The 72,089-nt window shown below is 47.0% G+C and overlaps 4 gene segments (V, D, J or C); all 4 read left to right on the forward strand.

Moving 5' to 3' along the window:
* Positions 1-20,590: 20,590 nt before the first annotated feature.
* LOC119957672 lies at positions 20,591-21,480 on the forward strand. The segment is given in 2 exon segments: positions 20,591-20,757; positions 20,880-21,480. Coding segments are annotated over 2 exon segments (462 nt in total).
* A 74-nt stretch (positions 21,481-21,554) lies between these two features.
* LOC119957685 lies at positions 21,555-23,423 on the forward strand. The segment is given in 2 exon segments: positions 21,555-22,756; positions 22,900-23,423. Coding segments are annotated over 2 exon segments (561 nt in total).
* A 12,028-nt stretch (positions 23,424-35,451) lies between these two features.
* Positions 35,452-36,016, forward strand: LOC119957686. The segment is given in 2 exon segments: positions 35,452-35,547; positions 35,691-36,016. Coding segments are annotated over 2 exon segments (363 nt in total).
* An 11,182-nt stretch (positions 36,017-47,198) lies between these two features.
* Positions 47,199-47,769, forward strand: LOC119957687. The segment is given in 2 exon segments: positions 47,199-47,282; positions 47,405-47,769. Coding segments are annotated over 2 exon segments (402 nt in total).
* The last annotated feature ends 24,320 nt before the right edge of the window (positions 47,770-72,089 follow it).

Here is a 72,089-nt window from a genome sequence, read left to right on the forward strand (position 1 = left end):
ATTGTCGCAAGTGAAGGCCTTGAGGTTCAGAGTTATCTCCGCGGCTGTGATGGCTTCCACTGTTGAATGGCTGGAGGTTGCTTTAGTAGGTGAGTGGAGTCAGGGTTTACAAGGAGGGGAGACCGTTCCTGACTTCCGGTTCTGAAGGCGAGGCATTTTCAAGCTGCCCAGTTGCAGCAGAAGCTGTGCATGTTTCTAGAGGCCTTTCTCTAACCCTAATGTTCCTCCCTGGGTTGAAGCTTCTTCAAGATGGATCCCGCTCAAAAATGGCCACGATTATCATGTGACCTGTACAAGAATAGTTTTCCATGTAAGACAAGTCGTCATTCCATTACAGGTATCAATGTCTCTTGCAGAGATCAAAAGAGTCAAACCCGTTCACACTTTAGTGTCCTAATGTTAGGAGGAAAAGCTAGCAGGCTAAAGAGTTTCTATTTACTCTTCTGAAACAATAATAGAATTTTAAATGTAACGTAAAGTAAAGTTGCCACAGTCCCACATGACCACAGGCTGACTGGTGGCGATATAACCTGAGGGTTGGGTGAGGGGCCAAATTAAGCTACAAGACAGGTACAAGTGAAAGCTATCAGCTTCCCATCCTAGACAGATACTTTATTCAATATGCCACCGACTCAGCCTGTGGAGACTAACTCTCTAACTCTCTAACTCTTTCAAGATATCAGCCCCCGGGAAGGACGGCACCTCCCTTCTCGCAAAATCCCTCACCTGCAGGTATCTGAAGCCGTTCCCCTTGGGCAACTCATTTCCTCCAACTCTTCCAGGCCTGCAAACTTGTCCCCTATAAACATGTCCCTGAAGTAGTCAATCTCCACCTGTCGCCACCCCCCCCCCCCCTCGGAATCTCGCATTCAGCCCCGCCGGCACAAACCTGTGATTGTCACATATCGGCACCCACAGCGTCATGCCCTCCAACCCAAGGTGTTGTCTGCACTGGTCCCAAACGTGCAACGCCGAGACCACCATCGGGCTCACAGTATATCAGATCAGCAAAAATGGAAGGGGTGCCAACAATAGTGTCCTCAAACTCGTTCCCTACATGACGCTGGCTCTATCTGCCCCCAAATCGAACCCTCCTTCACTGCTCATTTCCTTACCATTGTGATATTTGCCGCCCAATAATAGTTCATCAAACCCGGCAACGCCAACCCACCATCGTCCCCTCTCCAAAAACAACCTCCTCACCCGTGGGGTCTTCCCCGCCCACACAAATCCCGCAATTATCCCGCTCACCCACCTGAAAAAAGACCTGGGAACAAAGTTGGAGAGCTTCTAGAACAGGAAACTGGGCAGCACCGTCATTTTAACCGGCTCCATGCGCCCAGCCAGTGACAGCGGCAACGCATCCCACCTCTTATAATCCGCCTTCATTCCTTCCACCAATCGAGCCAAATTCAGTGTATGCAGCTGCGCCCATCCAAAGATGTGCAGGGTAGGTGAATTGGCCACGCTAAATTGTCCCTTATTTGGAAAAACAATTGGGTACTCTAACAAAAGACCGTCCCCATACAACGAGACTCTGTGCTCGGCCCCACCCCACTCAATCCCTCTCCAACCCATCGATGCCCTCAGTACCATTGCCAATGCCACTCGCCAAGGCAAAAAGCAATGGGGCTGGTGAGCATCCCTGCCTCGTCCCCTGATGCAGCCTGAAGTAACCCGAGCTTGTCATATTCGTCTGGACACGAGCCATCGGAGCTCTGTTCAACAGCCGAACCCAATCCGGGAAACCCCGGCCAAACCGACCCAATACCTCCCACAAATACGCCCACTCCACCCGATCAAATGCCTTCTCTGCATCCATCGCCACTACATCTACCTCCTGCTCCTTCGAGGGCATCATAATGACATTGAGCAGCCTACACACATTTGCCGCCAGCTGCCGCCCCTTCACAAACCCCGTCTGGTCCTCCCCTTTCACCCCTGGCACACAGTCCTCTGTCTGCGACGCTAACATCTTCACTAATAACTTTGCATCCACGTTTAGCAGCGATATCGGGTGGTACGACCCACACTGCTCCGGGTCCTTATCTTTCTTTAAAATCAGCTAAATGGATGCCTGTGACAATGTGGGGTGGGGGTGGAGAGCTAAGTCCTCCCTTCCCCTTGCTTTGTTGTATATCCTCACTATCAGAAGACCCAGCTCTGCACCAAACCTCTTATAAAACTCTGCTAGGAGCCCATCCGGCCCAGGGGCCTTCCCTGCCTGCATCCATCCTACCCCGTTTAATCACCTCCCTCAGCCCAATCGGCGCCCCCAACCCTGCACCGCCTCACACCCTCCTTCCCAGGCGGAGGCTCCGACTTATACAACTGCAAAAACCTCATTCACCCATTCTGGGTCCGTCATCGCCTTGCGCCTCTCATCCCTCACCCTACCAATCTCCCTCGCCGCGGACTGCTTCCTCAGTTTTTTTAAATAAATTTAGATTACCCAATTATTTTTTCCAATTAAGGAGCAATTTAGCGTGGCCAATCCACCTACTCTGCACATTTTTGGGTTGTGGGGGCGAAACCCACGCAGACACGGGGAGAATGTGCAAACTCCACACGGACAGTGACCCAGAGCCGGGATCGAACCTGGGACCTCAGCGCCATGAAGCGGTTGTGCTAACCACTAGGCCACCGTGCTGCCCCTGCTTCCTCAGTTAGTGCCAACATTCTACTCACATTTTCCCTATACTCGCACACTGCCCCTCTGCCTGTCTGCAATTGCCCCACCGCCTTCCCCATGAACACCAACCCAAATTCCATCTGGAGCCTCTGCCTCCTTTAGTAGCCCCTCCTCTGGCCCAACCGAGTACGTCTGATCCACCCTTAAAATCTCATCCACTAGCCTCGCTCTCTACTCTCGCTCCACCCTCTCGCTATACACCTGGATCCAGATGAATTCACGCCTGACTACCGCCAAGTGCCTCCCACACTGTGGAGGCCGAGACTCCCCCGTGTCATTCTGCTCCACATACCCTCGGATGGCGGCCCTTACCCTCCAGCACACCCCCCTCATCCGTCATCAAGCCCACATCCAAGGACTGATGGGCGTCCACGTGTGAGTGTAATGCTAACAGTGGTGGCCCCATCTCGGAGCTCCGCTCTGGCTCACTGCTCAGCTCGCCTCCCACCGCCAATCGGCAGAACGTGACCCGCGGCTCCGTGGTCAAGCTGTTCAACGGCCGGCACAACGTCCACTTGCACTCCCACGACGTGAAGTACTGGTTGGGAAATGGGCAGCAGTCTGTGACTGGGGTGGACGCAGCTATTGGACAGTGAGAGGGAAGCAGGAGGAGGGGAATACCGATCAAACGAGGCCAGTCATTAGGGCTGACACTGGAAGAAACCTACACAGTCATCAATTTGTGTCACCACTCTGGAAACCAGGAAGTAAGGGCTTTCGGTGGGATTGGAGAAGGAGATGGCTTGGATGTTTTGATGGTGCGATGCAGTGGAACCAGTAAGAAATATTAAGACTGTGGGCGAAATTCTCCCCCCCCACGACGGGTGGGAGAATAGCGGGAGGGCCTTCCCGACTTTTTTGACGCCCTCCCGCTATTCTCCCCCCCCCCCGCCGAAATCCCGACACGAATCGCTGCCGCCGTTTTTTTTACGGCCGGCAGCGATTCACAGCTGTTAGAAGGGCCGAAGTCCCAGCCCTTTACGACCTTTTTACGAACGGCAAACACACCTGGTCCTGCCGTTCGTAAAAACGTCGTGACCACCTGGAAAAAAATAACCATGGCACCGATTGGCACGGCAGTACCACGGCCGTGCCAAGGGTGCCATGGGCCCGCGATCGGTGCCCACCGATCGCGGGCAGCGGGCCCGATGCCCGCGCACTATTTGTCCTTCCGCCGCCCCGCAGTATCAATACGCGGGGCGGCTGAGGGGCAACCCGGACCGCGCATGCGCGGGTTTCGCGCAAAAAACGCGATGACGTCACCCGCGCATGCGCGGGTGGAGTCTTCCCACCTGCGCATGCGCGGCTGACGTCATATGACGCGTCAGCCGGCGCTAAGTCCGACAAGCGGGCTTAACGATTTTCGTTAAGCCCGACTTGTCGGAGCCTCCGACGTCGGGCTGCTAGCCGATTTCTCCCGTTTTGGGAGAATTTCGCCCAGTGTGTGTGTGTGTTGACAAATTACTTCATTGCGCCTAAAGTCATAGTTTTTCTAGACTTGTTTAAATTTTGAAACAAACGGGAATATATTTAAAACAAAGTTTGTGTGTAAATGTAAGGATGCACATGTCCAACTGAAATTGTTTTGATTTTCCCAAACCTGCAAACAACTGGCTCATACAGTGGAAAAGTCCCATCTACTCAATCTACCAATCACTATAAACCCCCTGGTAATTGGCGGCTCAGCCAGGGAAACAGATCTTTCCTGCCTACCCTCTTGAAGCCCCTTGTAACGCTGCACTCCTCTGTTGGGAGTGCAGCTTGTTCTGAGTGGAATTTCGTAGAATTTACAGTGGAGGAGGAGGCCTTTCGGCCCATTAAGTCTGCACCAACCCTCCGAAAGAGCACCCTACCCCAGACCCACACTTCTACTCCTTCCCTTTTGGACACTGGGGCAATTTATCATGGCCAATCGGATTGGATTGGATTGGATTGGATTTGTTTATTGTCACGTGTACCGAGGTACAGTGAAAAGTTTTTTTCTGCAAGCAGCTCAACAGATCATTCAGTACATGGAAGAAAAGGGAATTAAACAAAATTCAAGAAAATACATGAGAATACATAATAGAGCAAAACAAGATATACAATGTAACTACATAAGCATTGGCATCGGTTGAAGCATACGGGGTGTAGTGTTAATGAGGTCAGTCAATAAGAGGGTCATTTAGGAGTCTGGTGACAGTGGGGAAGAAGCTGTTTTTGAGTCTGTTCGAGCGTGTTCTCAGACTTCTGAATCTCCTGCCCGATGGAAGAAGTTGGAAAAGTGAGTAAGCCGGGTGGGAGGGATCCTTGATTATGCTGCCCGCTTTCCCCTGGCAGCGGGAGGTGTAGATGGAATCAATGGATGGGAGGCAGGTTCGTGTGATGGACTGGGCGGGGGTCAGAGAATCCTGCCCCATGTCTTCAGTCTTTGTAGGCCAGTTAATATAAGACACTGGCACTTTATCAATTGAGGCATAGATTACAAAAACAGGGAGATCATGTTGGAGTTGCACAGAACTTTGGTGAGGCCACAGCTGGAGTACTGTGTGAAATTCTGGTCACCACGTTATAGGAAAGATGTAATTGCACTGGAGGGGGTGCAGAGGAAATTCACCAGAATGTTGCCTGGGATGGAACACTGATGTTATGAAGAGAGGTTGGATAGGCTTGGGTTGTTTTTGCTGGAACAGAGAATGTTGACCTGATCGAGATGTACAAGATTATGAGAGACATGGACAGGGTGGATAGGGAGCAGCTGTGCCTCTCAGTTGAAGGTTCAGTCACAAGTTCAAGGTAAGGGGTATGTGAGGAAATACCTTTTTACCCAGAGGGTGTTAACAATCTGAAATGCACGGCCTGGGAGGATCGGCAAGTAATCCTGTGTTTGCTAACTTTATTTATAGGTGGTTTTTGACCTGTGATGTGGTTTGTGTGATTGGAAATGATACAGATATCAGTTAAAAGTTAAAGTGTTTCCTTTTATTCATGAGCGTTGTTTGATTGGTGATTATAAGCTTTATTTCTGTGCGGCTAAGGCAGTTTGATGCTGTGTTAATAATGAAGTTTGTTTTACGATACCATATCTGGGTATGTGAGCAGAATCACTCTTGAAACAAAGTATCCTTTCCTTGCAGTTTTACAAATGCAAACAAAGTTTTGGGGTTTCCGCCTGGTATCCTGGCAACTGTTGCGGGCTGGTCTGGGATCGTAACACTTGTAGGACTCTTGGATGTAGGCCACGGAATTGGCATACTTTACTCCCAACAGTTTTCCGAGCATCTTTCCCTTTGGATGCAGATGGTTTTGAATTCCTACCTCCGTTTTTCTTGATGTTCCGTTATTCTTGGGGTGCTTTTAGTGTCTTTTCCTGTGAAGACGGGTGAAAACTATTTGTTTACAGTCAGTCATTTCCACATTGCTAATTCCCCAGTCTCCTCTTCGAAGGGACTTGTGTACCCTTTAGCTTCTCTCTTCCTTTTGTATAGTTGTGAACCCTGTTCTTAGATTTCTTCTCTGTTTACTTTCATGTTCTAATTTCCACCCCTTTATTATTCTTTTGAATCGTCCTTTGAAATGAAATGAAAATTGCTTATTGTCACGAGTAGGCTTCAATTAAGTTACTGTGAAAAGCCCCTAGTCGCCACATTCCGGCGCCTGTCCGGGGAGGCTGGTACGGGCTTTTTAATAAAAAATTCCCCAAACTCTGCTAGTGATTTTGACATCATTTTATACATTTCTTTTCCATTTGATACCATGTTCATAGTCAGCAATGGACAGTGTAAGGGCAGCACGGTGGCGCAGCGGTTAGCACAGCTGCCTCACGGCGCCGAGGTCCCAGGTTCGATCCTGGCTCTGGGTCACTGTCCGTGTGGAGTTTGCACATTCTCCCCGTGTCCGATGGGTTTCACCCCCACAACCCAAAGATGTGCAGGGTAGGTGGATTGGCCACGCTAAATTGCCCCTTAATTGGAAAAAAGATTGGGATTATTAAAAAAACAATAAATGTAAGTTTTTAAAAAGAAGCAATGGATATTGCATTCTCCTTGAGGAGACTTTCTTTCTCAATTAGATATATCTTTGTTGAGAGTTATAAATTGCTGAAATCTCTGCCACTGCTTCTCCACTATCTTGGGCAGGATTCTCCGTCCTGCCGCACCCGTTTTGGTACGGCGCGCCCTGCCGGTCCGGTAGCCGGACATTGGGGATTACGGGTAATCCGTGGGCGTGAGTGCGCTGCCGGCCGAGAATCTAGCCCCTTATCGTTTAGCCTGTTTTCCCAGTCGCTGGAGCCAACTCTGCCTTCATATGTTTGTAATTGCCTTCGTTTAGGTTCAAGACCCCCGTTCTTGTTGAAACAGTGTAGATGGGGGCCAGACAATCTAAACTTGGCAAAAGCTCTGGTTCTGCTGCTGTTTGGTTGATGGAAAGTGGCAGATCGACTCTTTCAGCTTCACAAGACGATAGCTTTGGGGTTGGGTGGGGGGTGGGGGGCTTAATGCCCACTTCTTCCCTTTGGGTTGGACAAAGGATATATATTCCTGATCTGGATTATTGAGATAAGACCATCATGAGACATAGGAGCAGAATTAGGCCACTCGACCCATCAATTCTGCTCCGCCATTCAATCGTTGCTGATATTTTCTCACCCCCATTCTCTTGCCTTCTCCCCATAACCCCTGATCTCCTTATTGATCAAAAACCTATCTATCTCTGTCTTAAAGGCACTCAGTGATTTGGCCTCCACAGTGTTCTGTGGCAAAGAGTTCCACAGATTCACCACCCTCTGGCTGAAGAAATTCCTCCGCAACTCTATTTTATAGGATTGTCCCTTTAGTCTCAGATTGTGTCCTCTGCTTCTAGTTTCTCCTACAAGTGGAAACATCTTCTCAACGTCCACTCTGTCCAGGCCTCTCATTATCCTGTACATTTCAGTACGAACCCCGTCACCTTTCTAAACTCGAACAAGTACAGATCCAGAGTCCTCAACTGTTCCTCATATGACGAGCTCTTCATTCCAGGGATCATTCTTGTGAATCACATCTGGACCCTTTCCAAGAATCCTTTCCATCCTTCTTTAGTTTTCCACTGCTCTCTCCTGGCCCTGCCCCCAAAGATTACAGAAGGAGGTCCCATTTGTAAACTTACAGGGCGGCCAACACCCCCCCCCCCCCCCCCCCCCCCCCCCCCCACCTCCCCAAAAGTTGACATAGACAATTCCCATTGTAATCATGACACTTTCGCCAAGCCCCATACCACCCCCCCAAATTCTACATTGGGATTTTCCATTGTATAAATGACAGGTCCGCCTCCAACCCATGACGGTTACTATTTAATTCATGAAGGGGTTTACCAGAAGTTTCAGGGTCCTTTCTCCTCGCACGCGGGTCATCTCCATTGGCCAATTCCTGCCTTAGAAAAGTGCATTATTTTCAAATTCTTTATTCGTTCTTGAAATGTGGGCATCACTAGCTGGGTCAGCATTTGTTGCCCTACTTGCCCTTCAACTGAGTGGCTTGTTCGGCCATTTCAGAGGGGAGCAGAGGGGAGTCACGGTAGCACAGTGGTTAGCACTGTTGCTTCACAGTGGCAGGGACCTGGGTTCGATTCCTGGCTTGGATCACTGTTTGTGCGGAGTCTGCACATTCTCCCCGTGGCTGCGTGGGTTTCCTCCGGGTGCTCCGGTTTCCTCCCACAAGCCCAGAAAGACGTGCTGTTAGACGAATTGGACATTCTGAATTCTCCCTCGGTTTAGCCGAACAGGCGCCGGAATGTGGCGACTAGGGGCTTTTCACAGTCACTTCATTGCAGTGTTAATGTAAGCCAGCTTGTGACAATAAATTAAATTATAAATTAAATAGTGGCAGTTATATATATGAAATCTGCCATAAGTCTACGAGGACTGGTGTAGGTTTTCCAGTCATTAGAGGAGGTAATGATGAGTCAGCTATTGTTAATCTCTATCAGATAACAGCCACCACCCAGCAAGCCCAAGCCTTGTCCATTCTTCAACTCTGGAAAATCACCTCCAATAAAATGCTTGAACCCCACCTTCTGACTCACCAAACTACGTTCAAGATCTTGGGACGTTTGAACTTGTGTACACAGCAAAGGGTAATTCCAATGAGGCCGAGGATAACCGGCAATACAACCACCACGATCTTCCATCCGCGGATTTGAGTTCTGTCACCTGTTTCCCAAGAGATTGGCAAAACAATATTCCGTTACTCCCAGCATAAATCCCAAAAAGGAAGTTTAATGTTGTGCAAGATTCTCAATTCTACAACAGTTTTAGAACATAGAACATAGAACATAGAACAGTACAGCACAGAACAGGCCCTTCAGCCCTCGATGTTGTGCCGAGCAATGATCACCCTACTCAAACCCATGTATCCACCCTATACCCGTAACCCAACAACCCCCCCCTTAACCTTACTTTTTAGGACACTACGGGCAATTTAGCATGGCCAATCCATCTAACCTGCACATCTTTGGACTATGGGAGGAAACCGGAGCACCCAGAGGAAACCCACGCACACACGGGGAGGACGTGCAGACTCCGCACAGACAGTGACCCAGCCGGGAACCGAACCTGGGACCCTGGAGCTGTGAAGCATTTATGCTAACCACCATGCTACCGTGCTGCCCATGGAATGGCTGCTGTGACTCTTAAGCTGATCCAAATCACTGTATAAAATCACCCCACCTACACTCTCAACCAGACAATGTTTTGGACACATCTTCATCAGCAAGATGATGATAAAGCCACCTTTGGATTGTCCTGGGGATTCTCTGTTATTGAGCATAATCAGGGAGGAGATTGATTTTTATTTTTGGACACTGTGAGAGTCAAGGAATATGAACTTCAGTAAGGCCTTTGACAAGGACCCTCATGGTAGACTGGTACAAAAGGTGAAGTCACACGGGATCAGAGGTGAGCTGGCAAGATGGATACAGAACTGGCTAGGTCATAGAAGGCAGAGAGTAGCAATGGAAGGGTGCTTTTCTGAGTGGAGGGCTGTGACTAGTGGTGTTCCGCAGGGATCAGTGCTGGGACCGTTGCTGTTCGTAGCATAAATAAATGATTTGGAGGAAAATGTAACTGGTCTGATTAGTAAATTTGCGGATGACACAAAGGTTGGTGGAATTGCGGATAGCGATGAGGACTGTCAGAGGATACAGCAGAATAAAGATCAGTTGGAGACTTGGGCGGAGAAATGGTAGATGCAGTTCAATCCGGACAAATGTGAGGTAAGGCGTTTTGGAAGGTCTAATACAGGTGGGAAGTAAAGAGTAAATGGCAGAATCTTTAGGAGTATTGACAGGCAGAGAGATCTGGCCTTAAAGTCCACAGGTCACTGAAAGTGGCAACGCAGGTGGAGAAGGTAGTCAAGAAGGCACAGGGCATGCTCGTCTTCATCGGCCGGGGCATTGAATATAAAAATTAGCAAGTCATGTTGCAGCTGTATAGAACCTTAGTTTGGCCACACTTGGAATATAGTGTATAATTCTGGTCACCACATGATGAGAAGGATGTGGAGCCTTTGGAGAGGATTTAGCAGGATGTTGCCTGGTATGGAGGATATTAGTCACAGGCAGGGGCACACAGTGCCTTCCTGTTGTAAGAAAATGCTAAATAATATCTGTTCAACCAACTGTCGCCCCACAGCTGCAAAATCTCACTTGGATCAGAATCTCAATTAGCGAAATCATTCCTCAAAAAGCGAGGCTACCGAAATCATCACACGTTTCCTTGTCTGACTCTCCCTGGTCTGTTCTGATTCTGTGGTCGATTCCTCCGCACGAGTCCTTGTCCCACTCTCTCCCTTAACGAATGAGAGATTCACCTGCTGGACGAAATTCAGTCTTGCCCCAAACCTGGCACCAGTACACAGACAGGACCCTGACTTCACTTGATATGGGAGTGACAGACCCCTCGAACCTTCAAATTGGTTGCAGACGGGTGGGGAGAATAGGGTGAGATCTCTGGACTGTAGTACGGATTTTAAAGCTTTTCAAAAAAAATTTGAGTACCCGATTCTTTTCCCCCCAATTAAGGGGCAATTTAGCATGGCCAATCCACCTACCCTGCACATACATCTTTTTGGGTTGTGGGGGTGAGACCCACGCAGACACGGGGAGAATGTGCAAACTCCACATGGACAGTGACCCAGGGCTGGAATCGAACCCGGGTCCTCGGTGCCGTGAGGCAGCAGTGCTAACTATTGTGCCACCGTGCTGCCCTGATTTTACAGCTTTAAGTAACACAAAAGACATAGGAGCAGAATTAGGCCATTCAGCCCATTGGGTCTACTCCCCCATTCAATCATGGCTGATATGTTTCTCATCCCCATTCTTCTGCCTTCTCCCCGTAACCCCAAGAACCTATATATCTCTGTCTCAAAGACACTTCGTGATTTAATAAACTTGGAATATAAGAGTTGGTTTAAGGAGATTAAGTGCAAACAAATGAATTTAGTAAAAAATCTTCCAGCACTCAGACCCTACGGAAAGAAAGTTGTGAATGGCCAGATTGTTCAGTGGCAAAGTTATCCAACACAAATACAAAAGAAGCACAAAGCAGTGTTTAATGATGTAGGAATCCAGGAGGACTCGTTATAATTCTGACTGACAGAATATAGTTTTATTTAGATTTTTTTAAACTTAGAGAACCCGATTCTTTTTCTTTACCCAATTAAGGCAGAATTTGGCAGGTAGGATCAAGGAAAACCCAAAAGCTTTCTATAGGTATGTCAGGAATAAAAGAATGACTAGGGTAAGAGTAGGGCCAGTCAAGGACAGTGGTGGGAAGTTGTGTGTGGAGGCTGAGGAGATAAGCGAGATACTAAATGAATACTTTTCGTCAGTATTCACTCAAGAAAAAGATAATATTGTGGAGGAGAATGCTGAGACCCAGGCTATTAGAATAGATGGCATTGAGGTGCGTAGGGAAGAAGTGTTGGCAATTCTGGACAAGGTGAAAATAGATAAGTCCCCGGGGCCAGATGGGATTTATCCTAGGATTCTCTGGGAAGCCAGGGCAGAGATTGCTGAGCCTTTGGCTTTGATTTTTAGGTCATCATTGGTTACAGGAATAGTGCCAGAGGACTGGAGGATAGCAAATGTGGTCCCTTTGTTCAAGAAGGGGAGTAGAGATAACCCCGGTAACTATAGGCCGGTGAGCCTAACGTCTGAGGTGGGTAAAGTCTTGGAGAGGGTTATAAAAGATACGATTTATAATCATCTAGATAGGAATAATATGATTTGGGACAGTCAGCATGGTTTTGTGAAGGGTAGGTCATGCCTCACAAACCTTATCGAGTTCTTTGAGAAGGTGACTGAACAGGTAGACGAGGGTAGAGCAGTTGATGTGGTGTATATGGATTTCAGTAAAGCGTTTGATAAGGTTCCCCACGGTCGGCTATTGCAGAAAATACGGAGGCTGGGGATTGAGGGTGATTTAGAGACGTGGATCAGAAATTGGCTAGTTGAAAGAAGACAGAGAGTGGTAGTTGATGGGAAATGTTCAGAATGGAGTTCAGTTACGAGTGGCGTACCACAAGGATCTGTTCTGGGGCCGTTGCTGTTTGTCATTTTTATAAATGACCTAGAGGAGGGCGCAGAAGGATGGGTGAGTAAATTTGCAGACGACACTAAAGTCGGTGGAGTTGTAGACAGTGCGGAAGGATGTTGCAGGTTACAGAGGGACATAGATAAGCTGCAGAGCTGGGCTGAGAGGTGGCAAATGGAGTTTAATGTGGAGAAGTGTGAGGTGATTCACTTTGGAAAGAATAACAGAAATGCGGAATATTTGGCTAATGGTAAAATTCTTGGTAGTGTGGATGAGCAGAGGGATCTCGGTGTCCATGTACATAGATCCCTGAAAGTTGCCACCCAGGTTGATAGGGTTGTGAAGAAGGCCTATGGTGTGTTGGCCTTTATTGGTAGAGGGATTGAGTTCTGGAGCCATGAGGTCATGTTGCAGTTGTACAAAACTCTAGTACGGCCGCATTTGGAGTATTGCGTACAGTTCTGGTCGCCTCATTATAGGAAGGACGTGGAAGCTTTGGAACGGGTGCAGAGGAGATTTACCAGGATGTTGCCTGGTATGGTGGGAAAATCTTATGAGGAAAGGCTGATGGACTTGAGGTTGTTTTCGTTAGAGAGAAGAAGGTTAAGAGGTGACTTAATAGAGGCATACAAAATGATCAGAGGGTTAGATAGGGTGGACAGCGAGAGCCTTCTCCCGCGGATGGAGGTGGCTAGCACGAGGGGACATAGCCTTAAATTCAGGGGTAATAGATATAGGACAGAGGTCAGAGGTGGGTTTTTTACGCAAAGAGTGGTGAGGCCGTGGAATGCCCTACCTGCAACAGTAGTGAACACGCCAACATTGAGGGCATTAAAAAATTTATTGGATAAGCATATGGATGATAAGGGCATAGTGTAGGTTAGATGGCCTTTAGATTTTTTCCATGTCGGTGCAACATCGAGGGCCGAAGGGCCTGTACTGCGCTATATCGTTCTATGTTCTATGTTAAGGGGTAGTTTAGCGTGGCCAATCCACCTACCCTGCACATCTTTTTTGGGTTGTGTGTGGGTGGGTGGGGGGTGGGGGGGGGGGGGGTGAGACCCATGCAGACACGGGGGAATGTGCAAACTCCACACGGACAGTGACCCGGGGCCGGGATTCGAACCCAGGTCCTTGGCACTGTGAGGCAGCAGTGCAAACCACTGTGCCAGCGTGCCACCCCCTCATTTAATTTTTATTTGACAACCAGACTTGACAGCCAGACACAAGCATATGCAGATCACATTGTCCATCCACAGTTGCATGAACTAAAATATTTACAACTGGGGCAGGCATATTATCAAGTGACTGTGGTGATATAACCACTGTATATATGTGTACTTGCCATAGGGGGATGTATGCCTGTACCTGTAATACAGGTTCCTCCGGTAAGCCCCTGCCGGCTAGCTCCGCCCACAGGGAGCTTGTGTATAAATATGTGTGTGAGTCACTCAGACCCTACTCTACAGTTGCAGATGGAAGAATAGCATTGCACAGCAATAAAGTCTCTATTGTACTTGTCTCTCGTCTTTGAGTATAATTGTTAGCGCCACAATGACCTTTCTCTCCCTGGTAAAATATGACCAATTATTGGGGCAGCAGTTTCTGTGTCGAAAAAATGGCAGCAGTTTTTTCCTGAGGGTCAAGTTACAGGTCAGACCTGGAAAAAATAGTTTGCAAGTTTTGTTTCCATATAGAGCAGAATTTGGACCCATCTTCAGTTCTGCTGATCTGTATCGGGAATGTCTCTTTCTACTTAGATCTGACTCTGGCAGGCTTCTTCAAAGACACCTTTATTTATATGACAGGCCTCTCAGTGAGTGGATCTCGCTCGTGTGGAGACTTCTTAAGATTTGCACAGAACTGCTGTCGTTACTGCTACGTGATGATACACATAACACTCTTGTCACCATAACAGCCGATTATTTTACAAAAAACAATCAAATATCGGCACCCACTCCTTCCCTCAGTGACTCAAAATATATAAAGGTGCTGAAAAGCGGCCTTTGTTCAACCAGACTTGGCCACTGAGCTGCAATCTCACAGACACAGTGGATGTTTCACTGGTTCCCTCGATAGTTCAGTGAGTCTGAGCCACACAAACCTGGAGCTCTCACTCAGTCTGTGCTGAAGGGGCTGTTGTCAGGGGGATGAACAACCAGGTTTCCTGCCCTCGTGAACAAAGAACAAAGAAAAGTACAGCACAGGAACAGGCCCTTCAGCCCTCCAAAGTCAGCGCCGACCATGCTGCCCGTCTAACCTTATACACTTCCAGGGTCCGTATCCCTCTATTCCCATCCTATTCATGTATTCGCAAAGACTCCCTTTTTAATGTCACTATCGTACCTGCTTTCACTGCCTCCTCCGGCAGCGAGTTCCAGGTACCCACTACCCTCTGTGTAAGAAACTTGCCTCGCACATCTCCTCTAAGCCTTGCCCCTCGCACCTTAAACCCCTGTCCTCTAGTAATTGACTCTTCCACCCTGGGAAAAAGCCTCTAACTATCCACTCTGTCCATGGCCCTCGTAATTTTGTAGACTTCTATCAGGTCGCCCCTCAACCTCCATCGTTCCAGTGAGAACAAACGGAGTTTATCCAACCTCTCCTCATAGCTAATGCCCTCCATAAGAGGTAACATCCTGATAAACCTCTTCTGTACCCTCTCTGAAACCTCCACATCCTTCTGGTAGTGTGGTGACCAGAATTGAACATTATTGTGATGAATGGTATTAGTAACTGCTGTAGCTGTACCTTGCCATTAATGCATTGGCCCTTTAAGACTGGGCTTGGAACCCTGGGGGACTCCGCCTCTGGCTCCGCCCCCAGGAAACGGTATATAAGATGAGGCTCACTCGGCAGCATGTGGTGAGCACACTTCTCGGCAGCTGTTCAGTTCTCTGATGATTAAAGCCTTTGAATTACCAATCTTCTCTCCTGTGTCGTAATTGAGGGTATCTCAATTTAATCATCAGACGCATCAAGATGGACAGCGCTCTAAAGCCGGAGAAACTCAACCTGGACGCTCGGTCGCTGGAAGCCCCGAAAATGTTTAAATATTGGCTCCGGTGCTTTGAGGACTATCTTGACTCCTCAGTGACTGATGTCGACGGCGCTCGCAAGCTGAGATTCCTACATGTCCGAGTGGGCCACCGACTCTCCTCCGTAATCGAGACGCTATGACCTACGAAACTGCGGTTGAGATACTGAAGAAATACTTCGTAAAGCCGATTAACGAGGTACACGCCAGACATTTGCTCTCAACCTGCAGCCAGCGCTCCGGGGAAACTCTGGACGAATACATGGAGAGACTCACTGCACTCGCGAGGAACTGCAACCATAAAGCAGTGACGGCAGAAGCCCACATGAATTTGCATATTCGCGATGTCTTTGTGTCCGGTATCAGGTCCTCGTACATCCGGCAGCGGCTCCTAGAAGACGGGGCAAAGGATCTCCAAGGCACGGTAGTGCTCACCTCTTCTCTAGAAATGGCCCACCGTAACCTCCGTACATACTCCGCGGACCTTGCAAACCCCTCTCGATCCCCTCCAGACTCGGCCACGCTACAGGCCTGCGCCACGCGGTGATCCGCTCACTCCGGGGGTTCCCCATGCTATTTCTGTGGGCACGGCCAGCACCCCCGTCAACGTTGCCCAGCCCGCTCCACGATCTGCAATGACTGCGGGAAGAAAGGGCACTTCGCTAAGTCTGCCTGGCTGGGCCCAAAGGCCACAAACAAAAGCCTCACCAGGCCCAGAAATCAAGCTCCCGGCCACAAAGGCCCCGCAACGTGGCTGCGCGGCGACCGGCCACACCCACTTCCGACGAGTAATCGACCTCGTGCGAGTCATGGGAGCGGCCATCTTGGCGGCGACCATCTTTGAACCCCGACACGTGCGACCGACGGCAGAGGCCATTTTGTGACTCCGGGCGGCCATTTTGTGAGTCCGACTTAACCGAGCACTCTGACTACCCGCAACTAGGAGCGATCACGCTCGATCAATCGCGGCCAAAGCACCTGCGAAACTCAATGATGCGGGTACAAATCAACGACCATGACACTCCCTGCCTATTCAACTCCGGGAGCACAGAGAGCTTTATTCATCCAGACACAGTAAGGCGCTGCTCTCTGCGCACCCACCTCGCCTCCCAAACTATCGCCCTCGCCTCAGGGTCCCATTTGGTTCAAATCACGGGGTATTGTGTCGCTGACTTTGCAATTCAAGGTGCTGAATATACCCGTTTTAAACACTACATCCTCCCTCACCTCTGCGCCCCCCTGCTGCTCGGTCTGGACTATCAGTGCAGCCACCGGAGCCTGACACTGATGTTCGGCGGACCCCTGCCCCCACTCACAGTATGCAGCCTGATGACACTCAAAGTGGCACCACCCCCCCTTCGCGATTCCACATCACTATGGGCCAGCGAGTTCTAAAAATTCACCACCACCTGGAAGAAGTAGTTCCTCCTCATCTCAGTTCTAAATCTACCGCCTCTCAACCTATATCCATGGACCTTCATTCTAGATTTCCCAGAAGAAGGAATACTTGTTCCATGTTTAATTAATCAATCCCTTTTCGTATTTTATACACCTCGATCAGATCCCCTCTCATCGTTCTAAACTCCAGCGAGTATAACCCAAAACTGTTTAATCTCTCCTCATACCACAACCCTTTCATCCCCAGAATCAATCTGGTGAACCTCCTCTGAACTGCCTCCAATGCCACCACATCCTTCCTCAAATAAGGAGACCAAAACTGGACACAATACTCCAGATGTGGTCTCACCAACATCCTATACAATTGCAACAACACTTTGCTACCTTTACACTCCAGTCCTTTTGCAATAAACTCTGACATTCCATTTGCCTTTTTAATGACATGTTGTACCTGCATACCGACTCTCTGTGAGTCATGAACAAAGACACCCAGATCCCTCTGCACAGGGGCATCTTGAATCTGCTTTCCATTCGGCAATAATTTGCCTTTCTATTTTTTTGGTCAAAATGGATAACCTCCTAGCCTATCTGTATCCATCTGGTAAGTCTCCTCTTCACTGCCTGCTTTGCCACCCATTTTAATATCATCCACAAACTTTGCGATGTTACATTCTGTCCCTGCTTGCAGATCATTTATATAGATTGAAACTATTGAGGTCAACGAGTCTTTGCAACTTCCTGCTGCTGCCAGCTCCACAAACCAAACAGAGAGCGAGGAGGGGGCTGCTAATGTGAAAGGGAGGGTCTTCACTCAGAGTGGGCGGGACTGGGCTGTCAATCAGACAGTAGGAGGAGAAGGTTTCAGTGTTGTCTTCCCAGTGATGAAGATTGTTTGAAAGGGAAGTGGAAGTGGAAGATGTATCTGCAGCTGACTCTGTTAATCATGTTTCACCGTAAGGAACTTTCCTAACAACCATCCTTATCCAATATCTCACTTTCCTGTCCACTTGCTGACCTCGCCTTTTGTTCATTTTCCTTTGTTCTTTCTCATTCTCTTAATTTCTCTTTCAATTCTTGTTCCTCACTTTCCTTCATAGAGTGTCCCATCTCCTGACCTTCTCTCCCTGTCTCTTTCTCAGATGTGAAGTCTCAGACTATCCTCCAGACTCCCGCCGCCCTCTCCAGATTTCCTGGGCAGGGAGTGATAATAAAGTGCACCGTGGAGGAAGCAGGTATCCCGACCATGTTGTGGTACAGACAATGCCCGGGGAAGGAACTGAAGGTAATGTTTTATTCCCCAACCGTTGAAAGTGTGAGTCCAGATGAGCCGGTGGACGGTTTCACAGCGAAGCGGCCCAGTGGCTCCGAGTTCAACCTGGAGTCCTCCAGCCTGCGGGTTAATCACTCGGCCGTGTATTACTGCGCCTGGAGTCTTCACCGTGACTCAGAGAGATGGAGCAGTTCAACAAAAACCCCAAAGGCAGCAGGAAACAGCTGTGAATGAATACATCACTTACCGCCTTCTTCTACCCGTGTTATTTTCTTTTGCTTACGAGGAGTTATAAAGTGGATAAAAAAACACTGCATGTGGAGCAGAGAAATATGTGTACAGTAGGACACCACAGCTGAGAGATTCTAACTACCAGGAAAGGATGAACAAATAGAGGGCTCATCTCTGTGGATAGTAAAGACTGAGGTTTATCCCAATAAACGTTTTATATTGTGAAATGGTTTGTTAGGGTTCATGCAGAGACGTGTCCACTGGTAGGGAGGCCCAGAAATGTAAGCAATCGTTAATGATAATCAGTGAGATAGCCAATCCTGGATTAGGAGGAGCTCCCTTATCCACAGAGTGATTAGAATATGGAACTTGCTGCCACAGACAGTGGATTGAAGAGAATTGTAAAGATTAATTGCAGGGCAAGTTGAATCAACAGATGAGGCAGAAATATAATAGAAGAAAATGTTGGTGGGTTGGGTGTGACACAAGGAGAGAGAGAAGAGCCCATGTGCGAAAGAGAGGGCGAGAGAAGGGTTTTTGTGTGAGAGAGAGGGAGAGTGGGAATAGAGAGTGTGCGTCTGGCTCACTGAAATACTCAGAGTTCTCACTCACTCTCACCTCCACACACAAACACACACTCACCAGTGAGTGAGGGTGAATGTGAGAGCGCCCTGAGCCGTGAATGAGCTGGACACACAAACTCTGACACTCTCAGTGTACTCTGATGGTCAACATAGAACATAGAACATAGAACAGTACAGCACAGAACAGGCCCTTCAGCCCTCGATGTTGTGCTGAGCAATGACCACCCTACTCAAACCCACGTATCCACTCTATACCCGTAACCCAACAACCCCCCCCCCTTAACCTTACTTTTTAGGACACTACGGGCAATTTAGCATGGCCAATCCACCTAACCCGCACATCTTTGGACTGTGGGAGGAAACCGGAGCACCCGGAGGAAACCCACGCACACAGGGGGAGGACGTGCAGACTCCGCACAGACAGTGACCCAGCCGGGAATCAAACCTGGGACCCTGGAGCTGTGAAGCATTTATGCTAACCACCATGCTACCGTGTTGCCCTACCCAAGTACCTGCCCATCCACTCTATCCATGGCCCTCATAATCTTGTCAATTACTCTGTGAATGAGCAACTTAATGCCTTGATATTTCGCATTTTAAAAAATCATGGTTAATGTGACCCCAAACCTTCCCTTTCCGAAATTTGCTCATCATTCCCATGGGTGAGAAAGAAATGGAAATGTGCCCCCCTCCATCTCACGAAACAAGATTGGACAAGCCGATTTGAGAGGAACAGGAGCCTTCCCACAGTGCACCAATCGAGCCTGTTGCACAAAAGTTGAGTCATGCCACTTAATCCTCTATAGCCTACTACAATGAAACAGTCTCAACCCATTCAATCCTCTATAGCCTTTTACATAGAAACAGGGGCAACCCAGTTAACCCCCTGCACCCTGTTACACAGAAATTGGGTCATCCCTTCCTACCCCTCTGCAGCCTGTTACAGAGAAACAGGGTCATTCCATTCAATCCCTCGATAGGCTGTAACACAGAAACAAGACTGGGGTATTCAATCCCCTCTCCACCGAGCCTATCACAGTACAATGATGGAAGAAGATCATTCATTACCTCTATCCTCTTACACAGAGACGAGAGGAGATTGTTCTGATTGAAATAAATGGCGATGCGATGGCATGATTGCGGATCCAGGTTTGGGTCATTACATTTCTGATCAGCAACTCTGGAAGCGCAAAGAAGAAAAAGACAGAGTTAATTAAATCGGATTTATTGTCACATGTACCGAAGTACAATGAAAAGTATTTTTCTGTGGCCGAAGAACGTACACAGTGCGTAGATAGTAGACACCAGAATAATCAACAGAGAACATTGACAAGTGGTACATCAACAGCACACTGATTGGTTACAGTGTGGTGATTGTTTACAGTGCCGAACAAGGAGCAAAACAAAGCAAATACATGAGCAAAGCAGCATAGGGCATTGTGAATAGAGTTCTTACAGGGAACAGATCAATCTGAGGGGGAGTTGAGGAGTCTTGTAGCTGTGGGGAAGAAGCTGTTGCTATGTCTGGATGTGCGTGTCTTCAGACGTCTGTACCTTCTGCCTGATGAAAGGATCTGGAAGAAGGCAATATCTGGGTGGGAGGGGCCTCTGACAATGCTGTCTGCCTTCCTGAGGCAACGAGAGGTGTATACAGAATCAATGTGGGTGTGGCAAGCTTGTGTGATGCGTTGGGCTGAGTTCACCACAGTCTGCAGCTTCTTGCGATCTTCGGCTGAACAGTTGCCATACCACACTGTGATGCAGCCGGATAGGGTTCTTGCTGTCGCACATCTGTAGAAGATGATTGGTTATCTGGAGAATGGGCGTGTCCAAACCTCCACATTCCTAATTGTCTTCAGGTTTGTCTCAATGATTTGAAGAGAGCGGATTAGTTCCTCACACGCTCCCCGGTTCAGTTCCCGCTCCTTCCCTTATGAAGAGGAAATTTCAAGCCAATGATGAATCTATTTCTGGGTCTAATCTTCATGTTTGATTGTGAGGGAGATTTTCAAACAATAGTTCTTGTTAATGAGATTTTCTTTGCTGCTTTCTGTCCCTCTCCATTGCTCTGAATTTACCCATTTACTGATCTCCTTCTCTCCCTGTCTCTCTCCCAGTGGTCGATTCGCAGACTATCCGCCAGACTCCAGCCGCTGTCTCCAGATTTCCCGGGGAGGAGGTGGAGCTGAAATGCACTGTGGACGGCAGCAGTAATCCTGATCTGTATTGGTACAGACAGCACCCGGGGAAGGAGCTGCAGTGGATGTTTTACTCCACGGGTATTGGTCACATAGATCCAGAGGGGTCGGTGGACGGCTTCAGCACCACGAGGCCGACTGACTCCAAGTTCAACCTGGTGTCCTCCAGTCTGCGGGTGAATCACTCGGCCGTGTATTACTGCGCCTGGAGTCTTCAGAGTGACTCAGAGAGATGGAGCAGTTCAACAAAAACCTCAAAGGCACCAGGAAACGGCTGTTGCAGACAGTTGCGGCTGCATCAATCTGCTGTTCTTTTCTCTAATGTGGTAAACACATTCTGACGTTTAGAAGAGACCAGTTACAATAAAAGTGAGAGATTAGATTAAGAATGTCTGGAGAAATTGAAGACCAAAGTTAACAGGAATGTTACCAGACCTGATTGATTCCAGCTTCAGGAAAGTTGAATGTTTGTTTCTGTTGGGAAATGAAAATTGTGAATTGTCCTTCTGACATTTTTGGAAATTATGAGAGGGTTGATAGTATCTATGTGCGGAAGTTCAAAACACAACAAAAATAAAATAACCAATAGAACAATAAAAAAGAGAGAAGGGATGGAGAAGGAAAGGGGAAGATAGCTAGTGACGGACTGTGGGGCTTGACACACTGAATCTGCCCTTCCATTCCCAATATGGTCTCCAGAGGGCGACCGAGGACCATGAATCACATTAGTGCCCGGAACACAGCTCGAAACAGCTCCGCTCCTGAACAGGAGGAGATTGAAACCACACAGCATGTTCGACTATGGAATTAGATTCGGCTTTATCTCAACCTTAATTCCTTTTCCCGCCTTCAATACCCAAGAAAATATACAATCTCACTCTTTAAATGTCCAAATGATTCTCAGCATTGACAGTATTTTGGGAGAGTTCCAGATTTTCACTGCCCTTTGTATCATAACTACTGACTTACCTCTCCGCCGAGGACACTGGTTTAATGGTGAATTTGTGCCTCGCTGTTCTGAGCTCTAGGACCAGAAGAAATTACACGAAGTTATTAACTTTGTCTACTGGTTTGAAATGTCTAAATATAACCTCATCAAGCACTTAATGTACTTTTGTGAAAGAAATACAGACACACTGAAGCAAACCGTCGTCATGAATTAACCCTTTCAGCCCAGTGCAATTATGGGGAATTCACTTTGCATCCTTTCTCCGGCCAATACATTCTTTCCCCTGAGATTTGACAAGAACTAAATGTAATTTTCCAGGTGGCATCTGCTGTCAACTGGAATATAACCTCCTCCATGTTGCTTGCCAGCTCCGCTTTAGGAAAGGTCAGCATTGCACGAGACATGATGATTCCTATTTGTTCACGTGTCTCTGATTTTAATGGTCCGTATTGCTGATCAACAACATTCCTTTGTAGCTCTCGAGTGTCTCGCTTCTCACCAGTTAGAAACTATTCCAGTGTCTGCCTTCTGCCGATTGTTATAACCTGGGACCTCCCCACATTAAACAGTATCTGCTACTGCTTCGCCCACTCACTTCCTCTGTCATTGCCCTCAATTAAAATTCCTGTTCTTATAGGCGCCGCTTTCAACCAATCACCGAGAGACTTAGCATCAGTGAGGGAGGGCCGTGCACACACTTGTATCATTACCTCGGGCACTCCAGCCTTCCCTCAGTGATCTGAATTGAGGCGGATTCACTCCCATCAAGAGTATTTTAACTCATTCCCCTGTTACAATTTAAAGTTAAATATGTATTTGTTACTGAGTCTGATTATGTTATTTCAATGTAAGTGATTTTTCAAGCAGCAGCTAACATCCAAGCTTCATATTTGTTTCATTGCTTCTCTCCTATTAAATATTTTTCCTTCCCTGAATCTCCATAAGAATGTTGCTGTTTATTGATCACCTCATCTCCCGATTTCCTTTCAGATGTGAACTCTGAGACAGTCCACCAGTCTCCCCCAGCAGTTTCCAAATCTCCTGGAGAGACAGTGGAACTGAAGTGCACTGTGGAGGGTGCCAGTAGCGGATCCATGTTCTGGTACAGACAACACACCGGGAGGGGGCTGAATCTCATGTTTTATTCAGCAGCTACACAAAGTGTGACTCCATCGGAGACGGTGGACGGTTTCAGCGCCCAGAGACCGAATGGCTTCCAGTTCAACCTCAAGTCCTCCGGCCTGGGGGCGAATCACTCGGCCGTGTATTACTGTGCCTGGAGTATTCACAGTGACTCAGAGAGACGCAGCAGTTCAACAAAAACCCTAAAGGCAGAAAGAAACAGCTGTGAGCGAGAGAGCTCTGCGGTGCTTCAGTCTGTTTGGGGTTTTGTGGACGGAAGATGTTTGTGTAAAGACAGGTGTCAGAATAGCAGTGAGTGGTTCGACATTGTGACACTGAGGAAGCTGCAGAGAATCATTTTCAACGATGATGTCAGAACTGCAACTTTGTGACTGTCTAGAATTGTAATATCAAAAGTTCAGCATTCTATCCACTGACATTGTGTGTGCTGTGTCTCCACAGGGAGAGCTGAGGGAGCTGCGGTCTGATGAAACACACAATTGCCTATAACAAGGCTGGAGAGGCCTTTCAGTCCCTTTAGTATGAACATCGGGAGGGGAATCAGCCTCTAGATTCTGTTGCACAGGAACAAGAAGATGCCTTCCAGGCCCTCGAGCTTGTTACTCTGAAACAGGAGGAGGCCATTCAGCACCTCGAACCTGTTGCAAAGTAAAGGAAGTGGTCATTCATTACTTCCACCAGTTCAACAGGTCAAGGCCATTAAATCAATACACATGTCTGCATTGTTTAGTTGCATTACAGCGTCTCTTTATCCTGAAAGTGAGATACACCGTACGTAAAAGCGGCGACTACAGACAGAGAGATCAAAAGGTAAGTTAGAGTATATGAGAGCGACAGGCGGGGGATTGAAGGAAGAAAATCAAGCCAGAGGCAGAGATGGCAACACGAAGGAGAGAGAGGTGGAAAACGCGCGAGAGTAAGATGAAGAGAAAGAGAGCGATAGAGAGTGAGAGAGCAAGGGAGCGAGCAAAGAAGGCAACCAAACAGAGACACAGACGGAGGGATAAAGAGTTACAAAGATCAAGCGTGGAACAGAGTGAGAGAGAGAGAGCAAGACTGTGAGTGAGACAGACAGAGAGACAGAGATGGAGAGAGGGAAGATAGTAAATTACAACATAGAAGAAGAGAAATAGAGAGAGAGAAAATGAGACCGAGACTGAAAAACAGCGAAAGAGAGAAAGAGGCACAGACACAAACGCAGAAACACAAAATTTCACATCTGATTAAGGAAATTCTACAGTCGGACAGGAGTTACGCGGAATCCCCAAGGCCAGAGTTACTCAGGAAACGACAGAGGCTGCAGGCTGAATTTGGGGTGTTGACTACAGGCAAGGCTGTAGAGCAGCTTAGAAAGGTAAAAGGCGCAATTTATGACCATGGGGAGAAGGCCAGTAGAATGCTTGCACAGCAACTGAGGAAGAGGGAAGTGTCTAGGGAAATAGGGAGGGTAGTGGATGGGGAAGATAATCTAGTGGGTGATCCAGCAGGGCTGAAAATCCAGCAGGCACAAAATCCCTCACCTGCAAGTATCTAAAGTCGTTCCCTCTCGCCAGCCCAAACTTCTCCTCCAGCGCCGGGGGGGGGGGGGGAGCAACAAAGCTAAATCGCTGGCTTTGAAAGCAGACCAAGCAGGCTAGCAGCACGGTTCGATTCCCGTAACAGCCTCCCCGAACAGGCGCCGGAATGTGGCGACTAGGGGCTTTTCACAGTAACTTCATTTGAAGCCTACTCGTGACAATAAGCGATTTTCATTTCATTTTCATTCATGCTCGGATAAGTTCCCTTCCAGGAACAGATTCCCCCATCCTCACAATCCCCACCCTTCTCCACAGTCGATACCCCCCATCCATGTTCCCCGGGGCAAATCGGTGGTTGCCGCAGATTGGGGTCCACACCGATGCTCTTCCCTCCCCTACATGCCTCCTCCACTGGCCCAAGTTCCGAACAGCCGCCACCACCATTGGGCTGGTGGAGTACCATGCAGGCGGAAGGGGCAGAGGTGCCGTGACCAGGGCTGGTAAGTTAGTGCCCCTGCACGAAGCAGCCTCCATCTGCTCCCAAACCGACCCCGCACCCACCATCCATTTCCTTATCATCGCTATGTTGGCCGCCCAGTAATAGTTGCTGAAGTTCGGCAACGCCAGCCCCCGTTCTCCTCTGCTCCTGTCAAGCATCACCCTCTTCACCTGCGGGGACTTCCCTGCCCATACAAATCCCAGAATAATTTTATTCAGCCTCTTAAAGAAGGACCACGGGATAAAGATGGGGAGACACTGAAAAACAAACAACAACCACAGGAGAATCATCATCTTAACAGTTTGCACCCTCCCCACCAATGACAGTGGGGGCGCATCCCACCTCCGGACCTCCTCCCTCACTCTTTCCACCAGTCAGGACAGGTTGGCTTATGCAACCTACCGCAGTCCCATGCCACCTGAATCCCAAATATCGGAAATTCTCTCCCACTCGTGTGAACTACAACCTCTTCAGCCTACTCTCCTGCCCCCTCGCCTGAATTACAAACAACTCGCTCTCAGTCATGTTCAGTTTGTATCCGGAGAACCGGCCAAATTCCCTCAGGGTTGCCAGAATACCGTCCATCCCCACCATTGGGTCCGACACATATAACAGCAGATCATCCCCGTATAACGAGGCTCTATGTTCCACTCCCCCCCCCCCAGACCAGCCCTTTCTAACCCCTAGAAGCTCTCAGTGCAATTGCCAGCGGCTCTATGGCCAGCGCCAACAGCAGTAGGGAGAGAGGGCAGCCCTGTCTTGTCCCACGTTGCAGTCTAAAGTAGTCGATGTCGTTCTGTTCGTCCTTACACTCACCTCCGGGGCCTGATACAATAGCCTAAATCAGTCGATGAACCCCGCCCCGAACCCGAACAGTCCTAGTACCTCCCACAGATAATCCCACTCGTCCCGGTCAAAAGCCTTTTCGGCATCCATGGCTACCACTATCTTTACCTCCCTACTCGGGGGGGGGGGGGGGGCATCATAATCACGTTGAGCAGTCTTCTTATTTTGGCCACCAGCTGCCTCCCCTTTACAAACCCGGTTTGGTTCTCCACAATTACATCCGGTACACAGTCCTCAATTCTGGTCACCAGAATTTTGGCCAGTAACTTGGCATCTATGTTGATAAATGAGATTGGCCTATATGACCCACTGCCTCCGGGTCCTTATCCCATTTCAGAATGAGCGAGATGGTGGCCTGCAACATCCTCGGGGGGTAAACTCCCTCTGGCTCTTGCCTCATTAAAGACCTTAACCAGCACCGGCCCCACTATCTTGGCAATTTTTTTGTAAAACTCCACCAGATACCCGTCCGGCCCTGGGGCTTTACCCGACTGCATGACCTTCAGGCCCCTCAATACCTCTTCGATCCTGACCAGGGACCCCAGTCTATCCACCAACCCCCTCCCCACTCTTGGGAAGGTCAGTCCATCCAGGAATCGCCTCATCCCCCCCGGTCCCCCGGGTGGTTCCGAAGTGTACAGCTTCCTATAAAAGTCGCTAAAGACCTTGTTCAGCCCTGCTCGATCACCCACTAGATTATCTTCCCCATCCACTACCCTCCCTATTTCCCTAGACACTTCCCTCTTCCTCAGTTGCTGTGCAAGCATTCTACTGGCCTTCTCCCCGTGGTCATAAATTGTGCCTTTTACCTTTCTAAGCTGCTCTACAGCCTTGCCTGTAGTCAACACCCCAAATTCAGCCTGCAGCCTCTGTCGTTTCCTGAGTAACTCTGGCCTTGGGGATTCCGCGTAACTCCTGTCCGACCATAGAATTTCCTTAATCAGTTGGTCCGTCTCTGCCCTATCTGTCCTGTCCCTGCCCAGATTGAAATCAACTCCCCTCTCGCCACTGCCTTCAGTGCCTCCCAGAGCACCGCTGCCGAGACTTCTCCAGTATCGTTCACCTGCAGGTAATTCTGCATGCATTTCCTCAGCCTCTCACACACTGCCTCCTCCGCGAGTAGCCCAACTTCCAGCCTCCATGGTGGGCGTTGAAAGCTTTCCTTACAAACCTGCAGGTCTACCCAGTGTGGAGCATGGTCCGATATGGCAATTGCCGAATATTCTTCCCGCACCATTCCGGCCAGCAGGTCCCTACTCACCACAAAGTAGTCAATTCAGGAATACACCTTGTGGACATGGGAGTAATACAAGAACTCCCTCGCCGTCAGCCAGCTAAATCTCCACGGATCTGCTTCCCCCATTTGCTCCATGAACCCTCTCAGTTCCTTTGCCATCGGTGGCAACCTGCCCGTTCTTGAGCATGACCGGTCCAGGCTCGGGTCCAGGACTGTATTAAAGTCCCCGCCCATGATCAACTTTTGCGAGTCCAAGTCGGGAATCTTCCCTAGCATTCTCCTAATAAAATCCACATCGTCCCAATTAGGGGCATACGCACTGACCAGGAGTACTCTCACCCCTTCGAGCTTACCCCTCACCATAACGAAGCTTCCTCCCCCATCCACGACTGTGCCCTCCGCCTCAAATTGTAACCTTTTATTAACCAGGATTGCAACCCCCCTCGTCTTAGAATCAAGCCCCGAATGAAAGATGTGACTGACCCAGCCCTTCCTTATCCTAACCTGGTCTGCCACTTTCAGGTGTGTCTCCTGCCACAAGAAAATGTCCGCCTTCAGAACCCGCAGATGAGCAAACACATGAGCCATCTTCACTGACCCGTTTAACCCTCTAACATTCGAGGTGATCAGCCTGGTTGGGGGGCACTTCGCCCCCCCTTTGCCAATCAGCCATCCCCTTTCCTTGGCCAGCCCCCCAGCCATGTGTTGCGCTTCCTCTGGTCCACCTCCTGGTTGGCTCCACCCATGACCTCCTCACTGTTACCATGCCCAGTTTCCATCCCCGTCAGCAGAACAACCCCCCTCCCCCCCAGCAATACCATCCTATCACCTAGCCCCTGCTCTAATCTAACTATATGGACACCCTCCCACCTCGTCTCCAGTTGACTAGCTGCACTCCGCTAGCCTGGGGCTCCCAGCCTCGGCACCAGCCTGTCTCCCACCCATTGTTCCCATTCACCCCTTCCTCTGATCCCTCCATACCACTTCCCCAGATCAGCCGTACTTAAGCAAACACTCTATACAAGTCATAGACAGCCCCCACAATAGCACACTTCAAGTTAAACAAGAAAAAAAGAGATATGAAATAACAGGCACTCTTCAGTCCTACCCAACCAGACACAGAGAAAGATTACACAAAGTTCCCCGAAGCATCCATTTTAACCCAACCCTTTTAACTGTTTTCTTTATTAATCCCCCCCGGCCTCCCCCCCCCAGCCAAACTCCAACTAAGCAAAGAGCCCAAACAGGAAACATTCAGGAAAACCACGCAAAAAGCACGTAAAAACAGGAAGAAAAAGATACATCCCAAAACAGGAGAGACACCACATATACATAAAAGCTCTAACATGAGCCCAAACATCCTCAGCTCAGGGTCAGCCCTAGCTTCTTAACGAAGTCCATTGCATCTTAGGGTTCCTCGAAATAGTGGTGCTGACCCTTCTACGTAACCCACAGTCGCGCTGGAAAAAGCAACCCGGATTTCACCTTGTTTTTATACAGTATCTCCTTCACCTGCCTGTAGCCTCCCCTCCTCCTGGCCACCTCCGCGCTCAAATCTTGGTACACACATAGGGTGGTATTGTCCCAAATACAGCTTTGTGTGCTCTTTGCCCATTGCAGCACCCGTTCCTTGTCCAGGAACCTGTGAAAGCGTACCACCATCGCTTGTGGGTGACCCCCTTGTCACGGCTGCCTCAGCTGCACTCTGTATGCCCTGTCCACCACCGGTGAGCCTGGGAACACCTCGTTCACCAGCAATGTCTGAAACATACCCTCCACATATGTGGCAGCGTCTAGCCCCTCTGCCCCCTCTGGGAGGCCAATGATTCTCACATTCTGCGGCGAGATCCGTTGTCCAGGTCCGCCAGCCTTTCCAGAAGCACTTTTTGCTGGTCCCTCAGCCTCCTGATCTCTACATCCGCCACCGTTTGAAAGTCAGCCTGCTCCTCCACTGATTTCTCCAACTGCTGGAGCTTCTCAGCCTGATCATCCAGCCTTTTCCCCATCCGATCAATCGACTTCTGAAGCGGCTCCATGTTGTCACGCTTCAGAGCCAAAAAGCCCTCCTGCATGGCTTGCAGCAGCTGCTCCATTGTGGGCTGGGCTGTCGGCGCCTTGCTCTGAACACCAGCCATGCCGGTCTCTCTCACAGCCTCCACTGTGCCCTTACTCAACTACTTCTGCTGTTTACAGTCCCTCTGGCTTCTTAGATCCATACAATTCTGTATGGGTCCTGTGCCTGAGTACTATTGCTTTCCAGTTCCGCGCTCAAAAGCTCAACAAAATCAGGGGAAAAGGTCCAAAAGTTCGACCGAAACGGGAGCCACCTTCTCCCTCATAGCCGCCACCGGAAGTCCCGTAAGGAATCACTTTCAAACAACATTGAGCAATTATCTTCCTTTGCACAGTTAATTACTTTCCACTGCTTGTTTTCCCCTCTTTCTCCCTCCCCCTTTCTTTCCCAGAAATGAACTCACACAATGTTCCCCAGACTCTCGAATATTCGCCAGATGCGAATCGTGCAAATGTATTCAAGGTGGAATGTAGATAAAGGCTCGAGGAAGAAAGGAGTAGAAAAATTTGCCAATGCAGTCGAACATCAACCCACTCGGAACTGAAGTTAGGAGCACATTCAGTCAGCAGTTGACACTGTTTTCCAGGGGCCAGATGAAGCAGGTTCTGGGTGAAACAGATTTAGATAAAAATGCAGATAAAAATTCTCTTATAAAAGAGAATTCAGAAATATAGAGAAAAATGAGAACAAGGAAAACAAGTGAGATTATGTTTTCAGTCTCCTCATTGACTGATGAGGGCGCTCTAGGACCATTCAAAATATCAGTGCCCAGAACCTGCCGTAATAATAACCCAGGAACTGGAGGGCACAAACTCCCCGATATCATTTATTTTATTCTTGATCGTGGCCACCATTGCCTCGGCCGCTACCTGTTGTCCATTCCTAATTGTGTTCACAGTAACTTCATTGAAGCCTACTCGTGACAATAAGCGATTTTTCATTTCAAATGGGATTGTGGTGTAGGTGCACACACTGTGCTGGTAGGGAGGAAGTTCTAGCAATTTGTTCCAGCGGCAATGAAGGTACAGTGGTATGGTATACGTTAGGATGATGGGAGAGAACGCGCAGCCTTTGGTGTTCCCATGCATTTGCTACCCTTGTCCTTCAAGGTGGGAGCGGTCAGGTGCTTGGATGGTGCACGGGAAGGAGCTTTGGTGAGTTGCTGCACTGCTTCTTGTAGATGGTGCACACAGCTGTCACAGTTCTGTGGTACAAAGAACAAAGAAAAGTACAGCACAGGAACAGGCCCTTCGGCCCTCCAACCCGTGCCGACCATGCTGCCCGACTAAATGACAATCTTAAAGTGGTGGAAATGGTGCCCTTCAAGCTGAGCTGCTTTGTCTTGGATAGTGTCGAGCTTCATGAGTGTTATTGGAGTTGCACTCATCCAGGCAAGTGGATTGCCTGGCATCACGTCCCTGACCTATGCCGTACAGAGGATGGCGAACATTTGGAGTGTCACAAAGTGAGTTAGCTTTGAGGAGCCCTGATTGTCACGGCATTCATATGGATGGTCAATGGTAAAACTCAGAAAGGTGATATTGGGAGATTCAGTGACGGTATTACGATTGGATATCATGAGCAGATGGTTGGATTATCTCTTGTTCGAGGTGGCCATTGCAGGATATTGTGTGGCATGAATGTTACTTGCCACCTACCAACCACAATATCCATGTCGTCCAGGTCTTGCAGCTTGTGGGCCGGGACTGCTTCAGTAACTGAGGAGTCACAAATGAATATTGTGCAATTATCATTGTACATGCCCATTTCTGACTTTATGATGGACCGAGGCTGATGGTGGAGCTGAAGATGGTTGGCCGATCGAACAAAGACTCTTGCCCTTTGCAGTATCCAGCGCCTTCACAGCCGCTTCTTGATATCACGTGGAGTGAATAGAATTATTTACAGACTGGTATTTGTGATGCTGGGGAACTCCTGAGGAGGCCGAGATGGTTCATCCACTCCGTAGCGCTGACTGAAGAATGATTCAGCCTTGAAGTTTACACTAATACTCTGGATTCTCTGGTCATTGAGGATGGAGATATTTGACGAATATCCTCATCCCATTAGTCGAATTGTCTGTCGGAATTGGTGACAGATTGTAGCAGGATTGAAGAGCTTAGAGCTGATCCGTTAGTTGCAGGTTCCCTGAGCTCTGTATATTGCAAGCTGGTCCGTTGTTTGGCATGTATGTAGTCTTGTGTTGTAGATTGATAGGGTTGACACGTGATTTTGGCTGTGCCAGGTGCTACTCTTGGCATGTCCTCCTGCACTCCTCATTAAATGATACCCCGGTTTGACGATAATTGTAGTGTGAGGTTACAGGTTGTGGTTGTTGACAATTCAACTGCTGTTGATGGCCTCAATGCCTCGCCGATGCTCGGTATTGATTTGCCATTAGTTTTCATAATGAAGCTTGATGAGGATGAGGTGAAATCGGATTATCTCGCTTGTTGGATCTCTCAACATCTCTTGCAGGCCCAGTCCAGCAGCTGTGACCTTTATGATTCGGTCAGTAATGGTGCTGTCCAGCCACCCTGGCGGTGGGAATAATGAACAGCATCCAGAATGCAGTGTGTGCAGTTGTAATACTGAGATTGACGATTGACATTCCGACCTGGGAAGAAAATGATTCATCAGTTGGTAGAGGTGGAGGGGACGGCTGGCATTCTGTAGGCGGTAGACAGCAGCAGATTTGCTTGTTCATGAATCCACATATTTACAAAATTATCGATGTAAATTCCACCAGCATCTTGGATGGATTTTCACCCGACCTTCTAGTACATTCACCTCTGGATGATCATCCTAGCGACATTTAGGCAATGTGATCCGGTTACAGATACAATTAGATCATCCACTTCCAGCCCACATCCTCAAAACGCTGAACAACACAAATCCATTAAGCTCTTTCTTGAAATGTCCAGTTGACCATCAGCATCGGCCACCCTTTGGGAAGGGACAGAGTTTGTGAAGGGATGTTTCCTGACCTCTCTTTTGAAAGGCCCGGTGCTCGTCGTGATGTTATATTGTCCTGGCTCCCAACTCTGGGGGAAACAGCACCTTATTCATCCACCTTATATACTCCTAACAGAGCACACACTCAAATCAGTTCACCCCTCACCATCCTGCCGTACAGGGAACGGAGAACAACTTCTGAAATCTGTCTTCATGAATAATGTCTTGATTCCGGTACATTCCCTGGTGTTGGGTTAACGTCCCTGAGCTACTCGTCCATTAGCTCAGGTTAATGTTCTGGCGGGAAATGTGCTAAACTCAAAATGGAAGCGAACGGAATTTGAATTCAATTAATTAAAAAAAGTGATTGAAAGCTGGTCTCGGGAATGACGGCTTGAAATTATTATCGATTGTTCTGAAACATTGTGCCGCCAGACCAATGTGTTTAACTTTTAACTGACCCTGAAATACCACTGAGGTTAAGGACAATTCGGGATGGACAGTATTTGGGACCTTACCAGCGATGGCCACTGTTGAGAAACACTCCCCGGTGACGCACTGGTCAATCTGCTTGCAGTTCCTCCCAGCTTACTGCATCCTTCTTGATCTGCGTTACCCAGATCTGAGCGCAGTATTCCCGGGTTCTGGAACAACATAAGGAAAACTCCCTCCATCAGTTACTCCAGTTCCCACGGTGGGAAGGCTGTCATTCTTTTAGGATTTAATTTCCTTTCCCCGAAAAAAACTGGGTTTGTGTGATTTGTGGAGCTGAACTTCTTTCCTCCTCCGCGCTGTGTTGCCTCCAGCCAGTTAGAAGATGCACTGCTCTAAATTACTCAGGACGATCTCAAAGGATTTGTTTGCTTTGCTGTCTCGCTTCATCCGTTTGTGACCCCCCCAACCCCCCCCCCCCTATACTTCCTGCCCCCACCCTGTCCTCTTACAGCCAATCATAGAAAGGGGTGTGACTTTCCCAGATATCCTTGGACCTTTTAGGTTGTTTCAATGATTGGACAGAAGGCATGTTGAGTCCCACGACGACCGGCCTCTCTTGTTTCCGCTTGCATGTCTAACACCAGTAAAGGTTATCATTAAATATGTTTGTGTTACTCACGCTCACGGTGTTATTTCAATGTAAGTAATATTTTTTGTGAACAACAATCTTTTAGAATTTCTTTTAAAAAATTCTTATTGTTTTCTTTCTTTTATATTGATCTTTCACCATAAGGATGTCGATATTTATTAATCTCCTCTTTACCCCATCTGTCTTCCAGATGTGAGTTCAATGAACATCCAGCAGACCCCCGCCGCTGTCTCCACATTTGTTGGGGAGGGAGTGAAACTGGATTGTGAGGCTGAGGGAGCCAGTAGCGGTAACATGTACTGGTACAGGCAACATCCGGGGAAGGGACTGCATCTGATGTTTTTCTCTGTAATAACACCAAACGTGGATCCAGAGGGGACGGTGGACGGTTTCAGCGCCCAGCGACCGAATGGCGCCGAGTTCAACCTGGAGTCCTCCAGCCTGCGGCTGGATCACTCGGCCGTGTATTACTGCGCCTGGAGTCTTCACAGTGACTCAGAGAGATGGAGCAGTTCAACAAAAACCCCAAAGGCAGCAGGAAACAGCTTTTGCAGCACAATTGCGGCTGCTTCATCCTGCTGCTTCTTTTCTCTCGCGAGGCAAACATATTCTGACAATTAGAAGAGATCAGTTACGATAAAACTGAGTGATTAGACTAAGAATCGCTGGAGAAATTTAAAACAAAGTTAACAATAACGTTACCAGAACCGATTGGTTACAGCTTCAGGAAAGTTGACCATGTTAGTTTCTGTTGGGAAATCAAATTTGAGAATCTTGATGACATTTTTTGGGTAAATTATGACGTTTGATAGGATCGATGTGCGGAAGGGCAAACTGCAGTAAGGGGATTCGAACCAACATAGTCAACCAAAAAACGTGGAACTCGCTCCCACCGAGAGGTTGAGGGAATGTCGATGCCTTTAAGAGGAAGCTGCAGAACCGAGTGGGAAAGGAACAGAAGGAAACATGGATGAGATAAAACTTCAACCCATCTCGGATTTGAGCAAATTCACACAGCGGGAGACACTGGTTTATGCAGTAGGTGATTTCAGCTGTATGTCCGACAAAAAGAAAGTAACTAATAGCATTATAAACAAGAGAGAAGGGACGGAGAAGGAAAGAGGAAGATAGCTAGTGAAGGACTGTCGGGCTTGACACACTGAATCTGCGCTTCATTTCCCAACATGGGCTGCAGAGGGCGCGAGAGGACCACGACACACATGAGTGACCAAACATGTCTCAATAGAAACAGGAAGAGATGAAAACCGCGCAGCTCTTAGAACCTGTTCCACTATAGAATTAGATTGGGGCTTATCTCAACCTTAATTCCATTTCCCCGTCTCCAATACCCAACGAAATCTACAATTTCATTTTTAAAATGTCCAATTGACTATATTTTTGGAGAGAGAGTTTCAGACTTTCAGTTCCTCTTGTAACATTACTTACTTACCTCGCCGCGGTGGACCCGGGTTTAATGGTGAATTTGTGCCTCGCTGTTCTGAGCTGCATCACCAGAGGGAAGTACACCAAGTTATTAACCGCGTAAACTCTTTAGAAAATGTATAAATATAACCTCATTCATCCAACTTACTTTTGTGAAAGAATTGCAGACACACTTAAGCAAACCGTTCTCATAAATTAACCCTATAAGCCCAGTGTAATTATGCTGAATTCACTTTGCATCCTTTCTCTGTCCAATACATTCTTCCTGAGGTGAACTGACCAGAACTGATAAAGATTTTCCAGATTGTATCTGCTCTCAACTGGAGTATAACCTCCTCCATGTTGCATGCTCGCTCCGCTTTGGGAAAGGTCAGCATGCCATGAGACATGAAGATTTCAATTGTTCATGTCTCTCTGTTTTGAATGGTCTGTGCAGCTGGATATCAACATTCCTTTGTGGCTCCAGATTCCTCGCTTCTCACCAGTTAGAAAATATTCTGGTCTCTCTTTGACTTCTGTCGACTTTTGTGACCTGGGATCTGCCAGCATTAAACTGCATCTGCCACTGATTAGCCCACTCACTCCCTCTGTCATTGCCTCCAATGAAAGCCCCTGTTCTAATCGGCTCCGCTTTCAACCAATCACTGAGCGCATTTCCATCAGTGAGGGAGGGCAGTGCAACATTTACGTCATTACCTCCACCCTCCATCCTTCCCTCAGTGATCTGAAAGGAGATGAATTCACTCCCAACAAGACTGTGCTCCCGTTTTCTCTCATTCCCCTGTTACAACTTGAAGTTAAATATGTATCTGTTACTGAAGCTGATGATCTTATTTCAGTGTAAGTGAGTTTTCAAGCAGCAACTAGCATCCAATCTTCACATTCCTTTTATTGCTTCTCTCCTATTTCCGTTATTTCCTTCCCTGAATGTGCATAAGAATGTTGCTGTTTATTGATCACCTCCTCTTCCGATTTCCTTTCAGATGTGAACTCCGAGACAGTCCACCAGTCTCCAGCAACGGTTTCAAAATCTCCTGGAGAGACAGTGGAACTGAAGTGCACTGTGGAGGGAGCCAGTAGCGGTTACATGTTCTGGTACAGACAGTACCCCGGGACGGGGCTGAATCTCATGTTTTATTCCCCAGTTGCAAAAAATGTAGATCCACCGGGGACGGTGAACGGTTTCAGCGCCCAGCGACCGACTGGTTCACAGTTCAACCTTGAGTCCTCCAGCCTGCGGGTGGATCACTCGGCCGTGTATTACTGCGCCTGGAGTATTCACAGTGACTCCGAGAGAAGGAGCAGTTGAACAAAAACCCCAAAGGCAGCAAGAAACAGCTGTGAGCGAGAAAACCGCGCGGTGCTTCAGCCTGTATGGGGCTTTGTGGCGGGAAAATGTTTGTGAAAAGGCAGGTGTTGGAATAGCAGTGAGTGATTAGATATTGAGATAGTGAGGAAGCTGCAAATAAACATTTTGAAAGGTGATGTCAGAACTGCAATTTTGAGACTGTCTCGAGTTGTGTCAAAAGTTTACGCATTTTATCCACTGTCATTGTGTGTGTTCTGTCTCCACAGTGAGAGCTGAGGGATCTACAATCTGATGGGACACACAATTGTCTGTAACAAGGCTGGATAGACCTTTCAGCCCCTCTAACTTGTCACACAGGAACATGCGGAGGAGAATCAGCCTCTCGAGCATGTTGCACAGGAACAAGACGATGCCATCCAACCCCTCGAGCTTGTTACTGAGAAACAGGACGTGAGCATTCAGCCCCTCGAGCCTGTTACACAGATAACGAAGTGGTCATCCATTGCTTCCACCAGTTCAACAGGTCAAGGCCATTAAATCGATCAAAATTTCTGTGCTGTTCAGTTGCATCACAGGATATGAGAGTGACTGGCATCTAGGTGGACAGAGGGGGGTTGAAGAAAGAAAATCAAGCCAGAGGCAAAGATGGCAACACAAAGGAGAGGGAGGTGGAACACGTGCCAGAGTGAGATGAAGAGAACGAGAGCGATAGAGAGTGAGAGAGCGAGGGAGCGAGCAATGAAGACAACCAGACAGAGACACAGACAGAGAGATAAAGTGTTAGAAAGATCAAGCGTGGAACAGAGTGAGACAGAGAGATAGAGAGCGAGACTGAGTGAGACAGACAGAGAGACAGAGATGGAGAGAAGGAAGATAGTGAATGACAACGTAGAAGAAGAGAAATAGAGAGAGAGAAAATGAGACCGAGACTGAAAGACAGTGCGAAAGAGAGACAGAGGGACAGATACAAACGCGGAAACACAAAATTCCACATCTGCCTATATTCACATCCCAATTCATTAAATGACGCCCTGGTGGACCATGAGTGAACTGCATCCTGAATATAATATTGCCTTTTGCAGATTCCGCCCTCAAGGCCTGATCATCCAATCCTCTTGATCATCATAGAACCAAATAATTAGCCAATCGTGAGCTGGGACCGATTTGAGACTCCCCGTGTTGCATTGTCTGCCTCCGGCTTCTCAAGGCCTTCCCTTCGGGGCATGGTGTTGAAATATTGAGGCAATGATGACATTGCGAAGTTGCACCTGGATTCGGACTAGGTTTTGGGAACCCAGATGAAGTTGTGATGAAGTTGTGATGATTTAATTAAATACGGAGTCACCGAAGCGGTTCTTCGAATGTGACCGCTTTGAGCCCTGTCAATCATCGGTAATTAGCAACGGCAGTGATTCTGATTGGTGTGACCGAAGTGAGAAATGTTGCAACCTTCTCTAACAGCTCCACACTCTTGTCCTTACACCTTCCCTTTGCTGAAGGACAAACACCTCGTGAAATATGCATTTGTTACTGTGACCAATGGTCTGATTTCATCGTAAGGAATCACTTTCAAATAATAATGATTCACAATCTTCTTTTGTGCAGTTAGCTATTTTCCTCTGCCTGTTTTCCTACCTTTCTCTTTCTTTCCCAGAAATGAACTCACACAATATTCCCCAGACTCTCGAATATTCGCCAGATTCGAATAGCGCAAATGTATTCAAGGTGGAATCTAGATAAAGGCTCGAGGAAGAAAGGAATAGGTAACTTTGCCAATGCGGTCGAACATCAACCTTCCCGGAACTGAAGTCAGGAGCACATTCAGTCAGCAGTTGACACTGTTTTCCAGGGAGCAGGTGAAGCAGGTTGTGGGTGAGACATGTCTAAATAACAAATGCAGAAAGAGGGGAAGAACATGTCTGAAAGATAATTGAGAAAACAAGTGAAAATGAGAACAAGGAAAACATTTGAAATCACTTAGTTTATGTTTTCATTCTCTACATCGACTGATGAGGGCGCTCCAGGACCGTTCAACACATCAATGCCTGGAACTAGGACCAATAATAACCCAGGAATTGGAGGACATAAACTCCCCGATATATTTCTTTTTATTATTCCATGGGTCGTAGGCGTAATTGGCGAGGCCACTATTTGTTGTCCAATTCCTCTTTTGTTTGAGAATGTGATTGTGAGTAGGTGTACCCATAATGCTGTTAGGGACGTCGTTCCAGGATTTTGTTCGAGCGAAGCTACAACAATCTGGTCATTAATTAGGATGATGGGAAATAACCTGCAGCCTGTGGTGTGCCCCTGCATTTGCTGCTTTTGTCCTTCAAGGTGAGATAGGTCACGTGCTTGGATAGTACTGTGGCAGGAGCATCTTGCAGACGGTACACATGCTTCCACTGTTCTTTGGCGGCGGTGAGAGCGTTTAAGATGGTGGATATGGTGCCGTTCGAGCGGGGCTGCTTTGTCCTGGATAGCGTTGAGCTTCTTGGGTGTTATTGGAGCTGCACTCATCCAGAAAAAGTCGTGCGCGTCACATCACGCCCCTGACCTGTGCCTTGTTGAGGATGGAGAGATTTGAGTCTCACACAGTGAGTTGACTATGATCAGCCCTTTTTGCCACTGTATTTATATGGATAGTCAATGGTAAAATCAAGACTGGCAGTTGTGGGAGATTGAACGATAGTAATACCATTGAATATCATGGCTAGATCGCTGGGTTATCTCTTGTGCACATTGCAGGATCTTGTATGCCATGAGTGGAGTTACTGAGGAGTTATGAATGGTGCTGAACATTGTGCAATTATCATTAAACATCTCCATCTCTGACCTTACGATGGAGGGAGTCTGATTCTTGGAGGAGCTGAAGATGGTTGGCCGGTGGAGCAATTGCAGGAATGACTCTTGCCTTTTGCAGTATCCAGCTCCTTCAGCCGCTTCTTGATATCAGGTGGAGTGAATCGAATTATTTACAGACTGGTGTTTGTGATGCTGGGGACCTCATGAGGAGGCCGAGATTTTTCAACCACTGGGTAGCGCTGGCTGAACAATGATTCAGCCTTGCAGTTTACGCTGATATTCTGGACTCCCCCCTCATTGTGCATGGGGGCATTTGAGGAACCTCCTCCTCCCGTTTGTTTAATTCTCTGCCAGAGTTCACGACAGACTTCAGAAGGATTGAAGAGCTTAGAGCTGATCCGTTAGTTGTAGTTCGCTTAGCTTTGTCTCTTGCAAGCTGGTCCGCTGTTTGACACATAAGAACATAAGAACATAAGAACTAGGAGCAGGAGTAGGCCATCTGGCCCCTCGAGCCTGCTCCGCCATTCAATTAGATCATGGCTGATCTTTTGTGGACTCAGCTCCACTTTCCGGCCCGAACACCATAACCCTAAATCCCTTTATTCTTCAAAAAACTATCTATCTTTACCTTAAAAACATGTAATGAACCACTGGGCGGCAACAGCCGAGCGAGTAAGGGGATGGATCCAGGAGCCAGAAGCCGAGTGGGTGCGTGCGGAGGAGGCCTCCTGCATGGGGACCTCCCTCCGGGCCCTCGCCACGGCAGCACTCCCATCCCCACCCAAAAAACACTCCAGCAGCCCAGTGGTGACAGCCACCCTCCAATCATGGAACCAACTGCGGCAGCAATTTGGCCTGAACAAAATGTCGGACAAGGCTCCCATCTGCAACAACCATAGGTTCAAACCAGCACTGACTGACGCCACCTTCAAAAGGTGGAGACAGGACGGGGGGACACTGACAGTCAGGGACCTATACACGGACGACAGGATCGCAACACTGGACGAACTGACAGAGAAATTTCAGCTAGCTGGGGGGAACGAGCTACGGTACCTGCAGCTCAAAAACTTCCTACGAAAGGAGACAAGGACGTACCCACAACCGCCACGACAGACACTACTGGAAGACCTACTGGACGCAAGTATCCTAGAGAAAGGGAACTGTAGTGACATGTATGGCCGACTGGTAGATAGGGACGACACCGTACTGGACGCAACAAGAAGGAAATGGGAGGACGACCTGGGGATGGAGATAGGGTGGGGACTCTGGAGCGAAGCACTGCATAGGGTCAACTCCACCTCCACGTGCGCAAGGCTCAGCCTGACGCAACTAAAAGTGGTACATAGAGCCCACTTAACGAGAAACCGTATGAGTAGGTTCTTCCCGGAGGTGGAGGACAGATGTGAGCGGTGCCAAAGAGGCCCGGCCAACCACGCCCACATGTTCTGGTCTTGCCCCAGACTTGTGGAGTACAGGACAGCCTTCTTCGAGGCTATGTCCAATGTGGTGGGGGTGAGGGTGGAGCCATGCCCGATAGTGGCGGTCTTCGGGGTTTCAGACCAGCCAGATCTATTCCTGGGGAGGAGGGCGGACGCCCTTGCCTTTGCCTCCCTGATCGCCCGCCGTAGAATCCTGTTTGGCTGGCGGTCAGCAGCACCGCCCAGAGCTGCAGACTGGCTGTCCGACCTCTCGGATTCTCTCCAAATGGAGAAAATCAAATTCGCCATCCGAGGGTCGGACGACGGCTTCCACAGAACGTGGGAGCCATTCATGCAATTGTTCCGGGACCTGTTTGTGGCCAACGTACAAGAGGAAGAATAGTCGGGGGAAGGTAGCCGGCGGGGAGGGGGGGGGGGGGGGGGGGCTACGGGCTCGTTACGGGGGTTTGATGGCTAGCTAAGGCCCAAAACCAAACTAAATAAATGCCAATAAACATGTTGGGGAATGTAAAATATGTATGCCGGCAAAGAGGGGGAGGCCACAGTTATTACTACGAAGATGCTCACCTGTAAATATATATGTTAATTTTTGCGTGTTTTTTTTTCTCTCTCTAACAATTTGTAATTTGTTCAATATAAAACATGAAAACTGAATAAAAAACATTTATAAAAAAAAAACATGTAATGAAGGGGCCTCAACTGCTTCACTGGGCAAGGAATTCCATAGATTCACAACCCTTTGGGTGAAGAAGTTCCTCCTAAACTCAGTCCTAAATCTACTTCCCCTTATTTTGAGGCTATGCCCTCTAGTTCTGCTGTCACCCGCCAGTGGAAACAACCTGCCCGCATCTATCCTATCTATTCCCTTCATAATTTAAAATGTTTCTATAAGATCCCCCCTCATCCTTCTAAATTCCAACGAGTACAGTCCCAGTCTACTCAACCTCTCCTCATAATCCAACCCCTTCAGCTCTGGGATTAACCTAGTGAATCTCCTCTGCACACCCTCCAGCGCCAGTACGTCCTTTCTCAAGTAAGGAGACCAAAACTGAACACAATACTCCAGGTGTGGCCGCACTAACACCTTATACAATTGCAACATAACCTCCCTAGTCTTAAACTCCATCCCTCTAGCAATGAAGGACAAAATTCCATTTGCCTTCTTAATCACCTGTTGCACTTGTAAACCAACCTTCTATGACTCATGCACTAGCACACCCAAGTCTCTCTGAACAGCGGCTTGCTTTAATATTTTATCGTTTAAATAATAATCCCGTTTGCTGTTATTCCTACCAAAATGGATAACCTCACATTTGTCAACATTGTATTCCATCTGCCAGACCCGAGCCCATTCACTTAACCTATCCAAATCCCTCTGCAGACTTCCAGTGTCCTCTGCACTTTTCGCTTTACCACTCATCTTAGTGTCATCTGCAAACTTGGACACATTGCCCTTGGTCCCCAACTCCAAATCATCAATGTAAATTGTGAACAATTGTGGGCCCAACACGGATCCCTGAGGGACACCACTAGCTACTGATTGCCAACCAGAGAAACACCCATTTATCCCAACTCTTTGCTTTCTATTAATTAACCAATCCTCTATCCATGCTACTACTTTACCCTTAATGCCATGCATCTTTATCTTATGCAGCAACCTTTTGTGTGGCACCTTGTCAAAGGCTTTCTGGAAATCCAGATATACCACATCCATCGGCTCCCCGTTATCTACTGCACTGGTAATGTCCTCAAAAAATTCCACTAAATTAGTTAGGCATGACCTGCCTTTTACGAACCCATGCTGCGTCTGCCCAATGGGACAATTTCTATCCAGATGCCTCGCAATTTCTTCCTTGATGATAAATTCCAGCATCTTCCCTATTACCGAAGTTAAACTCACTGGCCTATAATTTCCTGCTTTCTGCCTACCTCCTTTTTTAAACAGTGACGTCACGTTTGCTAATTTCCAATCCACCGGGACCACCCCAGAGTCTAGTGAATTTCGGTAAATTATCACTAGTGCATCTGCAATTTCCCTAGCCATCTCTTTTAGCACTCTGGGATGCATTCCATCAGGGCCAGGAGACTTGTCTACCTTTAGCCCCATTAGCTTGCCCATCACTCCCTCCTTAGTGATAACAATCCTCTCAAGGTCCTCACCTGTCATAGCCTCATTTCTATCAGTCGCTGGCATGTTATTTGTGTCTTCCACTGTGAAGACCGACCCAAAAAACCTGTTCAGTTCCTCAGCCATTTCCTCATTTCCCATTATTAAAACTCCCTTCTCATCCTCTAAAGGGCCAATATTTACCTTAGCCACTCTTTTTTGTCTTATATATTTGTAAAAACTTTTACTGTCTGTTTTTATATTCTGAGCAAGTTACCTCTCATACTCTATCTTACTCTTCTTTATAGCTTTTTTAGTAGCTTTCTGTTGCCCCCTAAAGATTTCCCAGTCCTCTAATCTCCCAGCAATCTTTGCCACTTTATATGCACCTGTGGTGCAGATTCATATGTTTGACAAGTCATTTTGGCTGTCAGGTGCTACTCTTGGCAGGCCCTCCTGCACTCCTCATTAAACTTCTGGAATAGTCTCCAGGTTTGATGATAATTGTAGAGTGAGGTTACAGGTTGTGGTTGTTTCCAATTCAACTGCTGTTGATGGCCCACAAAGCTTCACGGATATCCAGTTTTGATTTGCCAGATAGTTTTGATAATTAATTGGTATTTTAACTTGATGCGGATGAGGTGAAATCAGTTTATCAGTTCACCCCTCATCCTCCTGTCTTGCTGGTAACGCAAATAACCTTCTGCAAACTATCTTCTTGAATCTTTGTTTGATGCGGTACAGTCACTGGTGTTGGGTTAATGTGACGTGACGGAGCTTCACGTCCAGCGGCTCAGGTTAATGTTCTGGCGGGAAATGTTCTCAACTCAAAATTGCAGCGAACGGAATTTAAATTCAATTCATTAAAAATAATGATTGAAAGCTGGTCTCTGGAATGATAGCCATGAAATTATTAATTGTTGAAAACACATGGAATGCCACACCAATGTGGTTGACACTTCGCTGCCCCCTGAAATCTCACTCAGATTAAGGACAATAGGGGATAGACAATATTTGCGAGCGATAGCCACGATTGTGAAGCACGTCATGCTGGTCATTCTGCTTTGCAATTCCTCTCAGCCGAATACACCCTTCTTGATGTGCGTTACCCAGCTCTGAATGCGGTATTCCAGAGTTCTGTAACAATATAAGGAAAACGCCCTCCATTTATTCCAGTTCCCACGGTGGAAAGGCTGGCATTTCATTAAGATTTAATTTCCTATCCCAACAAAAACTGGGTGTGAGTGATTTGTGGAGCTGAACTTCTTTCCTCCTCCACAGTGTGTTGACTCTAGCCAGTTAGAAGAGGCACTGCTCTAAATTTCTTGGTCCGATCTCAAGCACTATATTTTCTTTGCTCTCCGCTTCATCTGTTTATGGCCCCTTCGCTACTTCCTGCTCCAGCCCAGACCACCTATCATAGAAAGGGGCGTGTCTTCCGGGATCTCTACAGTCCTTTGAGGTTTCTTCAATGATTTGACAGGGGACCAGCTGAGTCCCGTGAAGACCGGTCTCTCTCTCTCGTTTCCGTTCATTTGTCTGGCAGAAGTAAAGTTTAACATTAAAGATGTTTGTGTTTTATAGATTTCATAGAATTTACAGTGCAGAAGGAGACCATTCGGCCCATCGAGCCTGCACCGGCCCTTGGAAAGAGCACCCTACCGAAGGTCAACACCTCCACCCTATCCCCATAACCCAGTAACCCCACCCAACAGTAAGGGCAGTTTTGGACACTAAGGGTAATTTAGCACAGCCAATCCACCTAACCTGCACATCTTTGGACTGTGGGGGGAAACCGGAGCACCCGGAGGAAATTAAATTAAATTAAATGAAAATCGCTTATTGTCACGAGTAGGCTTCAAATGAAGTTACTGTGAAAAGCCCCTAGTCGCCACATTCCGGCGCCTGTTCGGGGAGGCTGGTATCCCCACGCACACACGGGGAGGATGTGCAGACTCCGCACAGACAGTGACCCAAGCCAGAATCGAACCTGGGAGCCTGGAGCTGTGAAGCAATTGTGCTATCCACAACGATACCGTGCTGCCCCGGGTTACTGAGCCTCACGGCGTTATTTCAGTGTAAGTGATAGTTTTTGTGAGCAACAATCTTTTAGAGTTTATTTCCTTCTTTCTCACTTGTTTTCCTTCCTTCCTTTTGCCCTCTCACCATAAGGATGTCGGTATTTATGAACCAACTGTTCACCCGATCCCTCTTCCAGATGTGAGCTCAGTGAAAATCCACCAGACCCCCGCCGCTGTCTCCAAATTTGTTGGGGAGGGAGTGAAACTAGATTGTGAGGCTGAGGGAGACAGTAGCCATTACATGTAATGGTACAGACAGTATCCCGGGAAGGGGCTGCAGCTCATGTTTTCCTCTATAGTTGGGCCCGCTGTTAATCCACCGGGGATTGTGGACGGTTTCAGCGCCAAACGGCCGACTGGCTCCGAGTTCAACCTGGCGTTGTCCAGCCTGAGGGTGGATCACTCGGCCGTGTATTACTGCGCCTGGAGTCTTCACAGTGACTCAGAGAGATGGAGCAGTTCAACAGAAAGGCAGCAGGAGACAGCTGTCTTTGACAACTCTGCGCGGTGGTTGGACTTAATGTGGTTTCATAAGCCCATAAGACATCGGAGCAGAATTAGGCCACTCGGCCCATCGAGTCTGATCCGGCATTCAATCATGGCTGATATTTTCTCATCCCCATTCTCCTGCCGTCTCCCCATAACCCCGGATCCCCTTATTAATCAAGAACCTATCTATCTCTGTCTTAAAGACACTCAGTGAATTAGCCTCCATGGCCTTCTGCAGTAAAGAGTTCCACAGGTTCATCACCCTCTGGCTGAAGAAATTCCCACTCATCTCTGTTTTAAAGGATCGTCCCTTTAATCTGAGATGGTGCCCTCTGGTTCTAGTTTTTCCTACAAGTGGAAATATCCTCTCCACATCCATTCTATTCAGGCCTCCCAGCATCTTGTAAGTTTCAATAAGATCCCATCTCATCCATCTAAACTTCAACGAGTACAGACCCAGAGTGCTCAAACGTTCCTCATATGACAAGTTTTCATTCCAGGGATCATTCTTGTGAACCTCCTCTGGACCCTTTCCAAGGCCAGCACATCCTTCCTGAGATATGGGGCCTAAAACTGCTCACAATACTCCAAATGGGGTCTGATCAGAGCCTTATACAGCCTCAGAAGTACATTGCTGGTCTTGTATTCTAGCCCTCCTGACATGAATGCTAACATTGCATTTGCCTTCTTAACTGTCGGCTGAACCTGCACGTTAACCTTACGAGAATCATGAACAAGGGCTTGGAAATCCGTTTGTGCTTCTGCTTTGCGAAGCATTTCCCCATTTAGAAAATAGTCTATGCCTAGATTCCACCTTCCAAAGTGCTGAACGTCACACATTCCACATTGTAACAAGTAGACATGATACAGACAATAAAAAGAGAATGATAATAATGCAAATGACTGATTAGGTTAAGAAGCGATGGAAAAGGTGAAAGGGAAAGTTATCAAGGATGTTACTTGAACTGCGGGGTTATAACTAACAGGTAAGTGTTCACCTGTACATTTTTATTGATGAGCAAGGTTTGAGCGAATATTGGCATTATTAATGAAGTTTGCTGGGAGAGACAGAGATAACACATTTTCACTTTAGTGAGGGGCCGATACAAGGCGCCATAATTAAGAAGGTAGGCATTTATATATTTAACTGGGAATCTCAGGAGAAACCATTTTAACCAGAGTTTAAGTTTGAACTTCGCAGCTGCCAAAATTGGATTGAGGTGAGTCGCGTATTTATATTTCAGGGAGCAGCTCCAGATATACAAAGGAAGAGATAAATGGAAGGAAATGCTGATGGGAGAGATGTTTGCTGTGGTCGAAAGCAAATTCAGTCAACAGAGGGAGCTGACGTCCAGGTGTAGGTGAATTTGACTGTCAGCAAAACAAATAATTGAGGAACAAATAAAGAGAGTTCTGGGAAAACTCAGCAGGTTTGGCAACATCTGTAGGGCGTTAGAACAGAGTTGACGTTTCGAGTTTGTTTCAGTCTTCATCGGAAATCATTGAGAAAACTGTGAAATATAAGAAAGTTATGCAACTGTGATTGGGAGGGAGCTCCACATTTCCACTGCCTTTTTGCGTGAAGAGCTTTTAAATATTATTTCATGCGGTGAGAGTGTCGCTGACAAGTTCAGCATGGGGTGTCATCCCTAATTACCCTTGAATTGAGCGGCTTTCTCGGCAATCTCAGAGGGCAGGACACCACAATGCAGCATAATTTAAGGTCATGTGTACTGAACACATCTGTGGATACCGAATCCGAGTTAAACCTTTCAGATCTTAACCTTGGAGCAGAACTGGGAGAAGTTTGAGTTATGACTGATTTCCAGCAAGCGATGGGTGGGGCAAGAAACAAGAGGTAGACCCATGATTGGGCCAAAGCCAAATGAGATTAACCGGCAGGTCAACTCAGCTGTAGCCTGTTACACAGAAGCAGGATCAACCCATTCAATCCCTCGATAGCCTGTTGAACAGAAACGGGATTGGGGTATCCAACCGCCACCACACCGAGCCTGTTACACAGGGATGGAAGAAGATCATTCGTCGTCTATCCTCTTACACAGAGATTAAAGGAGGTTTTTCAGGTTTGAGTAAATGTTGATGCGCCGTCATGTTTGCGAATCCAGATGTGGGTAATTACGTTTCTGTTGAGCAACTCCGCCAGTGCAATGGGGAAAGAACAGCCGTGTACATTCTGATTGGCTATCTGGGGAAGGGGCGTTTCCAAAGCTACCTCACTCTCCTCGTGGTCTTCAGGTTGGCCCAGTGCTGTTCTCCCTTCTCGTTCCTTCCCTGACGAAGAGGAATCATGAATCTACTTCTGGGTCTAATCTTCATGTTTCACTGTGAGGGAGATTTTCAAACAATGGTTCTTGTTAATGACATTTTCTTTGCTGCTTTCTATCCCTCTCTATTGCTCTGAATATCTCCATTTACTGATCTCCTTCTCTCCCTGTCTCTCTCCCAGTGGTCGATTCGCAGACTATCCGCCAGACTCCCGCCGCTGTCTCCAGATTTCCCGGGGGTGAGGTGGAGCTGAAATGCACTGTGGATGGCAGCAGTAACCCTGACATGTTCTGGTACAGGCAACACCCGGGGAATGAGCTGCGGCTGATGTTTTACTCCAGGACAATCAATAACGTAGATCCAGAGGGGGCAGTGGACGGATTCAGTGCCAAACGGCCGACCGACTCCGAGTTCAACCTGGAGTCGTCCAGCCTGCGGGTGGATCACTCGGCCGTGTATTACTGCGCCTGGAGTCTTCACAGTGACTCAGAGAGATGGAGCAGTTCAACAAAAACCCCAAAGGCAGCAAGAAACAGCTGTGAATGAAAAAAAGAACAGACGGCATCGCCTCCTGTTTATGTTCGCCGAATGAACGTTTTATGACAAAGAGGAGACCATTAAACACGTAATTCCGAGAATAAATCTAAAACGCACTGTAGATGGATGAACGAGGATAATCCCAGAATGAGAGTTTATGGCTGCAGTAACAAATGTTTGGAGTGTATCTACTAACTATGTGTGTGTTTTCCATAGGAACAGCAGGGGGCGGAGGGGCACCACGTAATGCAGCGTTGTGTGGTCCGTGATTCAACAAGAACAAGGGTACAGGAGGAGGCCATTGCCCCCCAGTGAGCATATAACGCAGGGAGAGAAGAAATGCCATTCAGTCCCGTTGGTTTTGTTAAATACAAAATGGACAAGAACCATTCAGCCCTCACTCGAAACTATGGGACAGGTAAGCGAGGCCTCTTGAGCTTCCTTGGAACCCTCTGCCTGGATGTGTGGTGGGGACAGATTCAATCCCGGCATTCAAGAGGGCATGAAATTAGTATTTCAATAGAAACAATATGCAGGGGTCCGGGCAACAGGCAGGGCAATGGCGCAAAGTTTTTTCCTTATTTGGAAAACCCATGCGGATACGATGGGCCGAGTGCCCTCGTTGTGCGCCTTAACAACTCTTTGACGTTGTGAAATTGTTCCATCAGGAGGACGTTCATCTATTCGGGTGTTAGATGACATCACATTGAAACTGGTCAATCATTAAATGAGATGATGGCTGATCTGTTTCTGAGCTGCATTTAATTCAATTTGGTCTGTCCTTAGATAACAAATCAGACCACACCAAACTTCGAAATTAAGGGAAGCCCAGTCTGAGTGTAATCTATCCGGAGACCATCTCCACTGGTTCCTGATGCAGGAGGGAGTTATCCGTTCAGACGGTAAGAACATCAGAAAGAAGAGCAGGAGTAGTCCACTCGGCCCCTTGAATCTGATCCGTCATTCAATAGGATAATTACTCATTCCATTTTGACCTTAAATCCACCATCCCGTCTGCACCCATGTCCAGCCTATTGATTCCTACTGATTCCCTAATAAGAACATAAGAACTAGGAGCAGGAGTAGGCCATCTGGCCCCTCGAGCCTGCTCCGCCATTCAATGAGATCATGGCTGATCTTTTGTGGACTCAGCTCCACTTTCCGGCCCGAACACCATAACCCTTAATCCCTTTATTTTTCAAAAAACTATCTATCTTTACTTTAAAAACATGTAATGAATGAGCCTCAACTGCTTCACTGGGCAAGGAATTCCATAGATTCACAACCCTTTGGGTGAAGAAGTTCCTCCTAAACTCAGTCCTAAATCTTCTACCCCTTATTTTGAGGCTATGTACCCTAGTTCTGCTTTCACACGCCAGTGGAAACAACCTGCCCGCATCTATCCTATCTATTCCCTTCATAATTTTAAATGTCTCTATAAGATCCCCCCTCATCCTTCTAAATTCCAACGAGTACAGTCCCAGTATACTCAACCTCTCCTCATAATCCAACCCCTTCAGATCTGGAATTAACCTAGTGAATCTCCTCTGCACACCCTCCAGTGCCAGTACGTCCTTTCTCAAGTAAGGAGACCAAAACTGAACACAATAAAATCCTTCCGAAATTTGCAGCAGCCTTGAATAGGTTCCATGACCCAGTCTACACTGGATATTTAAATGGCCATCTCCAATATCCAGTGTCACTTGCTATTATGTGCTTTTGAGTGGATGTTAAATGAAGCTCTTTACTTGGATGGCCGCATTGTCGTGTGAGGAGATTAGTTTGAGTAGGCCTACTTCACTGGAATTCAGAAGAATGAGCGGCGACCCCATTTAAATGTAAAGAATTCTGTCAATGCTGGTCAGATTGGATGTGGGGATGTTGCTTCCTCTGGCTGGGGAGTGTCTAGAACGAGGGGTCTTGGTTTCAAGATACGGACTGAGATGAAGTGAAATTTCTTCACTAAAATCGTGGTGAAGCTGTGGAATCCTCTGCTACAAGATGATGTGAGGAGCAAGTATCTGTATATATTTAAGGACGAAATAGGATTCTAGACTCTAAAGCGGCCAATGGGTATGCGGAGAGAGCGGGAATGTGGTGTTCAGTTAGAGGATTGGCCATGGTCACATTGAATGGAGCAGCAGTCTAGTGGGCCGAATTGCCTACTCCTCCATTTTTCAATATTAGTATATAGTGCCACACAACTGACTTGTGAGCCAAATTCTAGCTCATGGAAGTAAACGGGACTTAGGCACTTCGATAACTGATTAAGTGGCAGGTCACGGCTGTAGTGATCTAAGGCCGTTTTCAGATTGTTTGAAGATTGTTTCCAGGAGCCAGTGTTGGGACGCTTGCTCTTCCTGCTGTACATTAATGGCCAAACTGTGGTGTTCAGAGCACGATTTCGAAATTTGCAGATGATATGAAGATTGTAAGCGTCGTCAACTCTTATAAGGACAGTCTTGAACTTCAAAATGACAGCAATGTTCTTGAATTGGGCAGACAAGTGGCAAATGAAGTTGAATACAGAAAAGTGTGTGTTGATTTCCTTTTGTAGATCATAGAGGTGTACAGCACAGAAAAGACCCTTCAGCCCATCGTGTCTACTCTGACCTGGCTCATTCCCCATTACCAAGTCTAGTATGGCCGCCTCCCTGGTTGGATTCTCAAAATACTATATCGAAAAGCCCTCCTGGACATATCTAACAAATTGTTCTCCATCCAAGCACCTGGCGAACAAGGATTCCCGGTCAATATTGGAAAAGTTAAAATCGCCCATCACAACAACTCTGTTTTTTCAACACCTTTTCACTGTCTGACTGCACGACTGCTCCTCTGTCTCCTGCTGGCTGTTGGGAGGTCTGTAATACACTCCCAACATTATTATTTCACCCTTTTATTCCGGAGTTTCGCCCATAATGCCTCACTCTAAGATCCCTCCAATGTGTCCTCCCGCAACACAGTTGTGATATGCTCCATAATCAGCAATGCAACTCCCCCAGGTCCTTTGTTCCTCCTTCTGTCCCGTCTAAAACAACGATATCCCGGAATGTTCAGCTGCCAGTCCTGTGCCTCCTTTAAACATGTCTCTGTAATTGCTATTACATCATAGCTCCATGCAGTAATCCAGGCTCTCAGTTCATCTGCTTTCCCTGTTTAACTATTGCATTGAAGCAGACGCATTCCAGTCCCGTTGAGCTCTGCAGCTTCTCTGTGCCTTCTCTTACGTGCGTTATGTTTATCTTAGTCTCAGTTTTCCCGCCGTCTCTATACTTCCTGGCCTTCTGTTCTGGTTCCCAGCCCCCGTCTCACTACTTCAAACTACCTCCTGAACAGCACTAGCAATCCTCCCGCCCAGGATATTAGTGCCCCTCTAGTTTAAGTGAACCGGTGCTTCTTCCACGGTTCCCACCTTTCCCAGAAGGCATCTCGGTGATGTATATACCTAAAGCCCTCCCTCCTACACCAGATATTTATCCAATGTTCAAATGTATTACCTCCCTGATACAAGCCTCGCTTGTACGAGACACGGGGAGTAATTCTGAGATTACTGCCCTGGAGGTCCTGCTTTTTAGCTCCCGACCTAACTCCCTGAATTGTATTTGCTGGACCTTTTCGCTCTTGCTGCCTATGTTATTAATACCATAGTGGACAACGATACCTGTGTGTTTACCCTCCTGTTTCATGAAGTCCTACAGCCGTTCAGAGACACTCAAGACCCTGGCACCAGGGAGACAGCACAATATACTGGAGCCCCGTTTGTGGCCTCAGAAATGCCTGTCTGTGCCCCTGACTATCGAGTCTCCTCCGACTATCACTCGGTTGAAGGTAGCCCGACCCTGCTGTACAGCAGGCCAAGTTGTGGAGCCACAGGTCTGGCTGCTACTAGTATCTTCACTTGAGCGGCTACCCCCCCCCCCCCCCCCCCCCCCCACGCCCCTAGACAGCGTGTCTCAGAGAGACAGAGTGAGACATAAAGTGAGTCAGAGGGTGACAGAGAGAAGCAGAGAGCGAGACAATGAGCAAGGCAGAGAATGAGAAAGCGAGTGCGATCCAGACAGGGCGACAGAGAGGGAGGCTCACATTGTGGCAGATTGCGTGGGGGCGAGAGAGACAGAGAGACAGAGACCGAGACAGGAAGCGAGGCAGAGAGCCTGATAATGAGGCAGAGCTGAGATAAAAAGAGTGAGAGTGAAGCAGTGAGCGAGGAAGAGAGCGAGGCAGAGGGCGAGGAAGAGAGCAAGGCAGAGAGTGAGGCCGGGAATGAGACAGAGAACGCTCTAGAAGTCTCGGCTGGGAGCAAGAGAGTGAACGCACAGAATGGCGAAGAGAGCGAGGCAGAGACCGAGACAGAGACCGAGGCAGAGGCAGAGGGGAAGAGGGTTCAGGCCAGGAATGAGGTAGAGAGTGAGGCAGGGGACTAGACAGAAATCGAAGCAGAGAGTGAGGCAGAGAGCGGGATTGAGTGCTAGAGAGTGAGGCAGAGAGAGAGACGGAGGGACGCAAAGAAGGACTCTAGATCTGAGAGCGAAGCAGAGTGAAACAGCGAGACAGAGGGCGAGACCGTGAATGAGATAGAGGGCGAGAGAGTGAGGCAGAGGGAGGGACATGGAGAAAGGTAGAGCGTGAGACAGAGAGCGAAATACAGCGAAAGAAAGAGGAAGAGATCGAGATATACAGTTAGATTGAGTGCGAGGGAATGAGACAGAGGGGGAGAGAGGGAGAGAAGACAGAGAGAGATAGAATGAGGCAGGGAGCGATTCAGTGAGACAAAGAGCGAGAGGAAGATTGAGACAGAGAGTGCGGCACACATTTAGGCGCAGAGTTATGCCGCGAGAGAGACATAGAACAGGGCAGAACAGATGACAATTAGATAGAGAACGAGTTGGCGAGCAAGAGTACGAGACAGAGAGCCAGGCAGAGAGAGAGAGATAGTGAGCGAGGCAGATCGCGAGACAGGCAGAGTGACAGAGAGCGTGGCAGACCTTGAGACAGAGAACGAACATGTGACGAAGAGAAGAGTTTCGGAAAATTGGATTGGAATCGTTATGGGCAATGGAAGGGTTAAAAACGTGGGGTTAGTGTGCGCTTCAATGCAGTGGTCATAGTTTCAAAATTGATTCTGTTTTGCAAAGCTCGGAAGCTACTTCGACCCAGCAGGTGGACTTGACATAGGAATGTGTGTTTTAGCCTGGGCGTTGCACGAGGGGTTGACTGGGGACCGTGCCTTCGGAGTCCCTGCAAAGATAATTTGGTTTTAGTTTGGGGAGATAATGTCATTGCTGGGTGCAGCTAAACGAATGAGAGACATTTTGAAAAATAGCTTTCAGAGAGAAGATATGACGTAGAATCATATAATTTACTGTGCAGAAGGGGGCCACTCGGCCCATCGAGTATGTATCGACCCTTGGAATTAGCTTAACCTAAACCCACACCCGTAACTCAGTAACCCCACCTAACCTTTTTAAAAAGGAAGAACAATTTAGCATTGCCAATCCACCCAACCTTCACATCTTTGAACACCTGATCTGCAGTGATAGCATGGTTGTGTTGTAATTCACCTTCTGACCACTAGAAGTCCCATTTGTATATAACTTAATGCGAGAGTCAGCTGACCTCAGAATAGCTCTGGAGTTGGGAGAGAGATAGTGGCTGGTGCATGATCTGTTGTTTTGTACAAGAAAACTTCTAGCTAAAGCTGTAAACGATTTATTAACATTAACTGTGGGTCAAATATATAGAAAACAACAGATGAATAACAGTAAAATAGCAAGCATAATTTGTATAAATATTCAAAATCTACAAATTGAGTCGATCAGACTTTCTTCTGACTCTGTTTGATCTTCTCAAAGTTTGACCTTGCTGCTCAGAACGTGTAGATGCAATGTTCTCTGAGACATTATCATGCGAAGGAACTGTTGAACTATCTAACACTGCAGCCGACATTGATTCTGACGTAGATTCGTCATCGATCACGTTTTTCTGGTTTTCAAGAGTTAGTGACGCTTTCTTCTTCACAACAACCCATGATCGCCGATTTCTTCTGAAATGCAACCCTTCCTCTATCTTTACGTTGTACGAACGAGGTGCTACTACTTCAGGTACAATGGTTTTTCTTGACCACTTGCCTGGATCTCCTACTCTCACAATGTCATCACTGTTCAGTGGTAGCAAAGTTCTAGATACTCTATCATAGAACTGCTATTGTTTTGACTTAACATTTTGCATTTCCTGCAATGCATTTTCTTTCTTCTTTTTAAAGTATGCAAGTGTGATATGCAACCTTCTGTTCATGAGTAACTCTGCTGGCCATCTAACATGTGACAATGTTACCGCTTTGTAACGTGATTTTGCGAGGTATGCATCAGATTGGCTGTCCATGGCTTTGTGTAATGGTGGTTTTACAAAATGAACACTTTTTTCGTTCAGATACTTGGGATGCATGGGTATACGATCATCACCAATTTTTTGTTTCAGGCGTACAATGGAATTTATCCCATTGGTAAGTTTTTATGCCTTTAAAAAAAAATAGAGTACCGAATTCATTTTTTGCATTTTCGGGGCAATTTAGCATGGCCAATTCACCTACCCTGCACATCTTTGCGTTGTGGGTGCGAAACCACGCAAACATGAGGAGAGTGTGCAAACTCCACATGGACAGTGACCGAGAGCCAGGATCGAACCTGAAACTTTGGCGCGGTGAGGCAGCAGTGCTAACCCCTGCACCAGGTTCTTCTATCTCCTTGATAACTTGTGGGTTTGCATCCTCTTTCAGTTGTATCTTGTCGGTGAATGATAGTGTACCAAAACCTGAGAACACATCTCTGAATTTGCTGATAATGTTCTGAGGTACATTTTATCAAACATAATCACCAGTCACGCCCTTGTTAAACTTCAAACCTGAAAGAAAGGAACCATTCCACACAGACTCATTGTATTTAAATTCAATAATCCCAAGTCAAATGAGGAATTATACATTAAGATCCCGGAAAAGAGCCTCCAATCTTATTACGATCTAAGGCCAGATCCTAAAAGTGTCCACGGTCCTGGATAGAGACCCCAATATTTTACTTTATTTTTGAAAGAGGAAAGATGCCTCCCTCCACGAATAATTCCACGAAAAGGAAGAATGATATTGTAGATTAAACAAACTTTACTACCAATGCAGTATTAAAATGTATTTAGCATCACACCAGAAATATATTACAATTACCTCTTAAAGAATGGCAACAAAAGGGCACAGATCAATGAAAGATGAAACTGGCAGTGAACCACACCGACCAATTGTTGTGTAAAGAAGAACAACGGGAATATTCCCGACAGAGATGGAATACATGACTTCAAAAAAGCATTGTGATAAACAACCAGTACCTGTCTCATTATCAGGCGGAGGATAATAAACAGCTGAACTGCCAATGCCGTGGCCAGCAGGAGGTCACAGGTGACAAGTTTGGGGAAACCATATTTTGTGAAGCTGAGCATCATAATCATCTCTAATTTCACTGTAGGAAAGGGAAATATGCTGCGGAATTATGCATTCGTTTTGGCGAACTCTCACCATTTTTATTGATGTGTAATTGAGATACTCTAAAGCATCATGTGATGCATTTAATTAATTAAGGAACAGGTGGGATGGTCTGTGATGCACTGTAAGAAAGGACATAATATAGAACTAATGCTGTACGTACACGATAGAGGCGCCGTAGGATTGAATATAGTCACAGGAATCACAGAGGATCAAGGGTACCAAGGGGCGATGACAGAGTTAATTGGTTTTGGATGAATATTGGATAACCGAAATATAAAGCTTAAAAAAACATTTTCTACCGAACACAGAGGCAGAGAGAGAGGAGATGCTGACGACCAGAGAATTAGCATGCACATAATGTTACTAAAGAAGTGTATACGCGAAAGACGTCACTTCAAAGCTCTGCTTAAGATGTTGGTGAAAATGGTTGCAGAACTAAATGAAAATGAAAATCGCTTATTGTCAGGAGTAGGCTTCAATGAAGTTACTGTGAAAAGCCCCTAGTCGCCATATTCCGGCGCCTGTCCGGGGAGGCACGGGAATCGAACCGTGCTGCTGGCCTACTTGGTCTGCTTTAAAAAAAGCCAGCGATTTAGCCCAGTGCGCTAAACCAGAACTAAAGGATATCTTGATGACAAAGAGCTGTGTTTCTTTTGTTTTTTTTGTATAGATTATGGTTGATTGTTCTTGCCGGACCTGGATTTCTTCCCTCAGCATCTTTATATCTTACTTTTTACGTTTGCCAACTTCCAACAGTCAAAAAGTGAAACATTTTGACCGCCGAATCTTGTCGAAACTATTCAGTGGATCAGGTGTTGAAGAAGGCATACGGCATGCTGGTCTTAATCGGGCGGGGCATTGAATATAAACATAGGCAAGTCAAGTTGCAGCTGTACATGACCTCAGTTAGACATTATTTGGAATATTGTGTGCAATTCTAGTCGCCACACTAACAGAAAGATGTGGATGCTTTGGACAGGATGTTGCCTCATATGGAGCTTATTAGCCATGAGAAGAGGTTAGATGAATTCCGTCTGTTCTCACTGGGATGGCTGAGGTTGAGAGGCAACCTGATGGAGGTCTACAGCATTATGAATGGCATGGACAGACTGGATAGTCAGGTGCTCTTTCATAGGGTAGGAGAGTCAAGTACTAGGGGACATAGTTTTAAAGTGCATGGGGAAAAGTTTAGAACTGATGTGCGAGGCACATTTTTTACACAGAGGGTGGTAAATATATGGAACACGCTGTTGGGGAGGTGTTGGGAGCAGGCATGATAGCATAATTTAAGGGACCTCGAGACAGATATATGAATAGGGTGGGAATGGAAAAACACGTACTGCGTAAGTGCAGGCGATTTTAGTTTAGGCAGGTACCATGGTCAGCGCAGGCTTGTGGGCCGAAGTGTCTGTTCCTGCACTGTATTGTTCTTTGCCATATAGGGTGGGATTTCATCTCCGAAGATTTGGGATGGTGGCCGATCAGATCTGTGAAGCCGTCCAGCTTTGCAGCGGGGAGCAAAACGGTTCCCCAGCTCACGCTGAAAGGACATGGCAGGGCGGGCAGAAATTCGCTTGCCCCGCTAAATCCTAATCACATGGAAGGTTAGGGAAATGGGCAGAATCACTCGCGTCAATAGACGCCCCCTCCCATAACGCCGCCTCCATTAATAGATCAGACTTGAGGACATCATCTAATGACGGCACGCTGCACTACATTTCAGCAGGGCCTCAGATCAAAAGGTAGAGCTCACAGGGGCAGCAGGGTAGCATGGTGGTTAGCATAAATGCTTCACAGCTCCAGGGTCCCAGGTTCGATTCCCGGCTGGGTCACTGTCTGTGTGGAGTCTGCACGTCCTCCCCCTGTGTGCGTGGGTTTCCTCCGGGTGCTCCGGTTTCCTCCCACAGTCCAAAGATGTGCGGGTTAGGTGGATTGGCCATGCTCAATTGCCCGTAGTGTCCTAATAAAAAAGTAAGGTTAAAGGGGGGGGGGGGGTTGTTGGGTTACGGGTATAGGGTGGATACGTGTGTTGAGTAGGGTGATCATGGCTCGGCACAACATTGAGGGCCGAAGGGCCTGTTCTGTGCTGTACTGTTCTATGTTCTAGGTCTAGAAATATTAGATTGCGCAGCGTGACTGGAGGGTCAGACATACTTAGTACATCAATTCAATGATCCATCACATAGGCAGCATTTTTCCTCAGATATTGGAGAATTCTGGGACCAAATGCACTAAGTGTTGGGCAAGGTTCGGAATTAGCATTTGAACTTCGCCAATTTAAAGTTACTGGAACTTTGTGCTCACGTTAATGGATTCACCCCATCCCATCACCCAAGTACCTTTACCCACGCAGATTATGAAGGCGGAAGCCACAACAATACACACATTGAACACTAATTCTTCACTTGTAAAAATAGACGCCTGTAATAACAATTGCCTCTCTGAAATAAAAGCTGATCTTTTGGCTCAGTTGTGATAAAGGTTCTTGACATTGAGATTTCAGCTATGAGGCGAGCAAACAATGTGTTCGCAGGCATCTTTTTTGTTTTCTTTTTTTTTAAAAAAAAACTTTCTTTTTTTAGAAAAAAATTTATTTCTTTTTTTTAAAATTTAGATTACCCAATTATTTTTTCCAATTAAGGGGCAATTTAGCGTGGCCAATCCACCTACTCTGCACATTTTTGGGTTGTGGGGGCGAAACCCACGCAGACACGGGGAGAATGTGCAAACTCCACACGGACAGTGACCCAGAGCCGGGATCGAACCTGGGACCTCAGCGCCGTGAGGCGGTTGTGCTAACCACTAGGCCACCGTGCTGCCCCTTCGCAGGCATCTTTAACCTGACCCTACTCCGCTGTGAGGTCCCCACCTGCTTCCAGAAGACCATCATGATACCGTGCAAAAAGAAGAAACAGGAAACGTGCCTCAGTTACTACCGGCGGGTGGTCCTGATATCAGTCGCAATGAAGTGCTGAGAGAGGTTGGTCATGAAGCACAAGAACTCCATACTCCCAAAACGCCTTGGACCACTGCAATCGGTTCACAGCAGCCACCACCTCTCTGGCCCTACACTCATCATTAGAGCATCGCGACAACAAGGACTCCGACATCAGACTCCTATTTATTGACTACAGTTCCGCCTTCAACACGCTAATCCCAGCAAGCTCCTACCAAGCTCCAAACTCTTGGGCTTGGCTCCTCCCTCTGTAACTGGATCCTCGACTTTCTGACCCACAGGCCACAATCTCTAAAAATAAACAACAATACCTCTGCCACAATACCGGGGCCCTGCCAGGCTGCGTACTTAGCCCCCTACTATATTCTCTGTATGCACACGACTGCGTGGTAAAATGTAGTTCCAAATCCATCGGCAAGTTTGCTGATGACACAACAAGATTCAGTCGGATCTCGAATAACGACGAACCAGAATGCAGGAGGAAGATAGAGAAACTAGTGGAGTGGTGCAACGACAATAATATATCCCTCAATGCCAGCAAAACTAAAGAGCTGGCCATTGACTTCAGGAAGCAAAGCACCCCTTTAAGCATCAATGGGGCCGAGATGGAGATCGTTAACAGCTTCAAAATCCTTCGGGTGCACATCACCAAAAATCTGTCCTGGCCCACCCACGTCGACGCGACCACCAAGAAAACACAACAGCCTATACTTCCTCAGGAAACTAAGGAAATTCGGCATGTCCACATTAATTCTTGCGAACTTTTACAGATGCACCAGAGAAAACATCCTGTCTGGTTGCAACTGCTCGGCCCAAGCCCGCAAGATAGTTTAGAGAGTCGTGAACACAGCTCAGTCCATCACACGAAACTGGGTCCCATCTATTGACTCCATCTACACCTATCGTTGTCTGGGGAAAGCGTCCTTGGGGCCTTAAACTACTCACTACAGTCCAAATTGTGTCTTACCAGAGTCCAAGGAGATAGGAGAGGTGCTAAATGAGTATTTTTCGTCAGTATTCACACAGGAAAAGACAATATTGTTGAGGAGAATACTGAGATACAGCCTACAAGACTAGAAGGGCTTGAGGTTCATAAGGAGAAGGTGTTAGCAATTCTGGAAAGTATGAAAATAGATAAGTCCCCTCAGCTGGATGGGATTTATCCTCGGATTCTCTGGGAAACTAGGGAGGAGATTGCTGAGCCTTTGGCTTTGATCTTTATGCCGTGATTGTCTACAGAAATAGTGCCAGAAGACTGGAGGATAGCAAATGTTGTCCCCTTGTTCAAGAAGGGGAGTAGAAACAACGCCGGTAACTATAGACCAGTGATCCTTACTTCTGTTGTGGACAAAGTCTTGTAAAGGTTTATAAGAGATAGGATTCATAATCATCTAGAAAGGAATAATTTGATTAGGATTGTCAAGACTGTTTTGTGAAGGGTAGGTCGTACCTCACAAACCTTATTGAGTTCTTTGAGAAGGTGACCAAACTGGTGGATGAGGGTAAAGCAGTTGATGTGGTGTATATGGATTTCAGTAAAGCGTTTGATAAGGTTCCCCACGGTAGGCTATTGCAGAAAATACGGAGGCGTGGGATTCAGGGTGATTTAGCAGTATGGATCAGAAACTAGCTCGCTGTAAGAAAACAAAGGGTGGTGGTTGATGGGAAATGTTCAGCCTGGAGTTCAGTTACTAGTGATATACAACCAGGATATGTTTTGGAGCCACTGCTGTTTGTCATTTTTATAAATGACCTGGAGGAGTGCGTAGAAGGATGGGTGAGTAACTTTGCAGATGGCACTAAAGTCAGTGGAGTTGTGGACAGTGCAGAAGGATGTTGCAGGTTACAGAGGGATATAGATAAGCTGCAGAGCAGGGATGAGAGGTGGCAAATGGAGTTGAATGCAGAGAAGAGTGAGGTGTTTCATTTTGGAAGGAGTAACAGGAAGACAGAGTACTGGGCTAATGGTAAGATTCTTGGTAGTGTGGATGAGCAGAGATCTCGGTGCCCATGCCACCCAGATTGACAGGGTTGGTAAGAAGGCGTACGGTGTGTTATCTTTTATTAATGTTGGGATTGAGTTTCGGAACCATGAGGTCATGTTGCAGTTTTACAAAACTCTGGTGCGGCCGCATTTGGAGTATTGCGTGCAGTTCTGTTTGCCGCATTATAGGAAGGATGTGGAAGCATTGGAAAGGGTGCAGAGGAGATTTACCAGGATGTTGCCTGGTATGGAGGGAAGATCTTCTGAGGAAAGACTGAGGCACTTAAGGCCGTTTTCGTGAGAGACAAGAATGTTGAGAGGTGACTTAATTGAGGCATACAAGATGATCTGATGATTAGATAGGGTGGACAGTGAGAGCCTTTTTCCTCGGATGGTGATGGCTAGCACGAGTAGACATAGCATTAAATTGCGGGGAGATAGATATACATAGAATTTACAGTGCAGAAGGAGGCCATTCAGCCCATCGAGTCTGCACCGGCTCTTGGAAAGAGCACCCTACCCAAGGTCAACACCTCCACCCTATCCCCATAACCCAGTAACCCCACGCAACATTAAGGGCAAATTTGGACACTAAGGGAAATTTTGGACACTAAGGGCAATTTATCATGGCCAATCCACCTAACCTGCACATCTTTGGAAGGAAACCGGAGCACCCGGAGGAAACCCACGCACACACGGGGAGGATGTGCAGACTCCACACAGACAGTGACCCAAGCCGGAATCGAACCTGGGACCCTGGAGCTGTGAAGCGATTGTGATATTCACAATGCTACCGTGCTGCCCATAAAGATAGAGGACAGATGTCAGAGGTAGGTTCTTTACTCAGAGAGTAGGAAGGGCGTGGAATGCCCTGCCTGCAACAGTAGTGGACTCGCCAACACTCAGGGCATTTAAATGGTCATTGGACAAATATATGGATGATAAGGGAATAGTGTAGATGGGCTTTAGAGTGGTTTCACAGGTCGGCGCAACATCGAGGGCCGAAGGGCCTGTACTGCGGAGTAATGTTTATGTTCTATGTTATGCAGCCTCAGAAGTACATCCCTGCTCTTGAATTCTAGCCCTCTCGACATGAATACTAACATTGCATTTGCGTTTGCCTTCCTAACTGCCAACTGAAGCTGCAGGTTAACCTGAAGAGAATCTTGAACAAGGATTCCCAAGTCTCTTTGTCCTTCTGATTTCCTAAGCATTTCTTCATTTCGAAAATAGCCTATACCTCCATTCCTCCTTCCATCACCTCACAGTTTTCCACATTGTATTCCATTTGCCAGTTGATTGCCCACTCTCCTGCCTGTCCAAGTCCTTCTGTAGCACCTTGCTTTCTCAATATTACCTGCCCGCTACATATGTTTGTATCATCTGCAAACGTAGCAACAGTATGTTCTGTTCCTTCTTTCACATCGTTAATGTGTATTGTGAAATGTTGTGGTCACAGCACAGACCCCTGAGGCACACCACGAGTCACCGTTTGCTACCCTGAAAAAGACTCATTTATCCCTATTCTCTTCCTTCTACCAGTCTTTATTTGTTTAATAGTCGTCTGTGCAGAACCTTGTCAAAGGCCACCTGGAAATCGAAATAAATTACGTCCACTGGTTCTCCTTTGCCTAATTTCCTTGTAATCTACTCACGAACTCTAACAGATTTGTCAGACATGACTTCCTCTTGAAGAAGCCGTGCTGACTCAGTCCTATTTTATCATGCACTCCCATGTACTTCGCAATCTCATCTTTAATAATGTTGCCTACGACCGAAGTAAGGCCAACCGCCTATAACTTCCCGTCTTCTGCCTCTCTCCCTTCTTAAATACATTAAGAAGGGTTACAGTAGCTACTGTCCTGTCCTCTGGGGCCCCCCTGCCTCCAGTGATTCCTGAAAGGTTACCACAATCTCCTCAGGTATGTCCTTCAGAACCCTGGATATAGTCCATCCGATCCAGGTGATTTATCTACCTTCAGACCATTCATTTTTCCCAGAACCTTCTCTTTAGTGATGGCTACTACCCTCACCTGTGCCCCCTTATTCTCATGGTGCTCTGGCAGCCCACCACAATACATATACAAAGTAACTATTCAGTTCCTGTGCCATTTCTTTGTTCTGACTCTGATAATCATCTCTCAATGTTCCTCCTGTTCTTTCCCGATCCCTCCTTTTCCTGAGTGTCTCCATATTTTCTCAATTATTTTCTCCCGCTCTATCTCGCCCCTTCCTCTTTTATGCCTCCATCACCTTCTCTCTCTTTCTCCCATTCTATCGCACTATGGCTCTCTTATTATGCCTTATCCGTTTGCCAAGTTTTTTGAATAATTCTAGTGTAAATATTTGAGTGGTTAGTTAAATATTTGCCTCTGAAGCGGAACTTACCTGTGGCGAGCCCCCATCCAGTCTGCCATACTTTCCCAAATGCGAAGAATGAAGTGTTACTGGATATGAACCAACAGCTCAGTCAGCATCTCTGCGGACAATTTACAGAGTCGCAGCCGTTCAATGTCCATTTACGTTCACCTCAATAATATGGACGGTGAAATAATATGTACAGGTGTTTCTTGAGCAGCGGGCACATATTTCGACAAATATATACATCAATGTGTGTGACCATGAGTGCGAATCAGCTGACTTTGCTTCAATGTTGAAAAATAAGCGTCCTGGATAAGACAATTTTTTTATTGTCCATACCAATTTCTCTTCAGAATTCTTGAATCAATGCAGCCAATGTGATATAGGTCAGTATTATGAGGGATGTTTTTCCTGGATTTAGACCAAATAGGTTTGACAGAATTGTGACCTAGCTCCAATCCGCAAGTTAAATTGCAGGGGGGCATCCAATGACTGTCTTTCCTTACCAGAGACTTTTTCAAAGTCCCACTTGAGATTATTTAGGATATGGGTTTGTTTCTTGTGAACGTCTGTCTGTACAATGCATTTTCAGACTATAGTGTACAATCTGCACTCCTTTTTTGAAAGGTATTCAATGATTGTCGAAACCATTGAAAGAAACATCACTCGGCTGAAACCCAGGATGATGGTTGATCCCACGAAGAACGTTTGAAAACGTTAGTGTTGCATCCATCGGAGTTTAAAATAACACGTGGTGATCTTATTCAAACATACCTAACTTGACGGGTTGCAAAAAAGAGTATATTTCCTCTTCTGGGGAGACAAACACTATGTCTCGCTATTTAAAAAGAGCAGCTGCTCCATTTAAGTTGTAGATGTATTGGATATTTTTCCCAGACATTCCTCAATGAAGAATAGCTAATGTGGTACCACTGTTTAAGAAAGGTAGCAGGTATAATCCAGGAAAATGTAGACCAGTGAGCCTCACGTCGGTAGTAGGTAAATTATTGGAGAGAATTCTCACCTCCCTAAATTTATACCCATTTCCAAACAGATTGTCTCATTAGCGATCGACAGCATGGGTTTGTGATGGGGAGGTCGTGCCTCACTGATTTGATAAAGATTTTTACGGAGGTAATAAAGGTGACTGATGAGGGGAGGGCGGTGGATGTTGTTTGCATGGACTTCAGAAAAGCCTTTGGCAAGGTGCCACCTGGCAGACTGGCAGCACGGTAGTATAGCCAGCCCGGACAGGCGCCGGAATGCGGCGACTAGGGGCTTTTCACAGTAACTTCATTGAAGCATACTCGTGACAATAAGCGATTTTCATTTTCATTTCATCTTCATAGTGGTTAGCACAATTGCTTCACAGCTCCAGGGTCCCAGGTTCGATTCCGGCTTGGGTCACTGCCTGTGCGGAGTCTGCACATCCTCCCCGTGTGTGCGTGTGTTTCCTCTGGGTGCTCCGGTTTCCTCCCACAGTCCAAAGATGTGCAAGTTAGTTGGATTGGCCATGATAATTTGCCCTTAGTCCAGCTCTGCATCATATCTATGTCTCTTTGCAGCCGACAACAGCCCTCCTCACTATCCACAACTCCACCAATCTTCGTATTGTCTGCAAATTTACTGACCCACCCTTCAACTCCCTCATCCAAGTCATTAATGAAAATCACAAGCAGCAGAGCACCCAGAACTGATCCCTGCGGTACGCCACTGGTAACTGGGCTCCAGGCTGAATATTTGCCATCCATCACCACTCTCTGCCTTCTATTGGTTAGCTAGTTCGTTATCCAACTGGCCATATTTCCCACTATCCCATGCCTCCTTACCTTGTGCATCAGCCTACCATGGGGAACCTTATCAAATGCCTTACTAAAATCCATGTACACTGCATCCACTGTTTACCGTCATCCACATGCTTGTTACCTCCACAAAGAATTCAATAAGACTTGGCAGGCAAGACCTACTTTCACAAATCCGTGCTGTCTATTCCTAATCAAGCAGTGTCTTTCCAGATGCTCAGAAATCCTATCCCTCAGTACCCTTTCCATTACTTTGCCTACCACCGAAGACTAACTGGCCTGTAATTCCCAGGGTTATCATTGCCAACGGCTCTGCAATTTCATCTCTTCATTCCCAGAGAATCCTTGGATATATCCCGTCAGGCCCGGTGGACTTGTCTATCCTCAAGTTTTTCAAAAAGCCCAACACATCTTCCTTCCTAACAAGTATGTCCTCGAGCTTACCAGTCTGTTTCACACTGTGCTCTCCAGCAATATGGCCCCTCTCATATTGTAAATACGAAGAAAAGTACTCGTTCGAGATCTCTCCTATCTCTTCAGACTCAATACACAATCTCCCGCTACTGTCATTAATCGGACCTACCCTCGCACTAGTCAATCTCACATTTCTCACATATGTGTAAAAGGCTTTCGGGTTTTCCTTGATCCTATCCGCCAAATATTTTTCATGCCCTCTCTTAGCTCTCCTAATCCCTTTCTTCAGTTCCCTCCTGGCTATCTTGTGTCCCTCCAGCGCCCTGTCTGAACCTCGTTTCTTCAGCCTTACATAAGTCTCCTTCTTCCTTTTGGAGGACTCGATGGGCCGAATGGCCTTACTTCCGCTCCTATGTCTTATGGTCTTATGGTCTTAACAAGACATTCAACCTCTCTTCTCAACCATGGTTCCCTCACTCGACCATCTCTTCCCTGCCTGACAGGGATATACATATCAAAGACACGTAGTACATGTTCCTTGAACAAGTTCCACATTTCACTTGTGTCCTTCCCTGACAGCTTATGTTCCCAACTCGTGCACTTCAATTCTTGTCTGACAGCATCGCATTTATCCTTCCCCCAATTGTAAACCTTGCCCTGTTGCACGCACCTATCCCTCTCCACTGCTAAAGTGAAAGTCACAGAATTGTGGTCACTATCTCCAAAATGCTCCCCCACTAACAAATCTATCACTTGCCCTGGTTCATTACCAAGTACCAAATCCAATATGGCCTCCCCTCTGGTTGGACAATCAACATACTGTGTTAGAAAAGTTCCTGGACACACTGCACAAGCACCACCCCATTCAAACTATTTGATCTAAAGGGTTTCCACTCAATATTTGGGAAGTTGAAGTTACCCATGACTACTGCCGTGTGACTTCTGCATCTTTCCAAAATCTGTTTCCCAATCTGTTCCTCCACATCTCTGCTGCTATTGTGGGGCCTATAGAAAACTCCGAACAAGGTGACTGCTCCTTTCCTATTTCTGACTTCAACCTATACTACCTCAGTGGGCAGATCCACCTCGAACTGCCTTTCGGCAGCTGTTATACTATCTTTAATTAACAATTCCACCCCCACCTCTTTTACCATCCTCCTTAATCTTATTGAAATATCTATAACCAGGGACCTCCAACAACCATTTCTGCCCCTCTTCTATCCAAGTTTCCGTAATGGCCACCACATCGTAGTCCGAAGTACTGATCCATGCCTTAAGTTCACCCACCTTATTCCTGATGCTTCTTGCGTTGAAGCATACACACTTCAACCCATCTCCGTGCCTGCAAGTACTCTCCTTTGTCAGTGTTACCTTCCTCACTGCCTCACTACATGCGTTAGCGTCCTGAATATCGGCTATCTTAGTTGCTGGACTACAAATCCGGTTCCCATTCCCGTGCCAAATTAGTTTAAACCCTCCCGAAGAGTACTAGAAAACCTCCCTCCCAGGATATTGGTGCCCCTCTGGTTCAGACGTAACTCATCCTCCTTGTACAGGTCCCATCTTCCCCAGAATGCGCTCCAATTATCCAAATACCTGAAGCCCTCCATCCTACACCATACCTGCAGCCACGTTTTCAACTGCACTCTCTCCCTATTCCTAGTCTCGCTATCACATGGCACCGGCAACAAACCAGAGATGACAACTCTGTCTGTCCTGGCTTTTAACTTCCAGCCTAACTCCCTAAAATTGTTTATTACCTCTACACCCCTTTTCCTACCTACGTCATTGGTACCAATGTGCGCCACGACGTCTGGCTGCTCACCCTCTCCCTTCAGGATCCTGAAGACACGATCCAAGACATCCCTGGCCCTGTCAGCCGGGAGGCAATAGACCTTCCGGGAGTCTCGCTCGTGACCACAGAATCTCCTATCTATTCCCCTAGCCATTGAATCACCTATTACTATTGCTTTTCTATTCTCCCCCCTTCCCTTCTGAGCCCCAGAGCCGGACTCAGTGCCGGAGACCTGACCGCTATGGCCTACCCACGGTAGGTCATCCCCCCCAACAGCATCCAAAACGGTATACTTGTTTTAAAGGGGAACGGCCATGAGGGATCCCTGCACTGTCTGCCTGCTCGTTTTCTTTCCCCTGACTGTAACAAATTCAAACCTACTGTCTTTGTTAAAAAGTGTTTTAGCTCGTGTATGTTGCCAGGAAAGTTATTAAGTGTTACCTAAAGAATACTGTATCTTTTTCGGGGGTTATCAGTGTTCGTAGTTGGTAAGACGTTTTCTGTGGGTTTAAAAAATGTTACTGGATTCATAGAATAAACATTGTTTTGCTTTTAAAATACTATAGATCTCTGTTGCATCACACCTGTAAAGTGGGCCCTTGTGCTCCCTGTTATCAAAATCTATTACAAGTTGTGGGTCAGGTGAACTCCATGATAAACTTTAGTGTTCTCTAAACCCTGGCCAATAACAATACTTAGGACGTTTTGTTATTTCTCTGGCATTGTATCCAACCTCTGGATTTGAATTAAACTGGCCCTGCGGATTTTCCATCCTTAAGCCACATTCTTTTATCCATTTCAGCAGTTTAGTCTCTGGTCGCTCTTTATGTCTCGGCAACTAAAAACAGACAACGCCTTTGAAGAATATAGGGAAAATAGGAACAAACTCAAACGGGGAGTTAGGAGGCCGAAAAGAAGCCATGAAATGTCACTGTTAAGCAGTGTAAATTCCCGTACCAGTCTCCCAGAACAGGCGCCGGAATGTGGCGACTAGGGGCTTTTCACAGTAACTTCATTGAAGCCTACTCGTGACAATAAGCGATTTTCATTTCTTTTCATTTCATTTCAAATGGAAATCTCAAGGCCTTTTATACAAATGTGTCAGGAGCAAGAGGATATCTATGGAAAGAGTAGTTATACATAGAGTCGGAGGAATTGGGTGAGATCCTTAATGACGACTGTACACCGGAATTCACCAAGAAGAGGGACATGACGGATGTTGAGGTTAGAGATGGGTGTGTCAATTCTCTAGGACATCTCTGTATAATGAAGAAGAAGTGTTGGATATGTTGAAAAGAATTAAGGTAGACACGTCCGCTAGGCCATATGGGATATGCCCTAGGTTACTGTGGGAAGCAAGGCAGCTGGGGCCTTAAAATATATCTTTGCATCATCTCTAACCACAGACAAGGTTCCAGAGAACTGGAAAATACCCATTGTTATCCTTTTGTTTAAGAAGGGAAGCAGGGGTAATCCAGGTAATTATAGAGCCAGTGAACATGACGTCAGTTGTGGGGAAGGTGTTGGAGAATATACTGAGGGACATCATTTAATTACGTTTGGAAGTGAATGGACTCATTAGTGATAGGCAACATGATTTGTGCGGGAAGGTCATGTCTTACCAACTTGATCGAGCTTTTTGAGTCGGTGACAAAATTAATTGATGGGGAAAGCCTCTGAGTTTCGTCTACATGACTTTAGTAAGGCATTTGACAAGGTCCCTCATGGCAGACTGGTACACAAGGTAATGTCACATGGGATTCGGGGTGTGCTGGCTTGGCACACAAGAGACAGAGAACTGGCTTGGCAACAGTAGACAGAGAGTAACAGTGGAAGGGAGTTTTTCCAGAAAAGAATTGTGTAACTACTGTATTCAACAGGGATCAGTGCTGGGACTAATGCAATTTTCAATACATATAAACGATCTGGAGGAAAATGTAGATGGCCTGATTTGCAGGTTTGCAGATGGCATGAAGATAGGTGGAATTGAGGTGGCACCGTGGCGCACTCTGCCTCACGGCACTGAGGGCACGGGCTCGATCACGGCCCTGGGTCACTTCCCGTGTGGCGTTTCCATATTCTGCCAGTATTTGCGTGGGTCTCACACCCACAGTCCAATGATGTGCAGGTTAGGTAGTTTGGCCACGCTAAATTGCCCTTTGATTAGAAAAAAAAGAGTCAAAAGATAGGTGGAGTTGTAGATAGTGAAGGGGACTTTCAGAAAATACAGCAAAATATAGATAGATTGTGGTGGTACAGTGGCACAGATGTTAACAATGTTGATTGACAGCGCCAGGGACCCGGGTTCGATTTCCAGAGTGGGTCACTGTCTGTGCGGAGTCTGCATGTTCTCACCGTGTCTGCGTGGATTGCCTCCGGCTGCTCTGCTTTCCTCCCACTAGTTCTGAAAGACATGCTGTTACCTGACTTGGCCATTCTAACTTCTCCCTCTGTGGATCGAACAGGCACCGTTGTGTGGTGACTGGATGATTTTCACAATACCTTCATTGCAATGTTAATGAAAGCCTGGTGCGACAGTACTAAAGATTACTATTGTTATTACTTGGAGTTTGCCGGACTGGAGGGTGTTCTTTAATAGGATAGGTTGACTAAACTCGGATTGCTTCTGTTAGAACGAGAGAGGCTGAGGGGAGACCTGATTGAGGTCTACAAAATTACGTGTGGTATGGATAGGGTGAATAATCAGGAGCTTTTACTGGGTGGTAGACTCAATTACAAGGGGGCATCAGTTTATGGTGAGAGTGGGAACATTTAAGGGATATGTGCAGGGAACATATTTCACGCAGAGGGTTGTGGGTGCCTGGAATGCGATGCCAGTGTGGGGAGGGGGTGGAAGTAGGCACGATCATAATGTTTAAAATGTATCTTGATAGACAGTTGAACAGGCGGAAAATTGAGGGATCCAGATCGTTTGGACCGTAAATAATAGGTGAAAATAAGGAATCTGGATCGGTGCAGCCTTGGTGGGCCGAAGGGTCAGTTCCTGTGCTGTAATGTTCTTTGTTCTTGTGTACGGCAGTCGGTGAGAGCGCGTGCGTGGCTGTGAATAAGAGTGTGTGTGTGTGTGGAAGTGGGAGTGAGTGAGTGTGCAGTCAAAGTCAGTGAGTGTGCGTTGGTGTCAGTGAGTGAATGTTTCTGACTGCGAGTGTGTGTGATATTACAACACCCTGAGCGAATGTGCGGTAAAGTCCTGCACCACAAGCAGTGGAGGTTCAATACAAGTGAATGAACGAATTATTCGTATACAGTCTCTGAGATCTTTGCCCCCTGACTGCGTCAATGACTTCCAGGCACCAGGTTTGTATGTTAAACCAAAAACTGTTTATTTATGACAGAAGAAGGGTTGAAACATGCAGTATTCGAACAAACTAATGGGCAGCTAATCTAATACTTGTTCCTTTTACCATCCAACCCTGTACCCAAACACACACAAGACAAACACAAACAGAGATAGGGAGAGGGATATAATAATAGGAATTGTAATCTGAAATGAAAGACGTGTGTACTTGATTCCGATGACACGTCTGTTGCAGCAGGCTACCATCCCAGGATGAATAGGGATTGGAGCTACCGGCTGGATTGCTAATGAGGATCTTCTGGCAGTACCATTCAGTCAGAACTCCCAGAGTCCCTCTGTGAACTCGCTTTAACTTTTCTTAACCTGGGCATTTACTCACGGGATCGTCCTCAGGCCTTTTTAATTCTTACCCTTTCCCCAGCTTAACCGACCTTACTAAGAGAAGAACAGAGTTCTCCACACTAACATTTAAAAAGGGTTGTTAAACAACTGACCATGCCTGATGCTCGTGCTGGACTGGATTTACTTGCAATTCAGTCTGGCTCTGGTGACGGAAAGGTCTTTGCTTTGGATCTTCATCTTCAGAAAGAATCAATTTGCTGAGCGAAAGAGATCAGTGATGTGCCCGTGCAGCTTCAAATCAAAACTAAAGTAAAATCAAAGACAATCATGCAGAGGAAGGAACATTCCAGTGAAAACCCCAACCAATGAGCGGGAGCCATTGATAGGTTCTGGCAATTCGAAGCAGCCAACGGGCAGGCAGTTAGGACCATCAAAATGTGTGATCACCGAACTCCCTTGAATGTGCTGATCCGAAATGTAATCAGTTCTTTGCAAACTTTCTTGCCTGAGGTCATAAGTCAATCCTCCGTTTACCAGATACTTCGAAACATAGAACACAATAGGAGCAGGAGGAGGCCATGCGGCCCTTCAAGCCCACCCGCCATTCATTATGATCATGGCTGATCATCCAACTCAATAGCCTGTACCCACATTCCCCCCATATACTTTGACCCCCTTCGCCCTAAGTGCTTTATCTAACTGATTGAATAAAAGGTGCAGTTCACCTAAAAAGCATAGATCCCATTAATTGTCCGGGTAAAAAATGGTAGAGCAGGCTCGAAGGGCCAAAAGGCCTCCACCTTTTCCTATCTTCTACGTATCTATATTGAATAGGAAAAATAAACAAAGGGCAGACAGGGATTAACAGGAGGATCCTTGCAATGTTTGTATCTGGTGAAGCGAAAGTGAGCAATGTTGTGTGCCGCAGAAAGAACAAGTGATTGCGTGTGAGAGTGACAATGTGTTAGTGTAGCATTGGCGGTATGTGACTGTTGGGTACGGAGCATGGGGGTGCATGTGTGACAGTGAGGGAATGAGTGAGGCAGAGTAAGTTTGTGTTACTTCCAGTCCCAGGATTCTCACCCTCTCTCACCATTCCACACAAACATTTACATCATCTGCCACTCTCAGTGGGTGAGGGTGAGTTAGTGAGTACCCTGAGACTGCGAGAAAGCCAGAGAGTCACAGACTGAAACGTTCAATTGGCTATGGCTATTAAAGACACGCTGGACGTCTCCAATAAATGCTGTGACGTTTCTTTACTTGCACTCAGTATTTGATAATTTTCTGAAAATATCAACATTTTTTGAATTTGTTTATTTTTGTGTCATATGTTTTTGTTCCGTAATTTGTCCATCAGCCCCTTGATGGATGAACAATACGAATATGACTCCCCGAGAAAAATGTTGGAACACCCGACCCAACAACTTACAAAATGATTCCAGGGAGAATTTCTCTGCACGAAACAAATCTACTGCATTTACCTAAACCTCTACACGCATCGTTCATGAGCAGCCATGGACGAGTGAAATTGTTCACATGAGCATGATAAATTCAGGCATGTTCTGCAAAAGGCAACATGGTGTTCAGTTTTTAAACAGTTTAGATGTGAACTCTCTGCAGTTCAGTGTACTGTGCACAGAGGAAACTATTAATTCCTGTTGTGGGACAATTAGTTGCTGAAAGAAAGTCCGTCGAGTCAGTCTGCGAGGACACGTCAGGTAAATTAATTGCTGAGGTGCGATGCAGATTAATGAGGACAAGGTGTGATTGTGGAAATAGGAAAGGAAGGGCAACATGAATTGTCTTGTAGATAAATGCGGCAGGG

Source organism: Scyliorhinus canicula, chromosome 27, assembly GCF_902713615.1.
Source record: "Scyliorhinus canicula chromosome 27, sScyCan1.1, whole genome shotgun sequence".
In the NCBI taxonomy this organism is placed as follows: Eukaryota; Metazoa; Chordata; class Chondrichthyes; order Carcharhiniformes; family Scyliorhinidae; genus Scyliorhinus; species Scyliorhinus canicula.